The 72,089-nt window shown below is 37.9% G+C and overlaps 1 pseudogene; it reads right to left on the bottom strand.

Moving 5' to 3' along the window:
• Positions 1-15,505: 15,505 nt before the first annotated feature.
• LOC100620037 (eukaryotic translation initiation factor 3 subunit C-like) lies at positions 15,506-18,306 on the bottom strand (annotated as a pseudogene).
• Between the last annotated feature and the right edge of the window lie 53,783 nt (positions 18,307-72,089).

The following is a 72,089-nucleotide window of genomic DNA, read 5'->3' as shown; positions in this document are numbered from 1 at the left end:
TTCATATCTTCCTCTTCCCATTCAAATTGGTCCAACAGCTGTGCCCCAAATACTACATTTCATCTAGCCTTCAAACAAGAGGTCTTATTTCTCCTTGCCTATGTCTTATAGAATTCCTAGCTTCCTTCAAAGAACAACTTGGACATCACATTCTACAGGAGACTTCTTCATTCTTTCACTTATTTGTACTTTCTGCCTTTTGAAAATAAAAAAAAATTATATGTTAATTTTTTAGATTGCATATAGATACACTTTTTAATAATTGTTTTCTAACATTTTGGGGTTCATATTCTCTCCCTTCCTTGCTCTCCTCTTCCCTCCCTGAGACAGAAGATAATATTATATAGGTTATCACAAACTATCATGGAATATATAGTCCCATATTTGTCCTGTTGTGAAAGAAGACATATATCATTTATATAAGAAAACAACTCATGAAGGAAATAAAGAGAAAAATGGCATGCTTCTATCTGCATTCAGACTCCCTCAGTTTTTATTTTTTACATATTTTGTAATTACTTGTGCTCATATTGCATATACTTTCCACTCTTTGGAATATAAACTCTCTTAAGGCAGGGAGAGTTGCTTAATCAGTGAGTGTTCAATTTGATTTTGTTGCTGTTGATCAAAAAGCATCATTTATGGAAGTTTTCAGATTTAATCAGGCCACTACCAAAAAGCCAAGACAGTAGTGTAGATAGTTAATCTGAACTTTTTTCAATTATTGTAGATCTCATTTAAGAAACTCCACAGGTTCCAGAGCTCACCATCAGCTTAAATCCTCTGAAAAAAAAAAGAGAGAATCTGTAGGGGATTCATATAAGGAAATTTTTTTTCTCAAAAATGTAACCTTGTATCAAGGTCTCTTCTTTGTCACTCTGCCCTTGATTTTTTCAATTTCCTTTTCTATTGGCAATAAAAAGTATCTGGGCAAATAGACATGACACAGTACAAAAAACATTCTCCAGCAATGCAGATGATCTGGGTTCTAATTTGATTCTGTCACCAACCAGCTATGTGTTCCTTTTAGCTGTCTCTGTCCCAGTTTCCAAATGATGGCAAGAATACATTAGCTACATGTCAGAGAGATAGTGCAGTGGGGAGAGCACAGAAAAGGAAGATCTAGGATTCGCCACTCACTCTCTGGGGCCATGGACAAATCTTTTCCCTTTTCTGGATCTCATATCCCTCTAGCCCCTTGGAGTATGTTCATGAAGCATTCTAGCCGCGCCAGCTTGTTGTGAGCTTGATTCCTGTTGTGTAGAATTTGGATAAAGATCTCTAGATCCTCCTTCTAACATTCTGAGTCCTAATGTTTCAGTTTGTATAAATTAACCAAGATGAATAAATAAATGGCTCTTCAGTACAGCCATCAAAATAATTTTACCTTGGCTGCTACAACAAGAACATGTTATTACTATGGAGAATTAAGGAATAACCTAAAGCAACAACTTTGCTTTCTCTCTCTCTCTCTCTCTCTCTCTCTCTCTCTCTCTCTCTCTCTCTCTCTCTCTCTCTCTCTCTCTCTCTCTCTTTCTCTGTCTGTCTCTCTGTCTTTGTCTCTGTCTCTGTCTCTTTCTCTTCTCTTTCTCTTTCTCTCTCTCTGTCTGTTTCTCTGTCTCTGTTTCTCTATCTCTCTGTCTCTCTGTCTCTGTCTCTCTGTCTCTGTCTCTCTCTCTTCATCTCTGTCTGTCTCTCTTTTCTCTCATTTTTAAACCTTCCCTTAGGACTGGCTTTCAATCCCATGAGCCACCCAGCTGCTCCCCCTACCAAATCTTTTGTACCGGTGTAACCTTTGTCTATATATTTTCATAAATCCTTTAAGAGGGATGGATTGTGTCCATCCAATTTTTTGAAACTTTCTTTGAGATCTTTCAACAAATCCTGGATAGAATGGAGAAATTGTATGACTCGTTGCTTACCCTTGCTCAATATCTGATTCTCCACATATTTTTCTGGTGCTGTCCTATATACCCTAATACTCTGGTACAATGTTTTGTGGTAAATATGTTGGAGCTCGCTCCCCACCCCACTCCCCAACCATGGATCTCTCCAGCCCATCTCTAAGATTCTGTGCTTTTGTGAAACCAGCTCTAAAATTGTTGTTGTGCATTGCATATAGGGTAGCCGACTGGTAAATATTTGTTGAATAAATAGACAGTTGATTCACTGTGTACTCAGCCTTTTCTTTGGAAGCCTTGGAAAGCAACAGTGGTGGACCTTTCCAGCTGACGGGGCATGGGATGAAATGGGAGGATTAGCCACATGGGACCAGGCATAGAATCACACTCATGACCATGAACTGGTGTGGCTTTTGCATAGGCACCCTGTCCCCCCGTGCCCTGAATGTGGTCCTTCCTTTTCTGGCCTCTTGGAATTCTTAACTCCCTTCACGTCTGGGGTCTAGTGTCATCTCTTAAAGGAGACCTTTCTGTTCCTCTCGGTTCTTATTTTTTATTCCTCCCATTCCCCAAGTTTTTGTGTATTTAATTTGCTATAGTTCATCTTTGATAATTGGTCTATTCTTTTTCCTTCATGGCAAAACATACTCAAGGATTCTTTAGTTTTCCCTTTCTTCCTTATTCTCTTCTTCCCCTTTCCATTCTTTTTTGCTATAAACAGTTCCTAGCTTAGTCCTTTGCATAGAGTAGATGCTTTAAAATGCTTAGTGATTAAAAAAAATCTTAAAACACTTACTTTCTATCTTAGAATCAGTCCCAAGTATTATTTCCAAAGCAGAAGAGTGATAAGGACTAGGCGTTCAGTGACTTGTCCAGGGACCCACAGCTAGGAAGTGTCTGAGAACAGATTCAAACCCAGGACATCCCTTCTTTCTGTTGGTACTCTATCCACTGAACCACCTAGTTGGCCCTAGTAATTTGTACTTTGTAGAAATAGGTGACCTACAATTTTAATTATCTTGAGACAATGGCATTCCAAGAATCATAGCTATATAGCCCACTGGAAGATTATTGATATAAAAAAGATTGTTTTTTTTTTGTTGTTGTTTAATAAGAAAATTAAAGGTCTTTAAAACCACTGTGCAGGGGGCAGCTAGGTGACTCAATGGTTAGAAAGTCAGGCTACGAGATAGAAGATCCTGGATTCAAATTTGACCTCAGACACTTCCTAGTGGTGGAACCCTGGGGATGTCCCTTAACCCTCCCCTACTCCCCTCCCCAACAATTGCCTAGCCCTTACCACTCTTCTGCTTTGGAACCAATACCCAGGATTGATTCTAGGAGGGGAAGTAAGGGTTAAAAAAAAACACATTGTGCAACATCCCAATGGCAATCCAATCAGACTTACTGACCCCCTGTTCTATTCAGAGTCTGGCACAGTGTCCAAGACCAAGACAATCTGTGGATTGTCCATTCAACTTCAGGTTATAGTCTAGATAATAGTGCAGTGGAAAAAGGATTGAAAAGGGAATTGAGAGACCTTAGTTTTACCATCAGCTCTCTATGACTCTGGACAAAATGCCTACTTTTTTGGGACCCATATATATGTAGAAACCTTTTGCATCCTCTCCACAGAGCATGTTCAGTAAGCATTCCAATCAGGAGCATAAAAATTTAGTGGAGTTTGTTTCCAGACATGCATTTGTTTTTCCCAGTATTTTTTGTAGTGTGGATAGTTAAGCTGAACTTTTTCCAATTATAGTGGATCTCATTTAAGAAGCTGCATGGGTTCCAGAGCTCATGATCAGCATAAAATCTACTGGGGGGAAAAAGAGAGAGAGAAAGAATCTGTAGTTTCTCACAAGTGAAACCATGAAGTTGAATACTTTTGGGTGATGGCATTTTCCCATGGTTTGATATTATTTTCTACTAATTCAATCTCTCTCTCTCTCTTTCTGTCTCTCTGTCTCTCTCTCCTTCCCTCTCCCTCCTTCTCTCTCTCTCTCTCTCTCTCTCTCTCTCTCTCTCTCTCTCTCTCTCTCTCTCTCCCCCCTTCCTTCTTACTTTCTCCCTCCTTCCCTCCTCCTCCTCTCCCTCCCTCCCTCCTCTCTTCCCCTCCCTCCCTCATTTCCTCCTTCTTCCCTCCCTTCCTCCATTTCCTCCCTTCTTCCCTCCCTCCCTCTCTCTCTTTCCCCCTCTCCCTCCCTCCCTCCTCCCTCTCTCCTTCCCTCTCCTTTCCTCCCTCCTCCTCTCTCTGTTCCCCTCCCTCCCTCCTCCTCCTTCTCTCTCTCCCCCTTTCTCCCTCTCTCCCTCCCTCCATTTCCCCTCACTTTCTCACTCTCTTTATCTCCCCCCCTTCATTTTATAACCTTCCCTTAGAATCAATATTGTATATTGGTTCCAAGGCAGAAGAGCACTAAGGGCTAGGCAATGGGGGTTGAGTAACTTGCCCAGGGAAGTGTCTGAGGCCATATTTGAACCCAGTACCTTCCATACCTAGCTGCCTCCTCAAATCCTCTCAGTGTCAGCAGACAATAAGGACAGAGAAATGGCATGGGCCTTGTACCCCCAGACTCAGGCAAACTATTATCAGGGAAATTCCTTTGCTCCCTTACATCCTTGTGACTTCTTCCCCAAAACATCTGATAACTCCTATAAGACCCTGAGGGGATTATACTCCTTGGACCGTCCTTTAGATTTAAGATGGATAGAGAGATGCATCTCCAGGCTACACCTCGATACCATCAGGCTGTATCTCAGACATTCATCTGTCCCCTAAACTATGAGGGTCATCCCCTATGACTCCAGTCAGACCTGGTCAGATGACCAAACCCCTCACTGAATGCCTGAGTGTTTACCACTCTAGAGTCACCATGACACAGCATCAGGTCTACACTGTTGTAAAGAGTATAAAATCCCCAGAATTAATGTCATCTGGGGGACAGCCTTTCCATTCATGCTGTCCTCCCAAGTAACAGCTCCCCATCTTGCTGTTCGACCTTGCTATCCTCCTGGCCACTCTCAACATTATTTTCTAAATTAATTAATTTCTCCTTTATTTTTAAGCAAAATTTTGGAGTCTTGCTTTCTTGTAAAAGGTATCCTTCCCAGACGCCAGGGGTTCAAATTTAGTATCCCACAAGAGACTCATAGTTTCTGTACCTTTTTTGTCAATTTTGTGACTGTCAAGATATTGGCTAATGCAGAAGTGTGAAAGCCTGCATTTGGTTCTTCTAGTGGTTCGTCAAGTGAACCCCTCAACATAGATCTAAGTTAGTCTCAAATATTTTGTAGAAATGGAAAGACAGCCATAGGGATTGGCAGTTATTTATATGGAAGGGTGCATGGTAGTAATATAACTTGTGGCTTTTCCTACGTAGTTGGCATCCTCTTCTCTGTCAGTTTTTTTAAATTAAAATAAAAAAATAAATTCCTCAATTCCTTCGAAATTGTTTGTTCCAATTTCAACCTTAAGTGGCCTTGGGATGATTCTTATTCTTTTCTTAAATGTCTATCTCCAACAAGAGTTTCATACAGTGATAGGTAAAGGAAACAGATCTATGACTTGACTGGCATAGGGACCTTTTAGATGTGCAAACGCTCACTTTCCATATAGATGGGAACCTTCTCTGCTGCTGCTTAGAAATTTAGAAAGTGCCCTATGGTATCAGACTTAAATAGAAACCAAAAAATTCACAAATTAATATTATCTACATTTTATACTTTCATTTTGGTAAACATTTCCTGATTACATTTTAATCTGGTTTGGGGAATTTTATAGGCCACAAACAGCTAAGGTGATAGGACTTTTTTTCCCCTTTTTTTACTGTCATGCAAAACACACTTTCATATGGGTCATTGTTGAAAGAGCAAAATCATACATATCCGAAACTCCAAAATAGAACCAAAAATACACTGATGTGAAAGATGACTCTAACAGTTCTTTCTCTGGAAGTAGATAGCATCCCCCCATCACGAGTCTTTCAGAATTGTCTCATTGCTGAGAGTAGTTAAGTTTTCACAGATAATTATCATCCACTATTGCTGTTATTGTGTACAATGTTTGCCCAGTTCTGCTTATTTGGCTCTACATCAGTTCATGCAGATCTTTCTAGCTTTTTCGGAAATCATCTTGCTTATCCTTTCTTACAGCACAATAGTATTCCATTACCAACATGTACCACATTTTGTTCAGTCATTCATCAATTGATGGACAAGGGAAATAATTTTGTTGACTGTCTAGAGCACTGAGACTTTCAGTGACTTGCCCAAGATCACAGGCCAGTAAGATTTAAGCCTAGCTTTTCTGACTCCAAGATGAATTTTCTATCTGCTATGGCACTGAGCTTGAATGAAGCACACAGAAAAGACATTTGCTAAATATTTGTTGAATAAATGGGCTAACTTCTTTTCCATTTTTTGATAGATGAGGCTGGTAAGTTATAGATGGTTTATCTAGATATTAGTCAGATATTTGACAATATCTCTTATGATATGACATGATAGTTAGATGATAATATAGTGAAAGGGATTTCTAGCATGTTCAATAATTGTACAGAAAGAAGGTTGACTATGGATTATATTGTCAACAACTATAGAGATCTCTAGTGCATGTCACATTCCTGGTTCAATAATGTCCTGGATAAAGACATGAAAAGTATGCTTATTTCCTGTTTAGGTGGTATAGGTGGGGCATGGAAGGGGTGCTGGCAGTAATTACGGTTGGCTAATATAGACAGGATTCAAAAATCTTTATGGGTTGGATAGATGGACCAAAATTAACAAATGAAATCCAATATAGGAAAATATAAAGTTTTACATTTACATACAAAATAAATTAATTGCATGAGTACAAAATGGGGAAGAACTTGATTAACACAGTGGAAGCATATTAAAGAAATATATGTTTATCTTGTCTGAAAACCTTTCCAAACTTGTTCTAGTATGTGGGTTAGGTCAAGAACAAAAGGCTTTTCTCTTAAATGGCAGCCAAAATTATCTTTTCTTGTTTAGATTCTTGTTTTCCCTGTTCCCTGTAGCAATTGGCCTGTGACCCACCCAAGGGAAGTGTTTTCTATTGTTATTAAGAAAGGACCAGGATATTGATTTCTGGCAGGAAGCCTTTGCTTTCAATCCTTGAAGGGAAAGAAATCAAGAAAGAAACTGAGTAGTGACTGGTTCTGAAAAGTCAACCCCAAACTGTGCTTTACACATATTATGACATTTTTCCTGTTTGGGATTTTTATGTTACCTCAAGTCACGGTAGGATAGAGTGATGTCTGAAAGCATGAGTGAGCTATGCTAATTTGGACATTTCTCTCTCAAAGTTATAAAAGCTTGATTAGTAGATTAATGTTAATTTTTAAATTATATTTTATTTGTTTTAATACAAAACATTTGCCTTCTCTTCCTCCTTCCCCATGTCCCCTTCTGTGCTGCCACCCAATTGAGAATGAAAGAGAAAAAAAACAACCTCTTATTACAAACATATACAATCAAGTAAAATAAATATCCATACTGGCCATAAAAAAAAAGTCTCATTCTATCCTTGACTACTTTACTTCTCTATCAGAAGGTAAGTAGCATGTCCTCATTAGTTCTCTGGAATCATGGTTGGTGATTACACTGATCAGAGTTCTTTATTCTTTCTGTTTTTATGATACAGTGTACAATGAATTGAAGAAAGTAATTGAACTATGTCCTAACTAAAAATGAAAACAGGGAATATAGACCATGTAGAATATTTAACTATATTTAGATTTTTGGACCACTGAACTCAAGAAATTTCTGTTGTTTTTTTTTTTAATCTGGCCTAGATCATGTTTGTAGAGGAGCTAGAAAAAGGGACTCATTTATTGTGATCCATTATTGACACAACAGAACTGATTATGATTTAATATATTGATTCTATTGGTTTTGGGGAAAATAACAGTTACTGTGGGGTCCAAGGAGGCAGATCAACTTGGGCCATCTAGTTTAATGCTATTTTATAGGACCATAAATGTATATACATAGTTGATATGTATATTATTTTTATATATCAATACAATATTTATAATATCGTTGTCATTGTATAAATCATTCTTCTGTTTGTATTCACTTCACTACACATCAGTACATATACATTTTCCTGGTTCTCAGAAACAATTTTCTTCATACTTTCTTATAGTACAACAGTATTCCATCACATTTATATTTCACATAACATGTCACTAATTTCACACATTCATGGGCACTCCCTCAGATTGCCATTTTTTGCCACCTTAAAAAGAGCAATACATTTTTTTGTATATCCTTAGATGTTTTCCCCTCCTTAGGAATAATCCCTCTATTAATTGACTCTCCATACCAGTTTTTATTTCTCTTTTTCCTGTTTTCCTCTTGAGTGAGATGTATTTTTGGACCTACCTGTTTAGGCATATATTCTTCCCTCCTTTGACGAATTCAGATGAAAGAATACTCAAATGTCAGACACTCCCCCCATCCCATTTTCTTTATATAGATACCTACTTTTGCATCCTATATGAAATAATTTTCCTTCAATTTCCTTTTCCTTCCCACCCCCATCTCATTCCTGCGCCCCTCCCCCCCCAGTACAATCTTCTTTCATTTTGTTTCTTAAGATCATTAAAACATAACAGAACCACTCCCGGGTCTTCCATTTAATTAGATTCCCTCTCTGGCCCCTAATGATGATAGGACTCACTGGGAACACATGTATCTCCTACCCATGTTAGCATGTAGACAGTTTATTCTTATTTAGTTCTTTATCATTTTTTATTTGTGTTTACCTTTTCATGCTTCTCTTAACTTTTGTGTTCAAACATCAGTATTTATATACAACTTTGGATTTTTCCTCAGAAATGTTTGAAAGTCCTTTATTCCATTAAAGATCTATTTTCCCTCTACAGGATTATATTCAGTTTTCTGGGAAAATTTGTCTGTAAGCCCATATTCTATGATTTTTGGAATAACATATTTCAATCTTTCCACCCCTTTATCAGAGTGACTGGTAAATCATGTGGATTTCTGACTGTGGTCTTTCAGTACTTGAAAACTTTTTTTTCTGGTTGCTTTTCTTTAACCCACAAGTTCTGAATTATGACTAAATATTCATGGGAATTTACATTTGATAGTTTCAGAAGGTGACCAGTGAATTCTTTCTTTTTCTAGTTTCCTCTCTGCTTCTAAGAGATCGATGCAATTTTTAGATTTCCTGAAATATAATATCTAGGCTTTTGTTTCAGTTATGGCATTCAGTCATCATTTTATCCCTTTAATTGTTTTCCAGGCTAGTTGTTTTTGTTTTGATACATATTATATATTGTTCTATTATAATTACTATTAGTCTTTTGACTTTGTTTTTTGTATTCTTTGTTTTCTCATGAAGCCTTTGGTTTCCTTTTGGTTTATTCTAATTTTAAGTTTGTTGGTGGACAAAGTTTTATTCCTTTTGTGCCACATTATTATTTTACTCTTCCAATTCTTCCTTCCATAGCTCTCATTTCTTTTCCATTTGTTTTTTCTCTAGAACTCTCATTGCATTGACAAAAAAAAAAGCAAAAGAAAATTTTTTAACTTTTTTTTAAGATCTTGCTTCATCTTTCTTTTATTTTTCTTAAACCCTGACCTTCCGTCTTGGAGTCAATACTGTGTATTGGCTCCAAGGCAGAAGAGTGGTAAGGGTTAGGCAATGGGGGTCAAGTGACTTGCCCAGGGTCACACAGCTGGGAAGTGTCTGAGGCCAGATTTGAAGGTAGGACCTCCCATCTCTAGGCCTGGCTCTCAATCTCCTGAGCTACCCAACTGCCCCCTTACTTCATCTTTCCAGAGAGTCTAGAAAAATTTTTTGCCTGGTCTGAGTTTTCCTTTGAGACTTTGCTGCTAGATATTTTAAATTCATACTCGTCTGAATTTGTGCCTTTGGTGATCCTATCAATTTAAAGGCTTTTCATGGTGGGATTCTATTTTTATTGTTGTTTTCTTATTCTTCCAGCCTACATTCTGACTTCTTCCAGGAACAGGTAGGCTACTTTTTTTGGCTGCTTTTTTAGGTAATGACTGTGGTGTTGTTTCAGGATTTCAGGGAAAGTTCAGGCTGGGGATTTTTAAGCTTTTAGGAGTCCTATAGTAGTCTAAACTAAGCAAAGCCTTATTTCTGTCCACAGATCTAATATCTATAAGCTCTTGACTCAAGGTTGAATTTGAGTAAGAGTAGACTTTTATTGGACTTAGCCATTATCACCTGCTGCAAGCCTTGCTGGTTCAGAACTACAGGCTCCCTTTTGGTCTAGAATTCCTGTCCTAGTTATTCCTCTGTAGACTTTAGATTTGGCTAGAAGCTGGATCTGACACCCTTCTCTACTGCTGGGATCTGAGCAACACTGTTACTACATGTTTTTAAATCTGCTCCCCTCTTGGTGCATCATCCTATGCCTGGGTGGGGGTTTGGGGACATATTCCCCCTCATTTTGTTCTTTATCTATGACTCTGAGTAATGGGTGACAAAGCTGCCAGTTGACACTTGTGTCCATGAAGGTGCCCCATATAGATCTCCTCCACTTGCCCTGATGCACAATCTTTCCTTACAACCTCTCCCTGTGCTGGAATATTTCATGTAACCTCTTAGCCAGACCCATCGTCAGTGTCTACAGACTAGAAAAATGACTCACAATGACTTTTTCTTGGATTTCCCCATAAGGATTTGATCTATTTTCTGAACCTGTTTGGCACAAGTGGAAGTAGAGGGGAAAGGTCTCACAGTGTTGCTTCTTACTACTCCACTATATTGGCTCTCCCCCCAATTAATGTTAAATTAAAAAATTTGTTCCTGAAATATAGAGTGAAGTAATCATATTTTTCCTCTCTGCAGCAACACACATTCAGGTAAATGACTCAACAATTTTAATGTACGACAAACTCTCCACTGAAGCCAGTTCAATTCAGGAAATATTTATTATGAACCTATAATACCTGACATTGTAACATAAGTTGAATGAAAGGTTATTTAAAAAGGAAAAAAAGAGTCATAGTGTAATTTGTACTGGTCTGGCCATCTTTGAATTGATGTTTTCATTTCTGGGAGCTATATCTTAAGAGGGACAGACAAACTGGAGATTATTCAGATTAGGGGACCAGAGTACTGAAGAGTTTAAAAACCAGAACATGTAAAGAATGTTTAAAGAACTCAATACATTTAGATGGAGAAGGGAAGACTAGGTTGTGGGTGTGGTAAGAAGGGAGAGCAAGAGGGGAGTATACATGACTGTTATCTTTAAACATTTGAGGAGGTGAAAGAACAGCATCAAATATATGTATATATATATTCATTTATACTATATTCATACACATAAAAACATACACATATCTGCATAGTTTCCAAGGGCAGTATTTCACCAATGAGAGAAATATTGCTGATATTTCTAGAAAGAACTTGGGGTCACAAATATTGTTTTCACCTCTACTAACCTTGCGAGGCAAGACATTTGGGAAAAAAGCTATTCTGAGAGTAAATAAAAGCTTGAGACTTCTGTATGAGCGTGGATTTTGACTTTGGGGACCACAAGTTTATATATAAAAATGGCAGGATTGAGCATAAAGAGGAAGTTTCTCTAACAAGTTATCATAAGGATAAATTTGTTTTCAATTTTGAAAATATAAGGAAAGGGGTTTTAATTGAAGAAGAATGGGGAAGATAGAAAACTACCTACATATACCAAACTAGACCTGCTATCATAAAAAATAGAGTACTGCCATGTAGGGAGAATAGCCTTTAAAATCCAAAAATAGTTCAATGGGTTTGAAACCCAAGAAAGGAGGCAGTAATGAAAGTCTATGACTTCAGGTATATATACACAAATTCACTAAATAAGAATAAGAATAAGAGGAGAGTTTAAAAAGAGGCAAATTTTAACCCATGGGCATCACTGAGAACATATATGATTTACTCTGTAGCAACTTCAGGTTCGTTTCCCTTCTGGAGATATTCCAAACATTAGAAGACTTGGAAGACTGGATAAGTCCTTACTGGAAAGGAAGACTAATTTTTGATGTGTGGGGAGGATTGTACATATCTTCCATTGTTTGTGGGTTATTATAACTTGCTTATTTTGCTTTGAATTTTTCATAGGGTGAAATACAATCTATTCTATAGCCAATATTAGGAATTTGGTCCTTGCATTGGATCTAGGATGCTTTTATTCATGTACCCTATGATCCTGGGTTTATAAAGACTCTGGGTTTTCATAGGAGGGATTAGGTGGATGACTCTAAAGGACAGTTTCTTTCTGGGGATATAAAACACAAATTGTCTCTAGATTGTCTCAAGATTGAATTCTGCCTTTGATGTTTAGTACCTATACAACTTTGAGTAAATTATTTACCTTCTTTGGCTCCAATTTTCTCATTGGTAAAATAAGCAGATTAGACTAGATGATGTCTAAGGTCCCTTTCAGTACCAGATATATAATTGTATGATCTACCTGGAGTTTAATCTGGAAAATTTCCAAATATTCTCATGACTTAACTTTTCATACATATGGGTATCAGGGTCACCAAAACCTTTAAAAGCAATCCAGGCAACAAATGGAGAGAATGGGTGACCATGTGACATGTGTGTTTTGGTGGATATTTCTTTCTTGTATGGGTTAGACTAGATAGCTGTTGAGATTCCTCCCAGCTCTCAATTCTGTGGTTCTGTGATTCTGTGGAAGTCTTTATTGCACTCTACAGAAAATGTACAGCATGCAGAGAACTTAATGAAATACATGGGACAAAGGTATACAAAGCAAAGTTTTCATCATTGTTCATAAATCCCACTTAGAAGGGAAGTGAATTTCAGGAGGGGGCAGCTGGGTAGCTCAGTGGATTGAGAGTCAGGCCCAGACATGGGAGGTCCTGGGTTCAAATTTGGCCTCAGACACTTCTCAGCTGTGTGACCCTGGGCAAGTCACTTGACCCCCATTGCCTAGCCCTTAACTCTCTTCTGCCTTGGAACCAATACGCAGTATTGACTCCAAGAGAGAAGGTAAGAGAGTTTAAAAACTGAATTTCAGGATGATCATCAGGCAATCTGAGGACATTCTGATATAATTCCACTCCCCAACAGAAGCCCTCATAGTCCAGTGCTGCCCTATGGTTTAGATTCTCTTGAGAAAGTGAATGTACTTTGAGACTTCTGAACAAGAAACTCTATTCCCCTTTATTTTCTGAATGAGTGAGTGCAATGGAGAGTGGGAGTAGCATGATCCCAGTTTATTGGTGTCCCACATCATGACTTTAGTGCCCTTACTGATCTTTGAGTACTTGGGTCATGTGAGCTAGCCTTTATTTTTCCAAGAAGTATGAGGATTTAAAGTGCTTCTATCTAAATAGGTGGTATCTCTCAACACTTGAAATTGTATTACTTTTGATTAACTCCAAAGCTAGTACTGCCAAAGAAACCTCTCTACTCTTCCTAAGTCTAGATTCTAGGATCATGCTCTCTGAGAATTCAGATTTTTATTGTCCCTCCCCCTTCCCAATACTCTCTCTCTCTCTCTCTCCTCTCTCTCTCTCTCTCTCTCTCTCTCTCTCTCTCTCTCTCTCTCTCTCTCTCTCTCTCTCTCTCTCCCTCTCTCTCTCCCCCCTCTCTTTCCCCCTCTCTCCCCCCCTCCCTCCTCTCTCTCTCTCTCTCTCTCTCTCTCTCTCTCTCTCTCTTCTCTCTCTCTCTCTCTCTCTCTCTCTCTCTCTCTCTCTCTCTCTCTCTCTCTCTCTCTCTCTCTCCCCTCTCTCTCTTCTTTAAGGAATAAGTGGAAGTGGGGCTGATGATAATGGAGAAAATCTAGAACTTGGCATTCTGGGATATGTTCTGTATGGATTGTATTCCACCAGTAGAATTTAAGCTCCTGGCAGGTGAACCCTATTTCTTATATTGTCTTTGTATTCTCAATGCCTAATGTAGTGCCTTGCACATATTAGGTTCTTCTGAATGCATCCCAAGATAGGGCTATGGTTCAGTAAGTGGTATTTTATTCAATAAAAACCTATTAAATAAAGGAGGGGGAAGTGAGGTGATTATTAAAAAGATTTACTCATCTTATAAAATCTAGGCACCAAAATCAGGAAGTATAATGAAATGTATTTTCATAAAGATCAATGGAGAAACAGTGCTAATGTTATTATCATGGAGTACTTCAAACCATCTAGATAGAAAAAAGGAAGTTCGGGAAATAGATCCTAAGTTTGGCACACAACTTTGTGTGATAAAGCAATAATGGGAGACTTCAATTATCTGGCCATCTGCTAGAACTCCCTCCCTGCCAAAAGAGAAAAGCAGCTAATAATTTCTTGACTTGCCTTAGTGAAATTTCCTCTTTCAAAAAGTAAAGGAACAAAAAGGGGAAATTTTATTTTAGATCTGATTCAATTCAATATTTCAATTCAATATTCAATTCAATTCAAACCTGTTCCTTGGTGGGAATGATGAGAACCCCTGGCCAAAATGAACACTACATTTTATGATAGAGGAGAGGAAAACCTTAAATTTGGAGACAACAGGTTTTAGATTTCAGAGAAAGGTTAGATCCTACTGACTAAAATCCAAAGAGGAAAGTATCCCAAGAGGGGATGGGAAGTTTCAAGAGTAAAATTTAGAAGACATATGGAAAAATAATTCTTAAGTAGAAAAAGAGGAGCTAATAGATATGGTATTCAGGGAACTCATGGACCAATTTAAATTTTTAAGAGAGATATATAGAAAAGAGAAATGAAGGCAAACTGAATGAATTCAACTGCATGTGATAATCCTTCAAGAATAATGTCAAAAATGATGTCATAGATAGCTAGGTAACTCGGTGAATAGAGAGCCAGGCCTAAAGAGGGGAGGTCCTGGGTTAAAATCTGTTCTCAGACACTTCTTAGTAGTGTGACTCAAAAGTAAACCCAATTGCCTAGCCCTTATCTCTCTTCTACCTGTACTAATTATAAGGTGGAAAGTAAGGATTAAAAAACAAAGGAACTGATAATGATCGGGAATGAGCTGAATGTCATAAAGCATTCTAAGAACAACAAAAATAGTTTGAGTTGGGTTTTTTTAAATCTCTGGGTTGGATTTTTATCAAATCCTATTGCAAAAAAGAGTTTAAAAAGGATAGAACTACTGCCTGGCATAAATGAAATGACATAAAGGTGAAACTTCTTTAATTTTCTTTTGTTCTTCTGTCCGGAAGTATATTTTTTTGGATTGGAAAAGACAAAAAATATATTACTAATAGGGAAATGATACCCAAAATGAAGATGGAGATGTGAAGAGAGGACTATTTTAAAATCAAACTTCCAAAGTGGTACACTAGGGGATACAATGACTATAATTTACCTATATTTTAACAAAATAGTTTATAATGTATATCATGATGTTTTTATGGAAAAAATGGAAACATATGGATTGAATAATCATATAATTAGATAGTTCCCAGCTGGTTGAATGGGAAAATGCCAGAAAAATTATTGATAAACTGGTGTCATTTTGGGCAGAAGTTCTTAATGGAATGCCCCAGGAATCTACATTTGGCATTGTGTCTGTTTTGTTTTTAATTAGTCTGGATTAATGTTACATTTCAGGGTTTTCATGCTTTAAGAAAGTCAATAGGAAGTCGTGACTGCTTCTGTTGGTAGCCTACTTAATGCATGCACCTTCCTTCATTTTCTTGGTAGCCATCTTTCTGGCCTCTAAAATGACTTTCATAGCTACCTTGCGATGAGTGGTTGCAGAACCACTCATTGTTCTCCATCAAGCTACCAATTTTTCTGCCAGTTGTAAAGCCAGAATCTGTTGGGCTGTGGGCTCAGTACTGTGCATTACCATTGTCTGTGTTAGCTGATCTAGAGACGCCATGAGCTCCTCATTGATGATTTTGGAATGAATTTTGATTATGGAGTGAACAATGGGCAGATCCAGCTGGAACATATATCTGACATTGTTTCCATGCTAATACAGTCACAAACACTGCTGTAGGTAAAAGGATAGGTATGCAATGACTTTTCCTAGCTCCTTCTAAGTAAGTACGGTATGGACTTTGTTGACCTCAGGGAACAAATCTCAGACTTTCCCATTGGTCTTCTCGTTGATAATATAGTTGGGGCAAATCTTTCAGTTACCCATCTTCATGGCTTAAGAAACTACTACTACACTACACATTCCTTCACTGATTTAGGTGGACCAAACAAGGACTATAACCCTCCTAATCTCAGTTAGTGATGGAAGTGTTTGCTGATCATGTAAATCTAGGCATCACTTTCAGGAGCTACCATATATAAGATCTCCAAGAGCATGACAGCTTGGATACCAAATAGACAATTTAAGCAATTCCAGGTTGATATACAAGTGGTAGGGCATCTGGCATTGATGCTCCACCTTCTCCTGTTTCTGGTCCCATTCCTGCAGGTTTCTGAGTAGTAGACCTTGCCCCAGCAGCCCTTTGGTATGGTCACTGGATTGAATGTCCAGGAAGGCATTGCATGCATTCTTTATTAGGTCCTAGAAAAGGAACAAAGGCTAAATGTAGCATGCTACAGTTTAAGACATCTGCATGTTGAATGTTGTCCTCATGAATGTGAGGTTCTGAGCCTGGTGCCAGTGGGACTGTATGGCCTGGTGGTACTTGTGGCAGAAGATTGTGTATGTCTCAATTCAGTCTGTCTAATTCTTCTATTGTATTTGCAGTTTTTCTTTCAGCATACCTGAATCCCGCCCCTCATTTTTAGCCTGATCTTACTGTCTCGAAGAGCCCTTCAGAGTGAGTAAGCTGTTTCTCGTAAGCCTTGAAGTCAAATTTGTAGAAGGTATGGAGTCAATGATGAAAGTAGAGATGGCAGATCTCCTTGCTTGTTCCTTTTCTCTACAAGTAGCACTGAACACACTCAATGGTGGCACAGACACAGACCTCATCCTTGAGATGTTCCACATATTTGGGGGAATGAGGATCTATTTTCTGAATGATCTTGAAATAAATATCCTTTTCACCAATGAGGATAAAACCATTAGCATGAAAAGGAGCTCAAAGTTAGATAGATTCTTACTATCTTCCAGCATATTCTCTCCAACAAAGATTTGGGAGTCTGCAAGCAACATATCTATCAATTTATAGATGTAGTCTAAGCATTTTTGCCAGAACTCTGGCTTCAAATATGTGGCTGTTGTGGTAGAGAGAGCAATGATAGTGAATTTGATCTTAACAATTATTCTTTTCCTTAGATTATTTTCTGCTGTGATCTAAACCATCAGGTATAGCCACTTAATTTAGGCTACATGATTAATTTCTTTCTTGCCATAAGGTTGAAGGGTCTCATTCAGCTTCTTTACTATAATTTCATGGGTAATCTATTTCATTTGCAAATATTTTAGGCTTTCCATGACCCATGGTGCTATTCCTTCTATCCATACCTTCTCCCACCTCTGGCCTTCTTTATCCTCTTCCTCATTGTCTATGAGCTGGGATTTTTGGTCATGCTTTTTCTTGGCTTTGTAATTTCACTGCTCTATAGCCTTTTTGTCTATGGTGCTCTCTACTTTTTTTAAAAGGAATTTGGAAGCCAAGAAGGCATATTTCTCGTCATACTCCTGAGTCAGAGTCTGAAGAAGTGGATTTTGGACCTCAGTTTTCATCATTTATGACTCCTCAGATTTCACCATGTCCTTGAGGAATTGGCAACTTTCCCTCAATTTCTTCAGGAAATTTATGACACTGAGTCCATCTTCATCCTCAATTGAAAGGAAAAACTTTCTGAGAACTTGTTTTCTTTAGTGTCCTCACTAACAGATTGCCTAGGGTTATGCTCATAGTTAGTGAGCTGGGCTGCATAATCCCAATAATATTTACAGATCTTCTGATATTTACTGAGATTCTGAATTTTCAAAGCATACCATATATAGTCTAGATAAGATGGATGAGCTCCTCAAACCTTTTGTCCTTTGCACTTTGAAAAACCTGTTTAGGGTCTTTCTCATCTTCACTCAGCAGCAATTGTTGTTTGCCATCGTTGTCCCCTATAGACATAGGTACCAGCTCTTCCCCCAACAGGGAAGATTCAGACTAGCTATTAGACCCAGTGATGAAAAACTGCTACATGGCATGGGCACTCAGGAGACAGGGTTCAAGAGAACTAGTCTTTGTATTATTTTAACATTTTTACCAATGATATGAATAAGTGGATAATTAGTTTTATGGCACAAAATTGGGAGAGATCACTGGCAGAATTAAGATTACAAAAAATCTTCATGAGCTAGAACATTGAGCTAAGTTAATTAAGATGAAATTTAAGAGGATAAGTACTGGATTTATGATTTTACTCTAGCAGAAAACTTCCCTAGTGATAAAACTTCCTTTAACAGTGCAGATCTGAACCTATTGGTCTTAGAGATTTGCCTATAATACTAAGAAGCTAAAAGAATTCTCTAGAATCAGAGATCTAATTTGAGTTAGAGGTAGAATCTCAAATCAAGTCATCCTAGTGCCAAAGTTAGTTCTTTATTCACTAAGTTTTATTGCTTCTCAAGATGAAATTCAAAAGGATTTTCAAGCTTTTGGAAGAAGTCACTAAATAATCAAACTGCTGTGAAAACTGGAAATGGCAAGAAATGGTATGGCAGAAACTAGATCCAGATCAATACTTCATACCATATGTCAAAGTCAAAATGAATACATGACATAGAAGTAAAAGGTAATACCATAAACAAATTAGGGGGCATGGATTAGTTTATCTGTCAGATCTATGGATAAGGGAAGAATTTATATCTGAATAAGAAATAAGGAACATTACAAGATATAAAATAGATATTTTTGACTTCATTGAATTTAAAAATTTTTGCACAAAAAAAAAAAAACCAACACTGCAACCAGGATTAGAAGGGAAACAACAAACTGGGGGGAAATTTTATAGTAAGTGTCTCTGACAAAGACTTCAATTCTCAAATATATAGAGTACTGAATCAAATTTACAAAAATATAATGCATTCCCTGATTAGCAAGTGGCTAAAGGATATGAACAAGCTATTCTCAAAGAAATTAAAACTATCTTTGGTCATATGAAAAAAAATGACCAAATTACTATTAATTAGAAAAATTCAAAGTAAAAAAACTCTGAGTTAATTCCTCATACCTAGCAGATTGGCTAACATGACAAAAAAGAAAAATAATGTTAAATGTTAGAAGGAATGTGGAAAAATTTGGACACTAATATATTGTTAAACTGATAAACCATTCTGGAGAGCAATCTGGAGCCATGACCAAAGGACCATAAAATAATGCATATCTTTTGAGCCAGAAATACCACTATGAGGTCTGTATCCCATCGAGTTCAAAGATTGGGGCAAAGTGCCTTCTTTTACAAAAATATTATAGCATCTCTTTTTGTGGTGGCAAAGAACTAGAAATGGAAAGGAAGCTCATCAATTGGGGAATGGCTGAAGAAGTTAAAGTATATTATTATAATGGAATACTATGTGCCATAAGAACTTAGGAATTGGGTATCTCAATTTCTCCCTTTCAGATATATATGAATCAAAACAAAAAATAAACAAGAACAAAGTAAAGGAAGTGAATGAAATCTTAGAAAAGGTAGAACTAATAGATCTCTGGAGAGAACTGAATGGGATTATAAAGGAATATACCTTCTTTTTTAGTAGTATATAGCTCCTACACAAAAATTGACCATGTATTAGGGGATAAAAGTTCACAACCAAATGCAGAAAAAATAAATGCATTCTTTTTAGATCATAATGCAATAAAATTTCAATGAATAAAGCTCCATGGAAATATATACTAAAAATTAATTAAAGCTAAAGAATCTAATGCTAAAAAAGGGTGAATCAAAGAACAAATTATAGAAATAATAATTTTATTAATGGAAATGACAATGAGGAACAACATATTAAACTTTATGGGATACAAGCAAAATAGTACTTGGGGGAAAATTTATATCTCTAAAAGCTTACATCAGTAAAATAGAGAAAATGCAGCTGAATGAAATTGGGTGTGCAACTAAAAAAATCTAGAAAAAGAACCAATTAAAAATCCTCATTTAGAGACCAACTTGGAAATCCTAAAAATTAAAGGGGAAATTAATAAAACCGAAAGTAAGAGAACCCTTGAAGTAATAAGTTGATTTTATGAAAATAAAATGAAATAAAATAGAGCATTGGTGCATTGGTAAATTTGTTTAAAAAAAGAACTGATAAAAATGATCACAAAAAACCTGGAAATGCTTATATGAAGTGATGCAAAGTTAACAGAAGCAGGAAAACTTTGTAACAGCACAGAACACAGTAACAGCAATAACATATGATGATCAACTATGAATGAATGAACTTTTATCAGCAATGTTATTATCAAGGACAATTCTATGGGACTCATGAGGAAAAAAAACAACCACTTCTATAGAAGAAACTGATAGAGTCTGAATGCAGACTGAAGCATACCATTCTTCACTTTATTGCCAATAATTTTTCTATGGTGTAAGCTATATTGTCTCATTTTCAGTTTGATGAACGTGGAAATATGTATCTTATGATAAAACATGTATTACCTATATTAAATTACCTGTCATCTTGATAAGGGAATAGGGGTGGGAGTGATGGATAGAACATGGATCTCAAAATGTCAGAAATCTATTATTAAAAATTATACCAATGTGTTAAAAAAGAAAGAAAGAAAAATTAAACAAAGAAATTTAATAAAGATAAATATAACATATACTTTAATAAAAAAAAATCAACTCCACAAGATCCTGATAGGGATAGCATGACTAAATAGTGGTTTGCTTTAAAAAGATTTGGGGATTTTAGTTGATGTTAAGCTCAGTTGAAGACAAAAGTGTATTGTGGTAACCAATAAAGTAATTTCAGCCAGCATTAAAAGAAACATAGATTCAAGGAATAAGGAGGTGATAGGCTCAGTGTCCTTTGCTCCAGTGAAAGCAAATGTGGGGAATTTTGTTTTAGTTCTTGGCACTCTTTTAAGCAGGTCAGAGATAAGTTGGCAATCAATGAGAGAGCAGCATGCACTATAAGGATCAATTTAAACAACTAAGGAAATTTATCCTGGAGAAGAAATTGAGACTTGAGGGGAATGATAGTTATCTTTAATTGGAGGGATGTCATGTGTAAGTTGGATTATATTTATTCTGCTTGGCCCTGGGGAGCCAAACTAGGTTCCATGGGTGGAAGTTGTTATAGGAGGGAAATTTAGACTTCATGGTAGGAAAACTTAGAAAACAATGAGAGCTCTGCCACAGTGGAAATGGGCTGCTCCTTAAAAGCTGTCATTTTCCTGGGCTTCAGTGAAAGACAGAATGACCAGTTGTCAAGTCCTATTAGAGAAGGAATTCTTTTTCAAGTATGGTAAGACAAGAAAGCCACTGTGAGGGCCTTTTGTTCCACCTCTCAAATTCTGTGATTCTATAATGGAAAGACAAAGAAAATAAATGTGAAGAATGCTACAGGATGCAGAAAGGATTCAAACTCCCCTTCCTTCCTTGCCTCGCCCCACCCCATGGTAGTTGAGGTTGTAATTCCATTTTGATATTGCACTAGATAAACAAGTCTCAAGTGGGAATTTATATTGCCTTGAAATTTTTATATAAAAACTTTTCAATGAACATTGTTGAGGGGGATTATGATTATGTAAAACTTTAAGTCAACAGGTTTCATTTCAGTTATTGAGGGGGGGGAAATCCTTTTCTAATGATAGGAAATGTCTCAAAGTGAAATGGATTATACGAGTGAATCAATTCCTTGTCTTTGAGAGAGGTTGAATAACCATCTCTAAGGATCAATGCAAGAGATTTATACATCAGGTAACAAATTGGTCCAGAAGATATCGAAGGGTCTTTTCCAGCTGAAGAGTCTGGAAAATGGCCATGTGTTCAGTTTGTGATGCCATAACTGCTAGCCAACTTCTTGTGTTCCAAGACTACACTTTAAATTCTATTGATTTATTTTTTCATTGCTTCAGATAAGAGTTGCATAACTGTCATGGGTCTATCTGCCAAAACCAACCAAAGCCTTCAGGGTATTTCTCACCTTCCTTGGGAAACAAAACTCCTGGCAGGTTAATTATAACCTCAAGGATCAATAGTCCTATCTAACACATTGCTGCCACCTTTTACTCCATTTCTCTGACATTGTTAGAGTACAGAAGGGGTTTTTCCTTTCTTTTCTTCCTTAATTCTTTTAAGAAACTTAGTAGCATAAAGGAGTTCTCATGTGGAGAAGACTGATTAATTTTCAGGTTCCTATTAGAGTTTGCTTGTGTTTTCTGGCGGTTGACTCTTACTCCTTTGTTCAATATGAAGCCAGATAGCAGCTAAGAAACCTTCATTATGTTCTTTGAGAAGGAGCTGCATATAGTTATCATAGGACATCAGGGGTCACTGAGGCTCAGAGGAGTAAAGTGACTTAACCAAGATCATACAATTAGCTCTCAAGGAGCAAAGCCCAGGCTAGAATGCAGATATCCTGGCTTCTTTAGTCAGGAGCACCTTCCTCTGTGATTCAATAGAGAATCATAGTTCTCCACCAGGAAGACTTAATTGATTTCTCTCATTTCTAAGAGACATATCGATAAGTAGGCTTTGTGCTATGGTCAAAAAAGTGAACTGAGCATTAGGAGACCATCACTGTAAGCCTGGCTAAATAGCTATGTGATCTAGGTTGATTTACTTTAGTTCAAATTTTGTTTGAAACTTCTCTATATATAGGATGTTTCCTACAAAGCAGCCTGTTCTATTTTTAATAGCTTTGACCACTAAGATCTTTATTCTAAGCTAAAATTTTGCTTTTGGAACTTTCTACCTATTAATCCTGATTCTACCCTTTGAGGATGCATATTATAAATCCAATCCCTCTTCCAGGTGAAAGCCATTTAAATACTTGGAGAGAGTTTGGCCACCTCCCATTCTCTTTTCTTCAGGTTATAGTTACCTGAAGTACAGTTACTTCCATGTTCTCCATGGTTTTTAGATCCCTCATCATTCTGGATTGTGAAATTGGAATCTGTTACCCTAAAAACTATGATTCCCAGCAAAACTACAATTCCCAGGAGTCTACTCACTTCCTGTCATTACATGCTGATGTATACAGGAGATAAATTAGGTGGAGTTCCATGTCTAGCTTTCTTTCCTTTCTGTTGGCGGCTTTGGTGGAGAGGTTTCTTTGAGCAGGTAGATTCACTTAGTCACAAGGTTCTATTTTGTCAGATAATAAATTTTATAAAAATAATACTTAAAGTATTGGATATTAATTTTAATTTTAAAGGATCTACCCACTCACCAGCTCCAGACATACTGTGGCTTACTAGTGACCATGCTAAATAGTTCTGACTGTAGGAGCTATCAATCAAGTCCTATCTTTGGGTTAAATAAAACTTTTTTTTAAATAAATTTAAGTTAGTACCTTCTTTACAGGTATCTTGTGTCTACTTTATTCTAGTCTACTTTATATCTTATCCTCCACTTTGTTTTCTCCTCTCCCTCTCTCTCTTCCTGCCTCTCACAGTCTTTTCTTCTTCCCCATTCTATTTTTCCTACTCTCTCCTCCCTCTCTCTTTCTCTCATCCATGTCTATATAATATATGTCCTTACACATAAAGATCCATATATGCATGTTTTCTTCCCCATACTGGAATGTAAACTCCTTGAAGGCAAAGACTTTTCGCTTTTTCTCCTGCATCTAGGGGCAGATAGTTGGTGAAGCAGGTAGAGTGCTGGACTTGGAATCAAGAAGATGAGTTCAGATCCTGCTTCAGACACTTGCTACCATGGCTGGTGACCCTGACCTCCTGGAGCCTCTATTTTCTTCTCTGTAAAATGGGGATGATAATTGTAAATGCCTCCTTGGATTGTTGTGAAGTTCAAATGACAAAAGAGATGTTTAATTCTTTGCAAACATAAAATTGCTCTATAAATATTAGCTATTATTTCTACTACTACTGCTAGCACAGTGTTTTTTAGCACAGTTCCAGGCACATCAATCAATCAATAAACACTTATTATGCACCTTCCAGGCACTGTGCTCATACATAGTAAGCACCTAATAAATATTTGTCAGTTCTTCAATGGAAAGTGGTATGGCTCAACAACAGTTCATGTAAAAAAGATTTGAAAACTTTAGTGCATTGTAAACTCAGTATAGGGGTATTACATGGAGCACCAGATCTGGAATCAAAAAGATTCATCTTCCTGGATTCAAATCTGGTCTTAGCCACTTGCTGTGTGGCCCTGGGCAAGTCACTTAACTCTATTTCCTGTTTCCTCATCTGTAAAATGAGCTGGAGAAGAAAACGGCAAATCACTCCAAGATTTTTGCCAAGAAAACCCCTATGGAGACATGCCTGAAAATTACTTGAACATTAACAAAACTCAGTATGGGTCAATGGCAGTCAATAAAGCAAATCCAATCATAGGGGTGGGCATTTACAGAAGTGGAATATCCCAGAAGAAAGAGATTCCAGTTATTCCATACTTTGCTTTGGTTTTTATCTCCTCTCTATTATTGTGGTGATTACTGAATACCACATTTTACAAATGGCATTTATTATCCAGAGCACATCTGAGAAGAGTGACCAGGATTGTGAAAGAGTCTTTAAAGGCTTGGTGGAAGAGAATTGGTAGAAGAAATTGGAAATGTGTACTGTTTCGATAATTTTTTATTCTATAATTAGGGAAACCTGGTTAGATCAAAGACAAAATAGTAGGCAAGATGGTACAGAAGGCAAAAGTTATGTTAGACCTTTTTTGTTTGTTTGTTTAATATTTTTAAATATTGGCGATAAGCAACTGTTTACAGGACAAGATATACTAAAATTTACTTAAGAATATCTTGGACTTCCAAAATAATCTTTGAAGTACATACTATACTCACAAAAATTGTTTTATTTTGTTCTAAAAATATCAGGCTGTGTTCTAGAATACTTTCTGTTCATTTGGACTTTCACTGCATTGGATCAATCACTGCTGGATTTTTTTTCTGAATAAATAGTTTTTACGATAATAAAAAAGGAGAGGTGTATGATAACTACCTCTATATAAAGCTATCCAATGAATGAAGGGTTAGAATTCTGTGATTATAGGATCCTAGTATTATGGAATTTAGAAATGCAAAATCCTTAAAAGTCTAGTCCAACTCTTCACTTTATAGTTGATGAAAATGAAGCTTAGAGAGATCCAGTGATTTATAAAAATCTTAGAAAAATACAAGGAAACAATCTGGAATTCAAACCCAAAGCCTTGGATTCCAAATCCAGTGGGTTTTTTCCTGATGGATTTGGATAAATTGTTCCTAAAAGGTCAGAATATGGGCAATGGCAGAATCAAATCTAAGGAAATTTGGTATAAAGAAAAACTTTTTATCCAGACTCCAAAACAGAATTGCCTTTTTTACTAGAGTTTTGAGCTTCCCATTTCTGGAGGTCTATAAATGATACCTGAATATTCAATTGTTGGGAATATCACAAAAGAGGTTAAGGATAAACTAGAGGTTGAGCTAGATAACTTCTGAACTCTGAGATTTAATTATTCCCTCTTAATTCTTCAGGGCCAGTTGCAACTTCTTAAGCAGAGATATCCTAATGGGCAAATTGGAGTATCCAACTCAGGAATTTACCATCAGTGATGAAGATTAGGGGTATCAATAGCCAATAATGAAGACTGCTGGGGCCGGGAAAAGATGTCACTATTTGGAAGCAGCTCTTAGCATTTAAGGATTGCAGGTCACATCCCAAATAGAGTTGCAGAACCATTCAAGAGAAAATGCTTTAAGAGCTGGCATGAAAATGTCAAACCTCCTTCCCATAGATCAATAGGCATCTCTGCTCCAAGGACTGGTATCCTACAGCTTTGCTGCCTTCCACTCGGAAAATCTCTTGCACTCTGGCAAGGTTCCCTGACTGAAAATCAGTGGCTTCTGACACTTTCTGAATCACTAGCTCTAAACCATGTCCACAATAGTTTATAGTTGAAGAAATACATATTGAGCACATCCTATCCATTTAACCTTCTTTCCTTTCTCCCCTCTGTCTATGCACTATCAAGCTTAAATGCATCTTTCTTCAGGATTTACTTATATGGAGGAAAACAAAGCAGCAAAACAAACATATTTAAATTAAATCTCACAAAGCAGTGACAGGAATTAGATTTATAAGTGAAGCCTATTAAGAGTGATCTAAGTGGCTCATGAGCTTACTAAATCTTTAGTTTCCTTCATTTGTATGTGGTGTGACCATCCTCTTTTTAGAGAGATCTAGCACAGTGGGTAGATTTCAGGGCTTAGAGTCAAGAAGATGAGTCTTCCTGAGTTCAAATCCAGCCTCAGACACTTACTAGCTGTGTGACCCTAAGCAGATCACATAACCCTGATGGCCTCAGTTCTTCATCTGTAAAATGAGACAGAGAAGGAAAACCACCCTAGTATCTCTGGCAAGAAAACCCCCAATTGGATCATGAAGAGGCAGACAAAACTAAAATGCTTGAACAAAAATATGTAGTTGGATATCCTTTCCATTCAGAACTCTCCTAGAAAGCTTTTTTACTCCTAGCATTCTTTCTGGGAGAGACTCCACTCAATTCTATATTCTTAGGTTTACCCAGTTCATATATTTTCTTTTCTTTCTTTTTAAAATTTCTTTTTATATTTTTCCAGCTTACACATCAATACAATTTTTATAATTGTTTTCTATCATTTTGTGATCCATGTTCTCTTCCTGTCTTCCCTCCTCTCTCCTCATTAAGATGGCAGATAATATGATATACATTGTATGTGTGCTATCATGCAATACATATTTCCAAGATCACATTGTAAGAGAAGACATATATAACTTACAAATTTTTTCTAAATTTATAATAAATCTTAGATAATCAAGAGAAACAGTCAACCACCGCTCTTCTTGAATTTCAGTATTCTGATGACATAGTTCTCTGTTTTACAGAAATATGTTGTATGTTTATATAAACATAAGGCTGATCATGTATCTTATGTCATATTTTTAAATGTATGTGCATATGTATATACATATTTGGGTTATGAATATGTATATCTACATAGGTATTTATATATATATATGTGCATATATACCAATGCATTTATTTCTGTATTTGTTTTATGCTACATCTACAGTTTGAAGTGGTATAGCTAAGTGATTTTATTAGTGTGAGACATTCCTCTCATGGAAGCATCCTTATGCATGATACTCCCATCTCCCACTGCTGAGTAGCTTCACTGTCTATCTCTCTTACCTGGAACTTTTTCTCTACTCAGGTTTGACTTCTAGCTACCTTGGCTTTCTTCAAGTCTCTGCTAAATTCCTTCTTTCTACAAGATTTTCCCCAGTTCTCCTTAATCTTAAAGCCTTCATTTTAAGTTTTTCTCCAATTTACTCTGTATATATCCTGTTCATACAAAGCTGTTTCCTCTTCCCCTAAAATGTGGGCTCCTTGAGAGCAAGAACTGTCATTTGCTTTCCTTTGTATTCCCAACATTGTACACAGTATCTGACACATAGTATGTACTTTAACAAATGCTAGTTAACTGACTCCACTGATAAAGATCAGCAACTTGTCTGTAGCTTATAATTTTTAGTGAGTTGCCTGGGTCAGACTGGTTAAATTACTCATTCAAGGTCAAATAATTTGTAAATGACAGAGGAAGGATTTCTATCCAGGTTTTTCTGACTCCAAGGCTGGTCATTTATTCCATGTTATATATTGAAGCATAGGAGACAGAATAATGAGTTTGTAATCAGGAATTCATGAGTTCATATCCTTCCTGCTACCTATTAGTTTTGTGATCATAGACAACTCAATTGACTTTTCTGAGCCTTGGGTTCTTCATCTGTAAGATGGAGATAATATTTGTTATCCTTTTCTCTTAGATTCATTGAGAAGCTCAAATAAGAGGGTGCAAATAAACCATTTTGCAAACTTGAAGAACTTTATTGATATAGGTCAAAACAAATCATTACTCCTTTATACATTAGTGGAAGGTCTTTTAGAGTTGGTTATGGCCAAAAAATTAGTTACTGTATGGCTAATCTCGTGATGAGTCTCTTCAAAATTGGTCTTGCTGCTTTGTAGAAAATAGACATATTGTTCTTTACCAGGATCATATGTACTCAAAACCTCTGTAGTTTGGTAAGACCTGCCAGAGCACATGGAGTTGTTCTCAGGAACAAAGGATAATATGTACAAAAATATTTATACAGTTCTCTTTGTGGTGGCAAAGAATTGGAAATGGAGGGTATTTATGAATTGGGGAATAACTAGCAAGTTGTTGTTTATGATTGTGATGGCATACTATTGCACTATAAGAGGTGATGAGCAGAATAATTTCAGAAAAACATGGGAAGACATATGAATTGATGCAAAGTGAAGTGAGCAGAACCAAGAGAAAATTATAAACAGTGACAGCAATATTGTAATAATGATCAACTGCAAAAGATCTAGCTACTCTGATCAATACAGTGATTCAAGATAATTCCAAAGGACTCATGATGAAAAATGTCATCTACCTTAAGATAGAGAACTAATGAAATCTGAGGGCAAATTGAAGTCCAATTTTTCACTTGTATTTTTCTTGTCTTTTTCCCAACATGACTAATATGTACATTTTGCATGATTTCACATGTATAATTAACATCACTTGCCTTCTTAATGGAATGGTTTGGAGGGAGGAAGATAATTTGGAACTTTGTATTAAAAAAAATGTTAAAAAGAAATAGATAATAAAATTAAAAACAATTACCTTTCCCCATTTGGGGAGGGGATAGTCATTGAAAAAAAGACTTTAGTGGAGAATATGTGTATATGAATATCTGTCTCTCTGTCTCTATGTATATATGTTGCATATAGTGGACAGAATGCTGAACTTAGGAGTCAGAAGAGATCAAGGTTCAAATTCTACTTTCAACATTAGTTATATTTGTGACAAAGTGGTAAGTCCCTTGCTCTCTGAACTTGTTTCCCTACCTGTAAAATGGGGACAAGAAAGTAGTTTTCTTGCATAATTGTTCTAAAGATCAAATGAGATTTTTTAAACTTTGTATCAATTCTAAGACAGAAGGTAAGAGTTAAAAAAAAAGATCAACTAAGATAATACATGTGCTCTGAAAACCATACTCAATGTTACATCTCAGCTACTATTATATCCATACAGCAACACACACATTAAAGAAGACACTGATTTAGTTAACTATATATGCATAGTTGTGTGTTCATATATGTGTGTAGGGTACACAAAAGCTAATTGACAAGAGTTTATTAGAAATGTGACTGGTTGAAATGATCTTTACTAAGAAGAAAATTTTTCAAGAAATTTGGCCATAAAGTAGGAAATCCAGTGGAATTTTGCAGAGACAGAAATGTAGAATGCTTGTTCATGCCACTTAAACAGTAAAAACATCATGGGCTTGATAGGAAAGCTTATGGCTTCATTTGCCATTCTTATAAATTGATTCTGACAAAGTCTTGTACTTAGGTTGCATTCAGAGGAATTGCTATTTTAAACAAAAGCAGAACCGTGCTCGGGAATACACTGAAGACTACAAAGTTGTAAGCTTGTGAGCATAAATTGTTGTATGTTACTATGCCAGAATTATAATGGAACCATTGAAGGTGGCAGAGTACAAAGAGAAACTCTGGGGAAGCTATTAGTGCAACTTTGAGAGAGCAAATGGATTCTACTTACTAAAGAAAGTTTTATGGATGCATTGAGTATAAAATGCAAATATTAAATAGCAAGGCAGCTTAGGAAGTGTAGCTGGGTTTCTTTTGACCCTATAAGTTTAAAGAAATCACTAGGCACCCATTCCTTTTAGATATCCTCTACTGCTAAGTTTTTCCAGTTCTCAATCTTCCCTACTTGTTTACAACAGACACAGAAGCCACAATTCAATTTGATTGAATCCATTAAACATTTATTAATCACTCACCATGTGTCAGATAATGTGCTAACTGCTGAGGATACAAAAAAAAGAAAAAGACCATCCCTTCCCTCAAGGAGTTTGCAATCTAATGGGTGAAGACATCACACCAAACAAAGGAAGCTGAAAGGGGAGGTTGGAGGGGATCAGAGGGCATCTTGTTTTGTAGAGAACAAGTAGACTAGACAAAGAGTGGAGTGAACTTTGAAGTTCCAATTCTGTCCTCCATAAAGGAAGGCTTGGAGTAGAGTTTAGTGCTCCACACTCCAGCCCACCAACCAGTTTCACATGCTTCCTATTAACCTGAAAGAAGAAAATAGAATGTTGGTGCTGGAGCTGCCTCTCAACAACTCTTATTGGACCATGATTTCATGACTCCATGCCAGCTTTGGGGCAAGAAAAAGCCTATGTTTCTTTACATAACTCTCCATGGAAGCCTAGAGCTTCCTCCTTCACTACCAAGAAACTATTCTCGGTTCCAATTTAGCAAACAATCAAAGAGACCCTTTCTTCACCAACATGAAAAGGAAACTGTGTTTTGAAGCCCATGAGAGAGGATGCATCAGGTCTAAGAATGCCAGACATGCCTAAAAAGAGTACACTTTCACTGATCAGCCTCTATTAAATATAAGTATTCATGTGTTTATTTGTATTTTTTACATCTCCATCACATAATTCATCCCCTTCTTCCTTGGAAGTTCAGCCTTGTACCAAATAAATATAGTCAAGGAGTCTTAGTAAACACCTCGGCCATGTCTAGAACTGTTTATCCTATTCCATATTTCTACCTCACATGCTTTGTCATTTGATGTGTAAAGTCAGAATGGTCAATATATTGATCAGATTTACAAAGTTTTAAAGTTGTTTCCCTTTCACATTTTTAATTTATCTGTTCTGACATTGGAGGTGGCAATTTTATGAACTCCTTTGGTTTTAACTACCACCTTTTTACAATAGGGCTCTGAAATCTACATAGAGCCCTGACCTTCCTTTAAAAGTTTACTGTTGTACATTTAAGTGCCCCAATGACATTTGGGCTGCATACATTCTGCCAACACCCCAAGACCTTGTTGTCTTTTCCTCTAAAACTAGACCCCTTCTGAATTCAGTAGTTCTTTCAGTGGAACTATTATTCCCTTAGTCTCTTATCTTCAAATTTCAGACATTATTTTTTTACTTCCCTCTCTTACACTTTTAATTTTCATTTGGTTCCCAGTTCTGTTGAATTCTCCTTCTGTAATATCTTTTTAATCTTTCCTCTCTGCTCTATTCCTTTAGGATAGGAATTCAGTACCTCCTACCTGTAATTGAAATTGAAATAACTTCCAAACATGTTCCTACTTCTCCTCTCTCCTTTATTCAAGTTCTTCCTTTATTCCATTCCAAAAATAATCTCTCTTACACAGAAATCCTGGGCCCCCAAATCTTCAGTAGCTATTGCCTCCTGGGTAAAGTTCAAACTACTTTGCCTTGACTTTTTACAATTTGGCACTGTTGTGCTTTCCCAATATATATTCATTAAATTAGATGCCTTCTATCCTCTAAAAATGCCCTGCATTTTGTACAAATGTTTTTCTTCCCCCTAAGGAATAGACTATAGTTTATCAAACTTGATTTCAATATCCAGTAAAATTCCAAGAGGTATTCTTAAAAGAATGCTTAATGAATATCTACAAAAGGAAATGATGAGCACAAATAGTTATAACAAACTCATTATCATTCTATTTTTGTCTTTAAATCTCCTGGTGTATAATGCCTTGCACATAGTAGACACTTAACAAATGATTGTTGGTTAATTGACCGATTGAAGGCTCAGAATTATAAGCATTCCCTAATTTAAAGAAATAGTGGTTATTATTGGAAAAGTCTACCTATTTGTAAGCCAGTTGTATGGAATTTGAAACATAGTTTTCCATAGACATAATGTTATAAATGGAAATTATTTGCCTAATCCAACCACCAAAGGCCTTTCTAAACCATAATGAAGGAAAATATTGACAAATATGACAAATAGTAAAAAAGAATGCTTGGATGTTCCTCTTCTATGTTGGGCCTTCCTCCTCCCCTACTAATCTCCAACATCAATCCCATCAGTAACTAGGTAGCTAGAACCCTTCCTCTAGTCTTTTTGATCCCACTAATTTTAAGCTTGTCTGTGCTTTGGTCTAGTTTTCTATTTCTCTTCGTGCCTCTTCCATGAACATATGGAAAAAATTAAATGGTTATAAGTTAACCTGAAGGAGGTTGGCCTTTTGTTTTCCATCTAGTGAATAGAAAAATAAAGGATTGGGTATATTTCCTCCTCCCAAAATATTAGTTATCACTTTCTCTGCTTACTGAAATTCTGTGAGATTAATTCTGTGGAATTCAGAGAGGGTCTACCTTCTTAAAAACTTTCTAAGTTCTGGGTCTCGCTGGGGTAATATATGTCCTCTTCCCTCCCAAACAATGATTGTTTAACTATTAGGCTGCTGAATTCAAATCCATCATGACAATACATATTGCTGTTAAGTGTCTTCTACATGAGTGATATTCGGATAGGGCTTTGGGTCTCTTTTGGATTAAATTGGATATCGATGTCCTGGGAGAATTGCTGTGTAATTAGACATAAAGATAAACGAAGAGAAAGGAACCTACAAGTAAGAAAGATGAGGACAATCAATAAAATCTAAACAAAATGCAAATATTTAAAGTTTTTCCTTTGTTAAAATTGATTTTTTAAAATGAGTTAATTAGACACTAAATGATATTTAGTGTATAATAATAATAAAAAAAAGGTTTCAGGAAGCCTTTCTCCATGGTGAAAAGCTACCAGAAATTCTTATGGGTACAATTCTGAGACTCATCTCTTCCTAGACTGAGGGATCTAAACTGGTCTCACTCATCATAGGTCACTTTTAGATTGTCAACATGGAATCTAGAAACCCCCAAACTTGTAGCCTAGAAAGATCTCAAACTTCCCTCAGGACAAACTCTCATAGGATCATGGATGAAATTGGAATCTCCGCTTATAAGTGAACCCTAAAATTTGGGGTTCATCAGATCTTATGAGACTACAAGTTTGGGGGTTTCTAGTTTCCACATTGAGAAGATTTAAATAATATTAGGGCTGGGGGCAGCTAGGTGGCCCATTGGAATGAGAGCCAGGCTAGAGACAGGAGGTCCTGGGCTTCCAATCTAGCCAGAGACACTTCCTACCAGCATTACTCTAGGCAAGTGAATGAACCCTCATTGCCTAGTCCTTATCACTTCTCTGATTTGTTATCAATACCTGTTATTGATTCTAAGATGGAAGGTAAGGGTGTTTTCTTTTTTGTTTGTTTGTTTTTTTTAAGAATATTAGGGCTTAAATGAAATGTAGAGATTATCTACACTAAGCCCTTCATTTATAAATTTATATTCCTCTCTTCCCCCCCCCACCCCCAAGGCCAGGTCACCAGTCATAATTAGTGGTAGAGCTGAGCCCTTAGCCCTAGTCTGCTGACGTCTAAACCAATGTTCTTTCCGCTACATCAGGACTCCGCGCTGGGAAATTTTTCCTCACACAGGAGGAGAAACTGGCCCACTTTCCCATGGTGCAGGGAAAATACTGAATATTGTGTCTCTCTTTAGCCTGTACATAAATTCCTGGGGTTTGGCTGCAGGGAGACTGTTAAAGGTTGTTTTTCTTGGAGGGAGGGGGAAGAAAGGAGATGATATTATTTGTTTGTTCTTTAAACTAAATGTTATCAGCTAAACTGGGCTCAACTTGGTATTGTCTGTTTTTCATCAATGTCAAAGTCAAGGTGAATTGTTGCTATTTATGTGGTAGAATATTAAACACATCTTCAGCCAACCCAAGAAACACAGACTTTGCTGAATATATGTGTTGGATTTTGTAGGAGCAAATGGTAAGTAGAACCATTACTGTTCTAGGGGATGGATGAGCTTAGCAGATGGAATGGTTTTGGTTTATAATTTTTTTCTGTGATGCATTGTTGGAACCCAAAACTAATACAGACAAATCAAAAATGGACCAAAGCTGACAGCTAAGATTAGTTCTAGGCAAAACTGGGGAGCTTGCAGAGTTTGTTTCTGGAATTCCAGCCTTCTTTTTTCCTTCCCTCACAATGGTGCCCCTTACACTCCAGGCACTCAAGAAGAAGAACATAGTTCAGAGTATTTTATTTGAGATTTTAGTTGAATCAGCATCAGTAATGGGGGAACTAAGGACAGAAGTCCCACCCAGTTTCCTCTTCCTCTTTTCCTCCACATCAAAATTATTCTAAAAGGAGTTAATAAACTTATTTTCACCAGTGTGAGTGACCAAGAAGGACTAGACAGTGACACTGAATGATAGAAATGGGTAAAAAAAATAACTTTCTAACTATAGAATTTTAGATATTACTGAGAACAATTTGGGGAATTGTTATATGTTGTGAGGTGGGTTTTATATGTCACAAAATCATGTTACATAAAACAGACAGTCATAGAGCTTGTCTTCCCAGTCAATCTCAATGACACAGCTTACTTTTAATGACTAGTCATTGCAGAATGAGGCCCCTTCATTCCTTTCAGAGTCTTGATATGTCAGGGATGATATAAATTTCAGTTTCCTGAAAGTCAGTCCTAAAAGAGCCTGATCAACTTCTCCATCATCTTTTCCCTCTTTTTCTCACCACTCACCCAGAGACCTCAGAGGCAATCACAGAGATCATGGTGCATAATTATAAATGAGCGGGATGAAGAGTATGACTTAAAACTTAATTAGATTTCAGTCACACCAGTGTCTCCATTTCTAGGTTTCTTATTCTATGGAGGATTTTTAGCTGACAAGGAATTAAAAGCCTGAATTTCTTGGCTTGTAAAACCTTAACCTCTTTCTCTCCTGTCATTTACATACTCTGTGCTATAATTAAAGCTTGTAAGGAAGAAAGCTCACTTGGTTCTTTTATTTCTCTTGTTGGGGTTAAGAAGCCAGGTCCAAGAGGGGAAACTTTTCCAGGCTTCCCAGCTGAGATGAATATAGAGTGGAAAGTGGCTGGGTTCCTGATGGTGCCACTTACTATGTGCATGACTTTGGGTAATTCATCTAACTTCTCTGAAACTCATCTTTATTTTAAGAAAGGGAAGGTTCAGTGCCTCAGTAAATTGAGAGCCAAGGCTGGGTAAAGGAGGGGTTCAAATCTGACCTCAAATATTTCCTAGCTGTGTGATCCTGGGCAAGTCACTTGATCCCCATTGCCTAGCCCCTACCACTCTTCTGACTTGGAATCAATACAAAATATTGATTCTAGGACAAAAGGTAAGGGTTTAAAAAAAGAATGATAAGGTTGTACCTGGTAACCTCTGAGACCCTTTCTGACTCTAAATCTATTCTCATATGACTTATGAGATGGTACATAGCTCAGGGAATTAGGAGTGGCATAGAGAAGAAGTGGCATAGATGTTGTTACACTATGATTAATACTCTTCCCAGGAGCCTAGGAGGAGTATTAATCATAGTGTAACAACATCAAAAAACAAAATATGAGACTGGGGAACTAAGGTGGTACTTAAGATATATGTAGTGGCTCATAGAAAAATGTGACAAATTATACTTTTCAAGTAAATCCTTTTAAAGACTTTTTATCCCAGCAACCTAAAACCTATGAGTTGAAAGAGACCTCAGAAATAAAGATCAGAACAAGAATGCCCTCTAGGACATACTCAGCCTGAGGTCATCAGCTTTTACTAATGGGGTCATAGTAAAAGCATTTTGTTCTAGTAGTCTTCCATCTCTCTGGTATGAGGAATGAAGTTAGGATTCTAAGATGATGGATTTAGAATTAGAAAAGATCATGTAGTTCAATCCTCATCATTCTACAGATCTACAGATGAGGAAACTGAGGGCCAGAGAACTCAAGAGACTTGTGAAAGGTTATACTGAAAGTAAGTGGTGGAGTGAGGACTGACTTCAGATCCTCTGACTCTAAAGAGAGTTCTCCTTCTTCTGAGCCATGATGCTTGAAGCAAAAGGAAGCCTATTCCTCTCCCCTCTAAATCTTGGACAACCATTCAAATTTGTCTTTTGAAAAAAGCTTCAAAAACCTGACTGAGAAGCTTTATCACGTATATACTCTATTAAATCTAGGCGTCCCTTAAGTTGGACATATTTCTTTAAAAATGAAATAATGCAAATCACATTTATTTGTCACCTCTCAAGAGTATTTGGAATTCCCTGTCTTCTTATTTCTCCTATTCTTTGTAAGGCAGATGAGCCGGGTAACATAGCCTTCTGGGCTGAATTAGATAGCACAGTCATCACTTGCTCCCTTTCCCTCCTTGTCCTGCTATTTCCAAGGAGCTGGAGACTGGACCATCACCTCTTCTGATTATAATTGTACTTGACTAGAGCTTACGCTCTCTTCACCACTCTCCAATCCCCTACTGAATTGAATATGCCATAGGTCTCAGGGTTTCTAATAATCTGCCAACTCTGAGTTCTAAACTCATCTCTGCTAATTAGCTATGGGATCTTGGGAAAGTCAGTTTACTAAGTTGTACCTCATTTTCCTCTATAGGAGAGGAGAGTCAGATTAGATAATGACTAAAGCTGATCCTGTCTCCGATGATCTATGATTATGACTTGCATTTTATAGGTCTAGGAAGAGTAGTTTATGAACTGTCGGAGTTCCCATGATTTTTCAGTGGCAAAGCTGGGAATAGAGCCCATTCTCTTGTCTGGCTATTTTAAAACTTTCATTGTGTTTCTATAATTTTTTTTTCTCCTGGGTATTCAAAGCACTTTATAATTCTTCCAGTTTATAAGCTTGCCAATGAAGCATCCAAACCATCCAAACCAAGCATTCAAAGCTCATCCTAATGAGACAAAGTTTTGATCTCCATCAAATCTTATGATTGAGGAATGGGTGTGGTGGAAGGCAGTTTTGATAACAGAGCAAGTAGTTGATGGGAGGAAACAGGCAGGCCATGGCTAGCTTGGCAGTCTATGAGATAAGGCTTCAATATCATTTCTTAGAGCATAATCGAAGAGTTGGAAATAGCTTTACTAGATGGACCCAGAGAACCAAGGGAAGTAAGACCATCAATAAACAGTTTTAAGTGTCCACTATGTTCCAGCCACTGTGCTAAATGCTCTGAATACAAAGAAAGACAAAAGACAACCTGCTTTTATGGAGCTAACAGTCTAATGGGAGAGACAACATGCAAAAGGCAAAATGTACAAACAAGATACATATAGAACCAATGGGAAGTAATCAACAGAGGAAAGGCACTAGAATTAAGATTAGGAAAGGCTTCCTTTAGAAGGTACAATTTAAGGTGAGACTTGAAGAAAGCCAGGGATGCCAGGCAGTGGAGAAAAGGAGGGAAAACATTTCAACAAGAAACAGTCTGAAAGAATGCCCAGAGTCAAGAGATGGAGTGTCTTATTAGTGGAACAGTTTGTTTTGTTTGTTGAGTAGTTTGTTGAGTAGGGGCTGACATGGTGAGATCTGTGCTTTAGGAAGATCATTTTAATAGTAGAGTGAAAGATGGATGGAGTAGGGGTTGAAGAAGAGATGGGAAGCAGGATGACCAACCAATAGTCTATTTCAATACTCCTGGAATAATGTGATGAGAACCTGAACCAAGGTGGTGATGATCTCAGAGAAGGACATGTATAAGAGATATTATGAAGGCACAATCAATAATCCTTGGGAAAAGTTTTAATATAGTAGGGTGAGAGAGAAAGTCAAGGATAACACCAGTTTGCATGCCTAGTAGACTGGGAGGATATTGGTACCCTCAAACAGTAACAGAGAAATTGAGGAGAGGGGAGAGTTTTGGGAGGGAAAATTTGGACATGTTGCATTTAAGATGTCTATGGGACATCTAATTCAAGATTTCCAATGAAGCTGAGAGTCTGGAGGTCAATAGAGAGGTCAATCAGAATTTATGACAGCTCATCATAAAGACAAGGGTATGGAATCTAGCTCTTAAATTCTGGTAGAATGAGACTCTGTCCCAGAAAGATGACCATATATCCTTTCCCTGATTTTCTCTAAGGGAAGATCATTTCAAAGTACCAGTCTGTGAGGCTAAATACTTTCTTCTATTCTATTCATTTAATCTCACTTACCATGAGAAATTAAAAGGAGTGAACAGAATCTTTGAGGTAACAAGTTTTCTCATGACAAATTAACTCAATTAGTTCAAGGTCATCCCCTGAATGGTGATTTGTTCAGCATAAAGGCTGGTAGCTGGCCTGGAAAGAAAGAACTGAATTCATGTATTTCAGACCTTGAGATTTCTTCATATCCAGACACTAACAATTTCCTGAAACCTGTAGGGTGCTATCTTTTATAGGTCTCCTGGTTATTTGACAATCTAGTACATACAAAGACATAAATCACAAAGCTATAAAAAAGCTTTATTCACTAGGGTGAAACAATTGGATTAGGAGTTGAGGAAAAGATGAATAATCTGAGGCCAATGGTTAAAATGGACAGAAAACATTCTGATGAGTATTGAAACAGAAGTTTGAAAGCAGCATTTTGGCTAATCCATTTATGGGTATAGTTATGACTATAATGGGTGACCTGTCCCATAGAGGAGTCAGTCCTTATTCTTCTGAGCATGAGGGAGAAAGATAGATTCTGGGGTAAGTGAGCATTAGTAATTGAAGCCTGGAGGGGGCAGCCTGGGCTACTGATTAGTCAGCATCTCAAGGTGAGGAACAATTGTGGTGACTGCAAAGAAAAAGTATGCCCTCTGGATATAAGCACTCCAAGACAAAGTCCCCTTTACCTTGGGCTAGTTATAGTTGTGCCTGAATTATAGGCTAAGCATTTTTCTTTTAGAAAGAGTATTTCACAGAGTTCTAAGGTTAAGAAATGGAAGGTCCATTGCTCTATTCCCCATATGATAATAACTTGGTTCTATGCTCAAGTCTAATTCGTATCTATAATATAGGTTTTTGTTTATTAACATATAAATGATTCTGCATTTTATCGTCTCAGGCAGAAGTTGTGTTTCTTTACATAATGAGGTAAGGATCACTATACAGTTGCATCCTTCTTGAAAATAAATATTATGTAATACAAAGCAATGATTAAAGCAATCTGATTGATATTGGCTAAGAAAAAGTGATAGATCACTGAAATAGACTAAGTACACAATGTAAAGAAATAAATGAGCAGAGTAATCTAGTGTTTTGTATCCCCAAATCCAAACTTCTGAGGAAAGAACTCAATATTTGACAAAAATTGCTGGGGAAACTGGAAAGAAATTTGGCAGAAATTTGGAATAGACCAACATCTCGCACTGTATATCAAAATAAAGTTTAAATGGATAAGTGATTTAGATAGAAAGGACAATATCACCATTAAATTAAGGGAACATGGAAAAATGTACCGGGCAGATCTGTGGATCAAGGAAGAGTTATGATAAAACAAGAGACAGAGAAGATTATATAGGAAGTAAAATAGAGAATTTTGTTTACATGACATTGAAAAACTTTTGCACAAATAAAGTTAATGCAGACAAAATTAGAAGAAAAATAGGAAATATGGGGGAAATTTGTAATAAATTTCTTTGAGAAAGGTTTCATTTCTCAGTTAGGGAACTGAGCCAAATGTACGAAAATAAGAGTCTTTCTCCAGTTAACTCACAGGATATGAATAGGCAGTTTTCAGAATAAGAAATTAAAGAAATCAAATCAGTAATCACATAAGATGTTCTAAATCACTTAGGATTAGAGAAATGCAAATTAAAATAGTTCTGAGATATCACCTCACACCTATCAGACTAACTAACATGACAGAAAAGGAAAATTACAAATGTTAGAGGGATGCAGAAAAATCAGAACACTGTTGGCATAGTTGTGAACTGGTCCAAACCATTCTGTAGAATAATTTGGAACGTTGACCAGCAGTACCACTACTGGGTATGTAACCCAAAGAGATAAAAAAGGGGAAATAGCTATTTGTACAAAAATATTTATAGCAGCTCTTTTTGTGGTGGTAAACAATTGGAAATGGAGGAGATGCCCATCAATTGGGGAATGGTAGAACAAGTTGTGGTATCTGATTGTAATGGAATACTATTGTTTTACAAGAAATAACCAGCAGGATAGCTTCAGAAAAAACTCAGGAAGACATGTGTGAACTTATAAAACATGAGTGGAGCAAAATCAGAGTATATTGTACTCAGTAATAGGAATATTGTGATCGATTGTGAAAGACTTAGTTAATTTGATCAAGATAATTTTCCAAGATAATTTCAAAGAACCTTATGATGATGAATACTTTCTACATCCAGAAAACTGATGAACCTCAACTTCTTTATCTTGTTATTGTTTCAGTTTATGTTTTCTTTTGCAACATAGCTAATATGGAAATATGTTTTGCATGACCCCAACTGTATAATTTAAATCAAGTTGCATGACTTTGAAGGATTGGGGAGGCTCAAGAGGAAAGTAAAGAATTTGGAACTCATAATACTAAAAATGATTGTTAAAAAGTTGTTTACATATAATTGGGAAATATTTAATTAAATAAATAAGAAATAAATGAGTGCTAAAACTCTTCCTAGGGTCATTGTGGGAATAAAATTAAAAAAAATATTTGTAGAACACTTTGCAAACCTTCAAGGCTTATATAAATGAATTTGACCATGCAATGACTTTTAATTTGTCTCTTCTTTTTTCTAAGTCCACATCACCTAGAAATCAGAGCTCAATCACCGTTCTCAGTGGAGATTCTAAGTTTGTTTGGTGCCAAGAACAGGGTACAACCATTTGGTACAAAAATTCCTCAAGTAAAGCTTGACAAAGTAAATCAATTGCTTATTCTTGGCTTGCAAAGGTCCAATCCCACTCCCATAATATGAAGAGAATGATAGCAGATGGATAGACCCTCAGCCACCATGGCTACAGAGGTCAAAGAAGAATGATTTCCAAACCTATGTGAACTTTCAAGTAGGGCTTCCAGAACAGAGACCTGCCAGAAAGGGAGCAGTTGCTGGAAGGCATGTAGGGTTTCTGCTCAATAAAACGATACAGAACACACACACACACACACACACACACACACACACACACACACACAGGAGGAATGCAGGTGAACTCACAAAGACAGAGAACAAATGCAACTCAAGCACCAACAAGTTTCTCCATGTTTTCCTGCAGGGTGGAGCTACTCATTCATACCTGTCAACACATATATGATCCACAATTATCTGGATTTGCATTCTTTTGGCCTAGGAGATAGAGCAGAAAGTCACTGCAGGGAAGTTACTGGTTTCACACTTTGCAATAAAAGTCTCTCTCCATGGATGGGGCAACTGGTGAACTGGTAACCCCTTCCCTATGGTGCATATATACTGCCTCTTCTGTGATCTAAAACTGCTCAAAGGCAATCTTGCAAATGCTGTCAGCTTGGCCCTCTAAGAAAGCACAAGATGAGAACCATTTCTCACCATGTATGGGCTAACATGGTTGGAAATAAAACGATTTTAATTAAAATTTATGGTTCTGCCTGCCTGGGAGCAAGCAGTCAGTTTGATGGAAAAGCTGACACCAGCAAGGTGTCTATTGCTTTGAGAAACCAAAAACCATTTTTCTTATAGTTTAAATTGTTGGACTTTCATATGAGTCTATGGGATGGGGAATTTCTCAGGCTTTAAGCACTGGAAGAAAAGGATAATAATATTTGGAACTAGCTGCCTGTCTTATTTAGTATAGTTGAAAGAGTACTGAGTCTTGAGGTCAAATACTTGAACATAGCTATTACTGCCCTGCTCCCCTGCCTCCCATTACCTACTTGTACCCCATACCTCTGTCTTCTTTTCTCCCATCTGGTTGGTTTCTTCAACCGAGCCTCACTTGTCATGAATTCAAGTCTCTCCACCATTCTGATCAGCCACCTCTAGACCCTCTAAATTTACCAGTATTCTTTTTTTTTTAAACCCTTACCTTCTGTCTTGGAGCCAATACACAGTATTGGCTCCAAGGCAGAAGAGTGGTAAGGGCTAGGCAATGGGGGTCAAGTGACTTGCCCAGGGTCACACAGCTGGGAAGTGTCTGAGGCCAGATTTGAACCTAGGACCTCCCATCTCTAGGGCTGACTCTCAATCCACTGAGCCACACAGCTGCCCCCTCACTGAGCCACCCAGCTGCCCCCTCAGTATTCTTATTAAACTGTGATGCCCCAGAACTAAAAATGATGTCCCAGATTCCTCATTTCAGCATTTAAAACTTTATAGCAGGGGATTATAACATTTGTTGTGCCATGCGTGCTTGTGGCTACAGTCTGGTGAAACCTTTGCAGAATTACAATTTTAAACTATATTTTAATATATGTATGAAATGAAAGGCAAAAATTGCCAAAACCCAATCATATTGAGATGCAATGATCAAAATTTAAAATAAGTCCACAGGGCACAGGTTAAGTTCCCTTGTACTTACTTGCAGTCTGGCTCCACCTGCAATCTGCTCTACCTTCTAGCTACAAACCAGGATTCCATTTCCTATCTCCAATGTTTGAACAAGTCATTTGGGAGCCTTGGAATGCACTCATTTCAGGCTCTCAGAAAAGTGTTATCTCCCTTCAGGACTTACCTCAGCTGTCACCTCTTCCATAAAGTCTCCTTTGATTCTTTTACTTATTAGGTATTTTATGGTCCTCCGTTTTCCTTGTCTGGTACTTATCTTTGTACATATTCCCACCTTCCTCCCTTCCCAAGTAGAGGAAATTTTATTTTAAAAGTTTGAGGTCAAGGATTGCTTGATCTCTAGCATCAAGTAGAATGCCTTGAACATAGTAGATACCCAAAAAAAACCCCAAACATTTAATGGAATGGAATTAAAAGCGTCAATCCCTTCATTTTGGTTCCTGAGAAACTTTGTCGATAATCTTGACCTGTTGATTCTTGAGCCTTTTGGTGGAGCTCTTCCCAAACCGTTCTAGTACAGGCAAAGGCAGTGAGACTAGTCCTGAGATTTCCCCCCCCCCCCCTTGCTTTACCAATGATATCTGTCCATATCACTTACTGTTGTGTCTTGCTGTTTCATTGTTTTTTCTTGCCTGGGTGGGTTAGCATGGTAAGTAACTGAATACCTAATACCTCCTGAATGAACTTCCAAGGTTCCCAGATTCCAAACTGAGTGGGGAAAAATGGGCCAAGATAAGCAAATTCCCATGAATATGGTCCACAAAAAACACAAGGGGCTCAGAAGTACGAATAAGACCTCATCCCTGACTTGGGGGAATGAAGGGAATGGCAGAGGAGACATTCACAGGCACAAATAACTAATACTTATCTCAGAGGGTGACTGTGAGTCTCACAGGAGAGGTGAGAACCTGTATATAAAAAAGCAGTCTATAAATACCAGCTATTAGGATGATTAGTGCTACTCATATTATTTTACAAAATAGATTTTAGAAATTAGTACCTGAGACAACTTTAGAAGTGGAAGAGAGAAGCGCTAGCCAGGGAATTCTCAAAGGTTTAATCATTTGATCTGAGCCTTGAAGGATATCAGTATGCAAGGGTAGTGTGGGATTGAGAATAGGGCAAATGGTACCTTCTCTGGGCAAACACCTTGCAAGCTTTAATTCATTGTTTTCTATCATGTCGAGAATTAAACATTCAGTTATCTTTGTACAGTTGTTCATTTGATTGCTTGTAGTTTCTGAGTTTCTTTGAAACATTTTTTAAAAAATTTATTGGTTTCCTTAAACATTTCCCAATTACATGTAAATACATTTTTTCAACCCTTACTTTCTGTATTAGAATCAGTACCAAGCACTGCTGTCAAGGCAGAAGCTCAGTAAGAGCTAGGTAACCAGGGTTAGATGGCTTGCCCAGGGTCACACAGCAAGAAATGTCTGAGGCTAGATTTGAACTGAGGACCTTCCTTCTCTATCCACTGAGCAACCTAGCTGCCCCTTAATATTCATTTCTTTAAAAATTTGAGTTCCAAATTTGCTTCCTCCCTCTTCTACTCCTAAAGAAGGCAAGCATTGTAATATAGATTATACATGTAGAGTCATACAAAACACTTTTCCATATTAGCCATATAACAAAAGAAAATACATACAAACAAACATGAAAATTAAAATAAACAGAGCATGTTTTGATCTGCATTCAGAGTTCATCAGTTCTCTCTCTGGAGATAGTCTTTTTCATCAAGGGTCCTCTAGAATTGTCTTGATCAGACTTTACACAGTCGATCATCATTTTGTAAGCATTTTTGGTTCTGGTGCAGCAGCCAGTGGAAAAGCTCCTCTAGACCTCAAACAATACTTACGTATGCTCTGAATGAGGAGCGAGGTCCATCCATGCCATTCGATCACACCTTTCTGGAAGCAGCCTCCCTTTGTCTCTTCCACTTGTGTCAGTTCAGTCCACTCATCATGCTCATAAGGACTGAGCTTGGTCAGTCCCCCAATACCACACAATAAGACCAGGAACTCTGTTAAGACTCTATCACATAACCACAAGCATGATTTATTGGTTATCTTGTTTTTGATTGTTCAAGCCTCTGCTACCTTCCATCCACTTAGATAAACAGAACTGATTTATTAAGCCAAAAAGCCTCTCCAATGAGCCACAGAAAATCTAATAAGGCCAGTTCAATTCCATTCCACAAATCCTTATTAGTCACCAAGTATGTGCAAGGAGCTGTGCTATTCCATGAAGATACAAAGAATAACAAAATAGCACTTAATGAGTTTATATTCTACTGAAGGACAGGTACAATAGATGCACAAATAAATTATTAGGAATTAGATGCAAAACAAATGCAAAATCATTTGGTGGTTGTTGTTATTCAGTCATTCAGTCATGTTCAAACTCTTTGTTGACCCCATTTTGGGGTTTTATTGTCAAAGATCCTGGAATGGTTTACCATTTTCTTTTCCAACTTATTTTACAGATGAGGAAACTGAAGAAAATAGGGTTAAATGACTTGCTCAGGGTCACACACTTCATTAGTGTCTGAGGCAAGATTTGAACTCAGGAAAATCAATATTCCTGACTCCAGGTTTGGTGTTTTATCCACTGTACCACCTAGTTCCCCAAGTAATTTGGGGCATAGCACTGATAACTACAGGTTTAGAAAGGTCTTCTGTCATTTGAATTCCCTTTGAAGGAAACTAGGGATTCTAGGAGGTAGAAATAAGCAGGGTCAGACAATACAAAGGCACAGATGTGGAAAACAAGATTTCAAGTTTGTGGAAATATCTGGTAGGCCAATTTGGTAGGAATAGGGTATGTGAGGGGGAATAATATGATAAAATAGACTTCTAATGAGCTTTAAGTACCAAATAGGAGTCTATATTTATTCCTTGAGCCAACAGAGAGCCACTGAAGATTTTTGAGCAAGGGAATTACATGTTCAGAGCAGTCCTGAACTGATTTGGTAACTGTGTAAATAAAGAGAAGAGGACTGGACAGGTGACAATGATGACCACCAATTTAATATAGAGATGGGAGAATCAAAATGACTGTAATTGTGAACCCTTTTCATTGAAAGGATGATGGTGCTCTTAATAAAAACAGAAAAATTAGTTAAAAGGATGGGTTTAGAAGGAAAGAGTAAATTCTGTTTTGACATTTAAAGTTTGAGATTTCCATGAGATATCTAAGTGGAGATGTCTAGCAAACATGTCTGAGCATTTCCTTTTTTGTGAAGATCAAGGCTGGATTTGAAGCCTTCAGGGTCTCCTGCACAGACATGATCCTTAAGGAGAGTTGGTTGTATCACCAAGAACTCCTAATACGACCTGAACTGCATAGAAAGTTTGAAATTCAAACAGGAGAAAATACAAAGGTAAACAAAAATAAATAATTATAAGGGAGTAGTAAACAACTAACTGCTTATATGAAGAAATGATTCCTTTCCTCTCTGAATCCTGTCATCTCCAGAGATCACATTTGCTTTTGTCATTGTCATTCAGTTGTTTCAGTCATGTCAGTTTTTCTTGTACAGTAGTTGTTGGCCATTTCCTTCTCTGGCTCATTTTATAGCTGAGAAACTGAGGCAAACAGGGTTGGGTGACTTGCCCAGGGTCATGCAGTTGGTAAATGTCTGAGGCAATATTTGAGCTCAGGAGAATGAGTTTTCCTAACTCTTGCATTGTATCCACGGTGCTATCTAGCTGCCCCATAGGGATCATAGAGAAAGTCCAATTAGATAGAAGTCCTTAGTGTTTCTGTTATAATTTGATAATCTTTAAAAAAGAATAGAAAAGGAGAGGAAAGAGAAATTCCTTCCCTGGGCAAAGGGAGGTTAGAGAAAATAATCTTGTATAAGGATATGTGCAAATAGAAGTCTATACAAATAAGAATTAAGGAGTGGAGGGAATGTGGCTAACACTTGAACCTCACCATCATCTAAACTGCTTAAAGGAAGGAAGAATATATATAGTGTTGGATTCAGAAATACCTTTCACTCATCAGAGAAACAGGAGGGACAAGGGACAAGGGAAGAAATATAGGAAGGGCATGTCCAAAAGAAAAACACAAACATATGTACATTTATATACACATGTATATGTACATATGTATATAAATACATGTATACACATATATTTGTTCTGATACTTTTCATTTCACTTTGTATCAGTTCATAAAAATCTTTACAAGTTTCTCTGAATCCATCTTTATTAATTTTTATAGCATAATGATATTCTGTCATATTTACATACTATAATTTATTCAGATATTCTCTAGTTGAGGGAATTCAACATATTTCAATTCTTTGTCACCTGAAAAAATATTTTTGTTTTTCCTTGGAGTTTGTTTTATTTAGGATTAATCCCTCACTTAATTTGCCCTTCCTATAGTCCTTCCTTCTTTTCTTTTTTTAAAGAAATGAGACTATATAGATATTATTTATATGACTATATATTTCTTAATCTAAAAAAGTCCGGTTCAATTTCAGCAGTTGAATATAAAATATCCTTTAGCAAAAGAATGACTCATAACCAGAAGGAATTTTTTTATGTTTGTGGACCATAATTTTATATTTATATTAACATATGTTTGTCATAAAATTTTCTGCCATTACCTTTTATTTCTGAAGATTGAAGTGTTGGAAAAATGATTAATTTATTTTAAAATGCGTGTACTTATATCAAAAAAAATTTGGAACTAAAACAAAAAAGAAACCACTGCAAACCTTGGAGAAAGCATTTTTAGTCAAGTCATGGAGGACAGATATGCCAGGGGTTGAGAAACAAGTGGGAGGTATCACTTCAGAGGCAACCAGTAGTCATCTAAAATAATTTACATCAATAGTTAGATACACAACATTGCCAAGGAATGTTTCAGTTCTCCTTTGGCCTAGAGGCTAGTTACTCTGTAAAATTCCTAACATGTGAGTTGGCATTATCTAAGAACACTTCCTGAATAAAGAGAAACTGCTCCATTGCTGTCCCTGGGACCTCTAAACAGATTGTTTACAATATAACTGTGGTCCTGAGTTGAAAGAATTATATAAAAAGACTTAAAATAGTCTCAAAACAACTCAAGTCAGGGTTAATATTTATAACTCATAGGCTCAGTTCAGGTGGTTTTCTGAGTGTTATTTGAGATTCAGTTAAATTACTATATATATATCGATCATTTGGGGTTTTAGCTTATCTCTGTTTATTACTAGGAGGCAGTTGGGAATACACTTGGCTTTCAAAAGTTCAACTTGTGCCATGGCAAGGGAAGTCTATCTATCTTATTTTTAAACTGTATTTAGTTTCCCTGAAGTCTAAATAAACATTACTCAACAGTTGAAGTTACTTAAGCATCAATCATTTCCACTTCAATGAAAAAAGGTAAAGGTAGCTAAGCTGTAACTGTGCAAAAAGATTGAAATTTAACCTAAAATGTTAAGTGCTTTCCAAGTCAGGTCAGTTTTTTAAAATTTTATGATGAAATTGACAAACATCAGATTAGTTCTTGAGGAAGAAGTTGGAGAGTCCATGTCACCACAAGTTCATTGGAATTTCCTTTGACGAGCACACTTGACTATGAAGGGAGACATACTTGGAAATACCAGATCGTTGGTACGCTCAACAAGTTCAACAATGGAAGTCAGTCATTTGTCCTTTATTTCCACATTACTTTTGTACCATTTTATATTCTTTCCTTTCTGACTCAGTCTTTCTTTACCATCCTTAACCTCTCATAAAGCTTCTAATTCCCAACTTTTGTATCCTCCCTCCTCTCTCTGCCTTCTAACTATTCCTAGTATTTCCATTAAATCCTATTAAACTTAAAATCTATTAAATCCTTAATTAGCTAAATCCCATAAGTTTTCTCCGGTTCCTTCGTGGTTCTGATCGCAATCAATCAACTGGAGAGTGTTAATTAAACTCCTATTTTGTGCCAGATACTCTTCTAGTTGATGGTGATACAATATCAATGAAATCATTCCCGTCCTTACATTGTATAGGAGAAGATAACTATGTACATATAATTATATGTGTTTGTAGTATAAAAATAAATAGAAGGTAGTTTGGAGGGCAGAAAATAGCAGATAATGTTCAGAAAAGGATTCATGTAGAAGGTAATACTTTAGCAGAACTTTGAAGGAAACTGGGGATTCTTTTTTTTTCCTTAACACTTACCTTCTGTCATAGAATCAATACTATGCATTGGTTCCAAGGCAGAAGAGTGGTAAGGGATAGGCTATGAGAGTTAAGTGACTTGCCCAGGGTCACACAGTTAGGAAGTGTCCTGAGATCAGATTTGAACCCAGGATCTCCCATCTCTGGACTTGGCTCTCAGTCCTCTGGGCCATCCAGCTGCTCTCTGAAACCAGGGGTTCTGAGAGTCAGAGATGCCATTCCAGAATTGGTGGACAACATGTGAAAAGCCACTGATATGAGAGATAGAATGCTATGCGTGAGTAGCAGCAAGAAGACTAGCTTTGCAGGTCCAAAGAGTCCATAAAAGTGAGTAGTGGATAAAGCTGGATAGGCAGGTTGGAGCAAGATTCAAAAGAAAGGTTTTAAATACTGATGGAGGAACTACATGGAGTAGCCTCCTCTAGAAAATTGAAGAAAAGCATAAACATTTCTTTCTTTAATGATCAAATATTACCCCACAGTCATTTAAGATGTCAAAACGAGCCTGTCTCGACTACAAGAACTATTGTACTGAGTTGGGAAATATGGGAATACAACAATGAAAGGAATCCAGAAGACTTGTATTCTAGACCCCAATAGCAGTGTGACGTAGATGTCTTCGCCTCATTTCCTGCAACTTTTCCTGTTGTAGGAAATACATATTTATTAGGCTATGTGCTTAGAAAGATTCAAAGATTTTATGTTCTGTGAACCTCCCTGCTATTGAGGAGTTCTTGTCTGATAGAAAGGACAGGACAGAAAAGCAGGTTGCTAAGAATGAGTGAAGAGTCATTGTGTTTACTATGGCTTCAGTGCTAGGAATGTAAATGGAAAATTGAGACAGTCTCTTTATGAGGAACTCACATTCTAATTGAGGCTGAGCTGTAAGCCAAGTGGAAAGACCTGAAAGTCCTTAGGGTATAGCAACAGAGCAAATGCCAAGACCCAGCAGCAGTCCTTTGGAGCTAACAGTTGGTCAGATGTAAGGGGTGGGGGGCTGGAGGATGATGCAGAAGGGCCAGTGGTAAGGTCCTTTTAGTCTTCCATCTTACTAGAAGACTTCTTGCTAATCAAAATGTTTGCTTCTGCAATAGATAGAGAACTGACCTCAGAGCTAGCAGTTATGAGTTCAAATCCCACATGCTGTGTGATCCCAGGCAAATCACTTAACCTCAATGTTCTAGACCAGAGCTATCAAACACCTGGCTATAAACTGCATGTTGTTTACTACTAATAAAATAAAAATAGATAATATTACATTTAAAAATTAAATCAATATGTGGTCCACAGGAATCTTTATGTATGGATTTTGTTGAATCGTTTCAATCATGTCTGACTCTTTATGAACTCATTTAGGGTTCTCTTGGTGGAGATGTTGGAGTGGTTTGCCATTTCCTTCTCTGGCTCACTTTACAGATGAGGAAACTGAGGCTTTACAGATGAGGAAACAGGGTTAAGTGACTTGCATAGGGTCACACAGTAAGTATCTGAGACCAGACTTGAACTCAGGTCTTCCTGATTCCAGACTGTGCTATCCACTGCACCACCTAACTTTTCTGAATGTATGGATTAATGGTGCCATTTCTATTTGAGTTTGACACTGCTAATCTCAGCAACCAAGACCATAAATTGCTGATATTGGTGGAGGGTGTTTCCCTATCAGGGAATTTCTTATATTAATGAAATCACATGTTTAGTCCCTACCTCTAGAAGTTCCTACAAGTTTTCCTAAATTTCTTTGAATTCCTCATGTTTGTTATTTCTTACTACACAATAATATTTCATTAAATTTTCATATTATAGTTTTTATTTTTATTTTTGCCAGTCCCCTAGAAAGAAAGTTGTTCTCAGTATTTTGAAATGTATTTGACCTTTGTTTCTGGCTTTGACTTCCTTGGGGTTTGAGACCAGTAGTTCTTTTGTAATTTTTACCAATTATTTCTAGTCCTTTGCTCTGAGCAGAAAGTGTAGTTCCTTGTTCATGAGACCTATCCCTTCAAATGAATGAAAATAATAATCATGTCAACTGTTCTTCTCCACATTTAAGATTTTTCTTTTCTAGACTAAAACATCCTTCCTTTAGCTGATATTTTTGCACAGAATAAACTTCAATTCTCCATTATAATGATTACCCTCCTATGAACACTCTCAAACTTATTAATACCTTTACTGAAATGTAGTGTCAGGGATGACCCACAATACTCCAGATGTGGTCTGACCAGGGCAGAGTACAGTGAAGATGTTATCTCTTTTTTCTTTGAGGCTACATCTCTTTTAATGTAGTCTAAGATTATTGTCATTTCGTGTTGTTGATTTGTTCTGAGCTTTCTGTACATTAAAACCAACAATTATTTTTCTTGCTGTCTCAAGTATTCTTCTCCATCATGTACTTCTGTTGTTGAGTTTTTGGACCCAAGTGTAAGACTTTACATTTATGCTATGAAATGTCATCTTTTAAATATTTTTTAAAGCCCTCACCTTTAGTTTTAGAATTAACATTAAGTATCAGTTCTAAGGCAGAAGAGTTGTAAGGATGAGTCCATGGCGGGTTAAGTGACTTGCCCAGTGTCACACAGCCAGAAAGTATCTGAGGCCATATTTGAACCCAGGTCTTCCCAATTCAAATCCTTGTTCTCTCACCCATTGAGCCACCCAGCTGTCCTTGAAATGTCATCTTACCAGGTTTGGACAGCAGTTGGCAGCAGTGCACCTCCAGTAGACACAGAAGGCTACATGATATTTAATTCTCTCTGTCCTCCTATCCCTTATCTCTCTCTTTTTTTCCTAGTTTGGGGCAGTGATTTCTATATGGTCTAGCATCAAGTTAGTTCTAAATGAGCTGGTCAGAAAAAAGTAATCTAATTCTATCTTATTTCTAGAAATAAACATATGTTCTCTGCTTTTAGGGTCATGTTCTCTTTTTCTAGAAACCCATTTGTTGAATTTGTATGTCTATAGAAGGAACTAAAAAATTCCCTCAGAGTCTGAGTACTTTCTGTTCCTCAATAAATATCTCTTTCCTTCTCTCTAGACCAAAAATGTCTTTTTATTAGGTCCATTGGTTTTCAATATTCCCTATAAAAGAGAGTGAGTTCTAGCCTTTAACATTTCTGGGACTTAAAGACCAAGAGAAGGTCAAGAAAAATGTCACTTGATTCTTAGAATTATTTTGGCCAAAGTAAGGAAAGATCAAGAAAAGGTGAATTAGAGATCTACTCTTTCAGAAAGATCCACATCTTCAAGATTTTCTATACCAGACACACTAGACATATACACAGGATATAGAAAATCCAGAACAACACCATTTCACTTTTTGAGGGGAATTCACTTGTCTTTTGATATTTTCAGATTGATATTTACATTCTCAGAATTTGATCTGGATTCAAACAGATGCAAGGGCATTCATCTGTATCCTCTCACCATTGGTGTTGAACTGGTCTTTGCAGATTTGCTACAACTGGATGGCTTTTGTCATCTCTTTCAATTCATCCTTCTTCATTTCTCAGTACCAGCAAACCTCCTCCATCTCCAAGGCACAGTTTTGTTTTAATTGGCTGAAATCCAATCTGTATGGCCTTCTTTCCCTCCCTTTCCCCCCTTTCTTGGGTTGGGCCCCTCACCTTGGCTTTCCCTGGAAGAAAGTTTAAGTGGATATTTTCTTCAGGCTGTTTTAATCAAATTTCTGTTATCTTTATCCTCTCTACCCCTTCCACCTCTCTCCTACCACCTTCTCCTTCTGGGCCCTCAAACACCTCCTACTCTAAATCCCAACTAGGGACTTTAGGGACAAAATAACTGCTGATTGCTCTTTTTTCTTTACCAATGGTGTGATGATCCCAGGTTAGACATGCAATTCACCAATCTGGAAAATGAAAGGGAGGCACCATACTGTGAAGTCATTGTGCAAAATATATATATATTTTTGAGAAGGCCTCATAGCCCCTTTTTCCATGGTGTCATACTTGACCCCATTTCACACTGGAAAAATAAAAATTAAAACTGGAAGGAAAATTCCATTCTATTGCAGGTGAGCTGCTGGGGAGAATGACCAGTCTTACAAAAGTCACTAAATATGACCATTTAATCATTTTATTTTACTTGCTTATAATTTTTAATTGGCGTCACTGGTGGATTGTTTATTTCCAATAATTTGGGAAGAAAAAGCCATGCTCTCATCCTAGCTGTGGACTTGTTTGCCAAGTTTCAAACCAGAGCAGATTTTACTGCTGACTATAACCCCCTGAAAGAAGGCTTATAAGGCGCTGCTGACAGAAACTTTACAATCCTAGTACCATTGACGCCTTTATAATTAGCAGCTCCCCCCACCTCCACAGCCCTCCCTCCCAAGGACTGACTTTGCAGGGTAAGATTTGAATCTTTCTCTATGCATGAGAATGTCACAGAGCTGGAGCAAAAACATTACTTAGGGTGAGTCATAGACCAGCATTAAGTTTTAAAGACTAATGCAGATCCAATAAATCTAACCCACATTCTTTCTCTGGGAATGACTGACTTTTATGAAAAAACCAAGGGTTGTAAATCAGAAACCTAAATAAGATACTTTTCAACAGATAAACATCAATTTATTCCTTGCCTGAACCCAAGGTTAACCATTTTGTGGTGCCATAGAGACCCAGGGGTGGGGGTGGGGGAGGTTTGAGTGGGGGGAAGGGTTATTCAAACTAACTACTACAATTTCCCCAAAAGGGCATCAGGAAAGAGAAAGGAGCCAGAAAGAGAGTGGCATGCGAGGATGATTCTTAGGGATTATTTGTCTCCCCTTGAATTCTTGGGCTTCATTTTCTAACATGGTCCCATGTACTCAATTGCAATTTTGCCCTTGAATATTCATTCTGGTAAGATGCAGAGAGAAATAGAGGAGAGAGTCCTGCGCACAGATATGTAGGCATGTACGTAGACCTGAGAACTTGGGTTCAATTGGTTCCTATGACATTTGCCAGCTGAGAGGCCATGTGCAAACTGGTTAACCTCCTGGAGCCTCAGCATCCTCATCTGTGAGATGGGAATCTCTTAGTGTTGTTGCAAGCCTTGAATGACATAACATCTATAAAGTACTCTATCAGTGTCATTTATTATTGTAACCTTAAAATATTTCCAGAGAATGTGAATTTATCCATGCCTGGAATGTTCTCCCTCTACCCTTCCACCCCTCTCTTAACTCCTTTCAAGGCTCTGCTTAAGTGCCTTTTCTAATCCCCTCCTCTTCTGTCTGTTAGTATCCCCCCTACCCCACCACTTTGTATTTAGTGTGTATTTTACCTCCTATTGACTTATCTCTGTACATGTTGCTCCCCACCAGTATTATGTCAGTTCCCTGAGGGCAGGGATTATTTTCCTTGTTGTTTTTGCATTCCTAAACATAGAAACACCTAGGAGACACCTTTGGGTGCCATTCCATCACCCAAACTCTTTGTTCCTTGGACTGTTTTTCATTCACCTATAGACGTGCTGAACCAGATTGCCAAACCCTAGCAGAGTGACTTTAGGCAAAGGATTCCCCCTAGGTGTGCCTCAGTTTCCCTTTATGTAAAGTGGGAATAATAATAGCTTCCTTGCCTACCTCCCAGGACAGTGAAGACGAAACGGAACACAACAATTTGCTTTTAAACATTTAGAAGCCATGCAAGCTGTTGGGGATGGGGATGCACGTAAGTGAACTGAGGACTAGATAATCTTCATAAAGCCACTTTCAAAGCTAACATTTGATAGGATGATTGTTTTCTGCATCCTTAACAAAACGCAAGTTTCCCCATGTGAGCCGCGAGTCCGTTTGATCAGTCCGGTCTTTGGCCCCGGTTCCATTTGCCTCTTCTTTTCACGGTATCCTCTGCCTCTGCATTGTAACTCACACCACTATCTTGTACAATGCACACTCCCAGAACCCCTCCAGGCTCCTTATCTTAACAGAGTCCAGGCTCAGCTTCTCCCAGCAGCCAGATTACTTAACCTTATCTGCCTTACACTTCTATATTTAAACAAGGGGAGCTCTTTGTTGAGACTTCATATAAAAGAAGGACTGCAGCAGATTTCGGACTTTTAGAGAAAGGGCATCTATCACTTTTATGTGGCATTTCAAAGGGGGAGGCAGCCGAGAGACAAAGGCAGGCATCGGCGGCGTTAATGAAGGGCTGCTGATTTAATAATTAACTTTGAATACTAAACCAGCTCCAAGGGTAAGAAGCAATTAGATTGAGCCACTGTTAGGTGACTCACTCTGAAGTTGGCAAGGGGTGAAAACGGGAAAGAAACTCATTTTGAATGTGCACTATTGTTGGGAACCCGCCGGGGCTCCCCCCTGCTTTTCTACAGTGCCAAAGTCCCGGCAGGCAAGAGTTAAAGATGTTGTCGCCAAAACCACGTGCAAGGAGAATGGAAGTCTCCAGTGGAAACCTTTGTGGGGAGAGAAAGTAGGACATGGAGCAGTTATCCCTTGCAAAATCTTGGATGGGGAAGGCAGGCTGCTTGGAAAGGCCAGCGGTTCACACTGACTGTTTTCCTCCTGCAGATAGCACACCTGTCTTTCTCTGCCTCTCTTCAATGCTTCCTCCCCTACGCAGCCTGTCCCCATTACCCGCAGCCAGGCATTCTTTGACCTCTCCTCTGAGCTTTGTATTCCTCTCTTAAATGCTTGCCCCCACTAGATCTAGAGCTGGAAGGGATGCCCCTCATTTGTTGCTGATGCTGTTCAGTTTGTCTACCTCTGAAAGGTACCAGAGTGGTTGCCATTTCCTTCTCTAACCCACTTTACAGTTAAGGAAACTAAGGCAAATAGGGATCAGTGACTTGTCCAATATCACACAGCTAGCAAACATTTGAAGCTGAATTTGATTTCAGGGTCTTCCTGACTCCAGGTCCACTAAACCAGCTAGCTCCCCCATTTTATAGTTAGATAAAACGAGGCTCAGATAGGCTAAGGCCAGTGTTCACACAGCATGGAAACTGGAATTCTGCTCCAAGGAGGGGGTATGATGGTAAATGTCTACAACTGACTCTCTGGGAGGTGTTGTAAGGAAAGTGGTGACATTTGCAGAAAGAAATGATTATTAGATCTGGTGGGGATAGGTAGATTAAAATTAGTTTAGATAATCCCCAATCCCCTTTTCACCTTTCCTTTATTTATTAAACCCAGTTTTCTCAGATAGTATATATGTGTAAAAAGAGTTATCTCAAAGGGGAGGGGGAAATGTATTCAGGACACACTTTAAAATTTCATCTGCATTATTAACTTGTTCTCCATCACTTTCTTATCACTAGACAGTCAATAAAACAATAAGTTAAGCTCTAATTTGTAACTTTTGCCGATTTCTCAGGCCTAAATGCTCACACTGAAAATTTAACAATTGGCTCTCTCTGCTTTTAATAATAGCATCTATCTAGTTCTTTAAGGCATAATGTCTCATCTGATCCTTTTAACAACTCTATGCTGGAGGTAATATTATTGTCCTCATTTTACAGATGGGGAAACTGAGTCTGAAAAAAGTAAAATGACTTGCTCAGGGATACAGAACTAGTAAGCATCTTAAGCAGTATGAAAATTTAGGTATTCTTGACTATGCTGCTTAACGCCTCTGGCAGAGGATTTAATAAAACCACACTAAGATTATAAGTAAGTTTTAAAATATTGCTCCTCGAAAAGATATTTACAGGTATATTCAATAGAAATAAAGGAATGAAAAACCCCAATTGATGGATTTTAGACAGCAAAATTGTATGGGAAAAGGATTTGGAACATAAGTAAGCCTCTCACTCTTGTTATACCTTTTTTTTTAGGGTGGAGAAAAGGGGAGTTTGGACCTGTGTTTTCATCCTGTTATGAGACACCTCAGCAGAAGCTTAGTCTTAGTTGTTAGGATTATTAAGAAATAAAATGACGTGCCCATGAGAAGAGTAATGTGTTACCTGCTTAACTTGAACCCAAGCCTTGCTGACTCCTAGGTGAGCTTGCTCATGTACTGTGCCATACTAATTAGAACCTTTACTTAAAAAATGAGAGGGGCAGCTAATGGATAAAGTGGATAGTGAATAGAGTGACAGGTCTTAAATTAGGAAGATTTCTCTTCCTGAGTTCAAATCTGACCACAGACACTTATTAGCTATATGACCCTGGGCAAATCACTTAACCCTGTTTGCCTCATTTCCTCATCCATAAAATGAACTGGAGAAGGAGATATGAAACCATTCTAGTATCTTTACCAAGAAAATCCCAATAGAAACAACTGAACAATAATAATTAAAAATATTAGATTGGGTTTTGAAAACTGGCTCCCCTAGTTACTTTTTGTGTGACTCTGAAGAAGTCATTCCTTACGGCTTAGTTTTTTGATCTATCAAAAAAGATTGTCCTTGCTTTGTGACCTGGCAGGTCATGCCCAGATCTCAGCCTATGATCTGTGACTAGATGGTACGATCTGTAAGACATCATCCAGATCTAAATTCCACGATCAAATGCTACTAAATGCTAATGTTGCCTTTTATAATGCTCTCGATTTGAGGGTCAGAAAAAAATAACTTTTGCACAATTCTTAAAAGATCTGGTCAAGTCTACCCCTGTTGCCTTTATTGAACCCGTTACCACTTTCAACAATGGGAAACAGGCAAAGGGAAAGAATGTTAGATTTGGAGATGAAAAGATGAAAGAAGGGTTCCATTGCTTCTTTGCTACTTGTTACCTATATGACCCCTGGGCAAGACACTTGGGTCTTTGTTTCCTCATGTGTAAAATGAGGGCATTGGACTAGATGATCTCAATGGTCCCTTTGAACTCTAAATCGCCCTCCTCCCAAATGCCTTGGCTGGCCATTCGGGGAGATTCGGGGTTTGAGAAAGAATGGAAGAATGAATTTGCTTTCTTTGGGTGACTGACTGTCTATCCATCCTATAAGCCTACCTAGCTATCTGGCCACCCTTTCATTCTCCCCTCTCTGAGGGGAGCAGGACTCAAGTGAGCCAAGTCAGAAGTGCACATTTCTTCAGCCTCAGGTGTAGTCTGGGCCACGTGCCTCATTGGTGGGGATGGGGGTTAGAGGGGGACATTTGAAGGCAGGAGAGGAAACACAGAGCTTTTGTATCCCTGAATAAGTGACCTTTCTCTTAACACAGTAGCACATCTCTACACCGCAAGTCCCACAGGAGCCAATATTATCGACTATCTTTAAGGCACACTGGATCAGGGTGCGTTCCTAGGTAGCAAGAGGTAGAAAAATAGTTAATATTTGACTGAAACCCTGGGCCACTTCAGTGCTCTCAGTAAAGAGCCTCCCCCCTCCCCAAGTGGAACTAACAACCTCCCTGGGGGTCCCTAGTTAGCTTTCCACACAATAGCAAAGGAAACTTTAAAGAGGACAGTGTAGAGGCAGGGGGCTGGAAGCAGGAAATCTTTAGGCAAAATGGAAGAATGGCTAAAATGAAATTAAAAGGAATAAATTCTCCAGGGGGAGATGAAGTGCAGAAAACAATTCAAGCTTGCCTCCTTGGGCCTCAGTTTCCTCCTCTCTAAACTCTCAGGGCTGGATTAAGTGATCTCTAAGGCCACTTCCAGTCCTAACAAACAGCCTGTAATTTAAGTCCTTTGTAGTTTCTCTCAGGTCCCTCCCAGAATTCTGATTCACTCTGTCTGGCCCAGTTCAGCCACAACCTTATCAGCCTTAAATGTTGATCTTCCCTCCCTTCAGAAGGAAAATGATGAACAAATCCTAGAAGACAGTTGCCCGTTACTTTGTTAGCTTTTTAGAGAATGCTTTTACAAATATATACTATTTAAAAAAATCAACTTTTCCTTCATGATGAGAGGGGCTATTGACTCACTGGGGGGCTTTGTCTGCTTGCTCTCTGTCTTTGAAAAGACTCAGAGAAACCCTCCCCTTGGGGAGGAGGGAAGAAAGAAAATAAAGTCTGATGTTGAAAAATCAACTCCTGGCTTCGTTTTTGCCACAATTCTGTGACTTTTATTTTTTATGACTGTCGATTAAAACTCACTTTATTTTTTGGGAAAAAGAAAAGAATCATATTTGTCAAATTGCATTCCATGTCAGGCATTCTTAAATGAGAACAAACAGAATACCTTTGGTTTCATCAACTCAAGGGCAATTATGTTTTGGTTTGGGATTTCAGGCATATAATGCATCATAAGCCTCAACTTTATGTTCATTTTCATGTGAAATTAATTATAGAAGAAATTGGAAATTGCAAAGTTTTTTTAAAAGCAAAAACCCCAAAAGCCTACAACTAGAGAATGCATGAGAAAGCCATTTGAAATTTTAAAGTGCTAAAAAATGGAAAAGGCTATTATTCAATTTGAAATAATTATTAAATGAAAAAGCATGATTCCACCCCTCTCTCTGCTTCTCACTGTTCAGCCATTCCTTGATGCTCAGAAAATCTGCATTTCTTTGCCAGTTTTATTGGAAAGACAAATTCAGAATTAGTAGACAAAGGCAAATGCATTCTCTAGACAACAAGGTCTCAACTTTTCTTCCTGGTGTCTGAAAGAAGGGAATTTCTGGCCAACTTTGGGTTCCATTCAACTGATATGCACAGGCATATCAGACTTGGTTTACTTTACTTGTGTAAAGGTGGGTCTGAAATCTTTGCCACTGAAAGAACTGGGGCAATGTTGAAGCAAAATTGAAACAAATTCTCTTTTGGTTAAGGCATCAGGGCTTAGCTTCTAATGACTTACTTAAAGTAGGGTAGGGGCAATTATCTAGGGTGCCCCCATCTCCCTTACACTCATAAGCTTTCTTTAACATTTATGGCTATCTTTTACAACTCATCATTAAATTTCAAACAAGAACATTAGCATTTTGCTCCACTCCAATCCACCCTGCAGGTTGCCAAAAGAAATCTTCCCCAAACCTTTGATCAAGTCTCCTTACTCAAAAGCCTTCAGTGGCTCACTGCTACCTATGAGCAGCAAATGTCTGACAGTTCAGGGAACACGTTAATGCCCTCCACATCCTGGTTGACTGCGTATCCTCTTTATCACTCCAATACTTCCTTTCACTCCCTTCCCAGGTGATCTATTGACTCTTCTCCAAACACACTTGGTTCACTCCTACCTCCCTGGCTTTGTTCATTAACCTTCTCCTCCCCATCCCTCAGTCTACCACTTATCTCCAAACTTACTCATCCTGGAGACCTGCCTCCCTGAAGCTGGCCCCTCCAGCCTATTGTTCTTGGCACTAAGTTTAATGTTCATAGGACTCATTTGACAATTAATCACATCCTGCCTAGAGGCACCTTTTGTACTGTGGTCTCTATGGTTATTGTCAGGTTTATCTAGAGCTGTGCAGAAAACAGGATGCCCTGAGCCTAATCAATGCATTCTGGCTCCTTAGATTTGGCTAGGGGGTAGAGGTGCCTAGTCAGATAAGCCTTAAGAAGCCTCGACTTGCTTCTCTCTCATTCTGTGCTCACTGCACAAATTTAGTCTCCTGAGCAGACTCATTTCCTAGAAGAGTAGGCACCCTGGTACAATTCCCATCGCAATGAGCAGATTTGCATTCTTGTTAAGTCGGAGTCTTACTCTTGTGAATTTCATCAGCATGAAGACGTTTCCCCAAACCTGGTTGCCACTGAAGAACTAACAAAATTCGGATTCTGAACCAAAAAGCCAACAACCAGATCTTGGACTCCATCAAGTTAAGCAGAGCCTTGTGAGGTTCATAGACTTAGAATGGGAGAGGATTTTACCAGTCTTCTGGTATAACTCTCTCATTTTATAGATGAGAAGACTGAGACCCAAAGAAGTTGAGTAGCTGATCCAAAGTCAAAAGGAATTCATGAAACGGTCAAATTTGAACCTACATCTTCTGACTCCAAGGTCTACACATCTTTCTACTGAACCACAATAACTCCCTTAAAATTTCAATCAACCTCTCTGTTGATGATAACAAATCTTTGAGACCACTTTGCAATAATCATTCAAAGAACATTCAATCATAATGAGTAGATAATAACCTTCATGAGAGTGGGAATCTTAACATATCTACATTTCTTGCCTGGAAGATAAAAGGTACTCTGTACTCAACAGGTCCTTAATAAATGCTTGTTGAATGTATAATTTTTTCTTTTTTAGCATAATGCTTATTTTTCCAATTAGACTGTAAATTATCAGAGGGAAGGGAAGATGTATTATGAAACACTGAAGCACCTCCCCCCCCCCCCCCCACAAGGCCCGGTACACTGTAGGTGTTTGATTTGCTGTTAGATAATTAATTTCAGTCATTATGTGTGTGGCTGAATATTTAAAAAACTTTAGAGATAGCCTCAAAAATTCTGGTTTTAGTTATTTGCTCTTGCTATAAAAAGGGGACAAAATATTTTAACCACATATTTAAGTTTTAATGAAACCATGTATAGAGGAGAAGCTCTACTTTTTTTCTGTACAAATCATTTTTATATATTTTGAATTTTTTTTACCATTGTAACTAATTACAAAATTATACATAACTACACATACATAGGTAAATGATAGCACCGTACTGATTATGGTGATGAAACTAATTTTGAAACTTGGAGAATTATGAGAACTGGAGGTAAAGAAATTTATCTTGGAAATTAAAAATCTTAAATATATTTCCAAAACACAATGAGCTGAAATTCAGCGAAAGGCAAGTGTTCTAATTTCTGTGCACTGACAAAGTCCTTACATAAAATTTGTGGAGGCAGGTTTATCCTTCCAAGCCTCTTGGATCAGGACTATGTCTTCTCAGTGTTCTGTTGACTTGTTATTTATGCAGTCAGATTCTTCCCCCTTCCTCCCTGCCCTAAGTATATCAAGTCACTCTAAGGTCATTCTCTCTAGAGTAGGAGCATTTAAAAGTAAGTGGTAATGGAAAACTCTAGGAAGGTCTGGGATGTTGGGAGCAGAACAGCGTGCCAAGAGAAGCCTAGGATCAGACTTGACCCCAACGTTCTGGGTTAAATCAATAGGGGGAGGTTGATGGTCTTATATGATAGTCTATATTCTCTCATCTTCTGTAGGGATAGCAGGTGCTGCTATCTATTGTGGGCTGTTGCTAGGGCTGAATATCAGTCCCTGTTGCCTAGAGATGAATTTGTCCTACACATCCCCATTGCAAGGCCCCAGGCAAAACCGAATCCTCTGTCCAGACCAGCCACCCTGTCTCCATTTGCTTTCTTCTAGGCAGGTCCATCTGTTATTGTAGGTGGCCAGGTGGTATAAACTCATTTGAAACACAGCCACTGCTTCCATAAATGTACCCACTCATCAAGGAATCATTGATCTGGGAGCCAAGAGGCTGGGTCTAGTAAGGCTTTTGCAACCAGCTTGTTGTGTGAGCTTGGGCAGGTTATTTAATCTCTGGACCTCAGTTTACCAATTAGAAGATGAAGATCATTCAGACACTAGCTGTGGGACACTGGGCAAGATACTTAACCTTGTTTGCCTCAGTTTTCTCATCTGTAAAATGAGCTGGAGAAGGAAATGGCAAACCGCCTTAGTAGTTTTGCCAGGAAAATGCCAAATAAGGACATGAAGAGTTGGACACAAGTAAAAATGATTGAATAACAACACAATGAGGACCAGATGACCTCTAAATTCCTATCTATGAATTAAAGTCAGAAAAACATGCAGTTTGGCATCCATAGACCTAGACTTGAGTCTTAGTTCTTCTACCTAGTAATAGCATGACTTTGGGCAAGTCCCTTTGCATTTCTAAGTCTTAGTTTTCTTGTCTTAAAAAGCGGGAATGAGAATTCTTTTATTATTACTATTATGTATTAGTATATGCTACTATATATAATATGTGTTATATATATAATACTATAATTGTACTATAGTACTATATACTATTACATGCAAGATGTTTTGTAAAGTTTTATACTATGCTGTACAAATAATAACTAATATTTTATAAAACTTATTTTCATGATTTTTAAATAATACTTAAAATTTGAAAAGCACCTTACCTTATCTCATTTGATCTTACACCAATCTTAAAAGACAGGTGCTATTATCATCCTCCTTTTACAGATGAAGAAATTAAAGCAGCAATAGATGAATGGGCTTGTTGAGTCACATAAGTGTCTGAAGTAGCTTTTGAATTCAGGTCTTCCTGAATTTTATATCAATAGACCTGGAGTTGGGCACCAGATCTGTTACTTAATGACTATGTAACCTTGGGCTATTTTGCTTTTCTAAATTTCAGTTTTCCCATCTAAAAATTAGATGTAATTCAAACCCAAGTTTTCCTGATGCTCAGACCTGTAGTAGTGGTAGTCTCTCCGTGATCGAGAATGACGATTGTCTTTGTGCATTATCATCTATTGATGTACCCTCATGTGGCTTTGGAGTCCAAAGGCTGAGGCGCACAGTGTGTGGCACATGGGGCCTGGGATGCCAGTTGTTACGGGAGGTGCGGGTGTGGCCTGGTGTCGGCGTTCACGCGCAGCGGCAAGACATCGACGTCGCTCATCTTCAAAGGTGGCGGCGACATGGTGAATGTGGGTTCGCCAGCTGCTTCTGTCAGAGGCAGCGAGTTCTGGTTGCTTTGGTGTAATGCCAGCCCACTTCAAGTTGGACTTTAGCTGATCCTTGAATCTTTTCTTTGGTCGGCCTTGTTTCCTGAGTCCAGCTGACAGTTCACCATAGAATACCTGTCTTGGTATTCGCTGTGGGTCCATGCGGATGACGTGTCCAGACCATCGTAGCTGGGTTTTGAGGACCAGGACTTCGATGCTGGTGGAGTTGGCTCTGTCGAGGACTTCCTGGTTGGTGATTCGGTCCTGCCATCGGATCCTCATGATTGACCGGAGGGAGCGTTGGTGGAATTGCTCCAGCTGTTTCATGTGCTTCCGGTACAGTGTCCATGTCTCACAACCGTACAGGAGCGAGCTGAGGACCGCTGCGTTGTACACTTTGAGCTTCGTCGCAGTGCTTACACCTCTGTGTTGGAGGACTTTGCAGCGCAGCCGCCCGAGTGCCTGGCTGGCCTTTTGGATCCTGGCATTGATCTCGTGGTCTAGGGACCCGTCGTTGGCGATGGTGCTGCCCAGGTACTTGAAAGTGTTGATGTTAGAAAGCTGTGTGCTGTCGATTGTAATGCACGGCTGGTTAGTTGGCCTCCCTGGTGCAGGTTGGAACAGCACCTCTGTTTTGCTGAGGCTGATAGTCAGGCCAAACAGTTTTGTTGCGGTAGAGAACCTGTCCACAATGGTTTGGAGATGATTTTCTTGGTGGGCCATGAGAGCACAGTCATCTGCGAAGAGAGCTTCCAGGATGAGTCTCTCTGTTTTCTTTGTTTTTGCAGTCAGGCGGCGAAGGTCAAATAGTGAGCCATCCAGTCGGTATTTGATGTAGACACCCAGGTCTAGATCCATCACAGCATGTCGTAATACTTGGGTGAAAAATAGGTTGAATGGTACGGGAGCGAGGACACAGCTGTACTCCATCTACTATGCCCAAAATGAAAGTCATTGTTATTATTTCTTGCTTTTCTCTTGGGTACTTATGTTGGCATGCATTCATTTTCCATTTCCATTCCTGTGTACTCTAATCTGATCTCATTATCTCTGAATTAATTACATTTCAGTGCCATTGGACCTGTTGCTTCATATTAAAAATGACATGTTTTTATAGCTCAAACTATAAAATAGCTTATAATGACAGTGGATTGAAGAGCAAGCTGTCATAAAACCACTAGGTTGTACAGAGTATATTGGGAAGACTCTTGTACTTATGTGTGACCCTGGGAAATGCTAGTATTATTCCAAAGGAGAAAACTCCCAAAAGCCATCTTCCAAGAGGTATGCCCATGTAGGTATAAACTGAAGGAACCAGACTAGATAATTTTTTTCAATAGTCTTTTCTATTCCTTAAATTGTCTCCTTTTACAAATGAAGAGACTGAATCCTAGAGAGATTAATTTACTTTCCTGTGATCACAGTACTAGTAAGGAGCTAGACTTCAAATCTATATTTTCTACATCTAAACCCAGTGGTCTTTCCACTATACCATACTCATCCTGCTCCCCAACCACTAGGGAGCATAATAATTCTTACCCTTTTCCATGAGAGGATGGTGAGGATCAAGGGAGTTAAGGAATGTGAGAATCCTTTGAAAACTAAAATATTACACAAACTGACAGTTTTTATTGGTGGCATTCTCTCCTGGTAGCCTTCAAAGATTCTAATAACATAATACATGGTAGCCAGCCAAGTGGCACCATAGTATACCGAAAGCTAGACAGGAAGACTTGAGTTCAAATATGGACTCAGACACTTTCTAGTTGCATGATCCTGAGCAAGTCACTTAACTTTTGTCTATTTCAATTTCCTTATATGTAATATGGGAGTAATAACACTTTTCAGTATTATTGAAAAGATCAAATGAGAGAGTATTTTAAAAATCCTTAGCATAGTGCCTTAACCCATAATAGGCACTGTGTAAATTTTAAGTATTATTATTATTGTTGTTGTAATTATTACTCTTTATTATTATTATTCCTGGGGGAGGAGGAAATTATCATTTTTTTGCATATTGCAAATCACGAAATAAATGAGAGAAGAATCTTTTAGTTATTAAAAGGGAGAGTTGTCATTCTGCTTGATTCAAAGCTTCCTACAAAATCAGATTCCTGACAAGACAGTCCCTTTTTTCTGGTGAAAGGAAATATGTTTCATAAGTTGCATGTTCATTGCAAATGAGTATCATGTGAATGGCAATTCTGTGATAATAGGAAATAGAAGGATGAGTATATACCTTGAGATCTTTGGGACAGGAAAGTAGAATGTAGGAACAGATTTTTTTTAAAATGACTTGGGGAAATGATAATGAAGGCACCACTGAAGGCAGACGAGAAAGATTTGAGACTGTCCAGGGGAGTTAGAATGGAATTTGGAATAGAGGAGTTGAATTATAAAGAGGTATAGGCTACCCTGTCAAAGGTCCCCCAGAAAGGGAAATGGATTTAGAGTCAGAAGGCTTAGTTCATTGTCATTATCATGGAGAGCAACAACAATAACAAGAAGTATTCATTATGCCCCTACTATGTGCCAAGCAGTGTAGCAGTTAAAATTTTTTTTCTCTGCTAAAATTATTATATTTTTATGAGGTTTATTTAAGATTAAGAAATAAAGAAAATACAAAATAAGAATGCATGTGCAACCTACATTTTGCTGGCTAGGTAGTGAGAGCTGCCTGTCCCTAGAAGTGGAAGCTGAGAGAGAGAGAGAGAGAGAGAGAGTAGAAGGCGGAGTCAGGTATTTGTAGGAAGTCAGGAGAATTTAAGATGGTGTCTTTTCTTCTCCTTTTTTAATATGCAATAAGATTGAAGGAATATTGGATAGAGTGCTAGGTCTAGAGTCAGGAACTCTTGAGTTCAAATCTGGCCTTAGACACTTATTCATGAAATGTTTGAATAACACAAAGATTGAGGAGTGCTGGCTCCCTGAACTTCTCTGAGAAAAAGTAAATTAAATAATCTGGATGAATTAAATAATCTTACTATTGTTAAATTTAATTGTGGTTGGACTTTATATATGTGGTCTCCAGGGATTTAACTTCTAAATCCCAAAATGAATTACTAAAATAAATGGAATTTATGGTAGTTTATTTACAATAGAGGGAAGATATTAAGGAAGAGAGAAAAGGGGAGAGAGAGAGAGAGAGAAAAAGAGAGAGAGAGAGAGAGAGAGAGAGAGAGAGAGAGAGAGAGAGTGAGAGAGAGAGAGAGAGAGAGAGAGAGAGAGAGAGAGAGAGAGAGAGAGAGAGAGAGAGAAGAAGAAGAAGGCAGTGTCAGTTTAAATAATAACCCTCTCTGCTCAGGGCCCAGGTGAGGACCTCACCTAGGATTATGGGGAACTCAGGGAGCTACCAAGGACTCCTGGGAATTGAAGTCTGGGGTTCAAATCTCCATTTTTACAGCAGTACACTAAACACTGGGGCTACAAAGAAAGGCAAAAACATAGTCCCTGATCTCAAGGAGCTCACATTCTAGTCCTAAATCTGTCATTCATTAACCATGCCACAATCTCTAATAGCCTCAGTTTCCTCAGAATGCAGACTCTTTTTGAATAGAAGACTTGCTCTAGCACTTAGACTATTAAGCTAAGGCCAGGGACCTCAGATTTAACTCAGTCAAACTTCTTCATATGTATTCAAGTCTTCTACTTCCAAGGCTTTTCTTTTTCTACTCTAGCACCTTCCTTTGAAAAGAAGGTTTGCAGTCCTTGTTTCAGCATCTCTATTCTAATACAAATGCCTTTGGAGACATCTTAGGGACTTCTTAACTTCTCTGTCTGTTTTTGTCATCGCTCAGTTGACCTGGGAACTTCAGTATCAAGGGGCTCTATCAGTTTGCTAAACAAATGATGGCCTATGAACATAATGAAATACTCTTATGTGTAAAAAATGATGGAAAGCACAGTTTCTGAAAGACTTGGGAAGACTTATATGAATAAATTCAAAGGGATATGAGCAGAACCAGGAGAAGAATTTCTGTAATAACAACAACATTATGAAGACAAACAATTGTGAAAGACTTAAGAACTCCAGTCAGTGCAATAACTAAACATGATTAAGAAAGATGCAATCTACCTCCTGACAGAAAGGAGAAGACCTCAAGATGTAGAAGTAGGCATACATTTTTGGACATAGTCAATGTAGAATTTGTTTTGCTTGGCTTTCCATATTTGTTTCATGGGTTTCCCTGTACCCAGGGGAAAAAAATGAGAGGGAGAGAAAATAAATTCTTGTTAATTTTTTAAAAAGTAAATGACATTTTTCCACAGGCAGTTATTAGGGTCTCTTATTAGCACATAAACACCAACGCTCAAAAGAGGAACAGTTTTTTTTTTTTTGTAAAAGCCAAAGGAAAGAGTTATAACTTACATTCCAGTCCAGATATATAGTGGTACTCCTATCCCCTTTTCCAATGAAAAACCTTCCCAAAATCAAACAATCAACAATTATTTAATTAAGTGTCTACTTGTGCCAACTACTAGGTTAGACCTTGGCGACTTGTGCCATCTCTGAAACTGGTTTCTGCCCTAGGTGGGTAAGGCAACAGTCAAGAGCAGTCTGGGTTTGTCACCCTGAATTATCACTCCCCTCCATGGCTTTGTGTTCTCCAGCTTGGCAGAAAGCAAATGGAGGATTTCCACATTGCCTATTTCTACACTTGCTTCTTCCAGTTGCTTGATTCCAGTAGCAGCTTTCAGAAGACATTGCTAGTCACTGATTCCAACTATTAACTTCAGTAACTGCTCACCCCAGCTATAATGTTACTCTCCTCAACTTTCAGCTCTTTTTGCTTGCCTTCCATATCTGGCAATTCTCCCCTCTTCAGAAAGATACTTGTTACCCGTTGCTTTCATTTCTTCAGCTATGAGATACTCTGAAGTTCCATTCTCCATCAACAGATGGCACTCACCACCTTTTTTAGGGGATCAGCTATCTCAAAATAGATTTTTAAAAATTATTTAACGCAATTTTACGTCCCTTTTTCTTAAACTTTGTTTTCTACGTTATGAGCAGGGTCCCACTTTTGACACAATAAACTGGGAGAGGGATGGAGTAAGCTAGCCTCCTTCTTTCCTTACATTTCTACTGGTACATCTTCTGTACATATCAATGCTTCACATTGTGTCTTGGCATTTGGGTAAGCACAGCCATTAGCTCTCTTATTGCCCCTTCATACTTGTTTTCTCCCTAAGACATTTAAGTTGGGATGGGGTCACTTCCTAAGATATTTAAAAAATGTAGACTCATGCAAAGATGCAGAGAACAGGGAAATATCTGCTATCTCTCATATATTAGACCTTCTTAAGTGGAAAACTCATTTTTACCTGCAATATTGTTACAAATGGGCTTGAAGCCTAGATAAGATTTCATTTTCCTCAGATTTTGGGTTAAGGTAACTTCTGCTTTTTGACTAGCTTTGGGCTGGTTTTTATTTTCAATATATTTAAAACAAGCAATAGGGAATTAAAGCAAACAATAGCTAAGTTTTGACCACAATATCAAATGATGTTTGTTCTCTGATTGTACAGAGCTTCTGACATTACCTTGCAAGATATGCTATTTTGCTGCCAAGATTGCATTCCTATTGCATGAAATCAATCCAGATTAATTTAGTAAAACAAACATGAAAAGAAACCATACCTGGAAAAGAGTTTGATTCATAATAGCCCCAAATAACATGAAGACATTTGGGAAAGGCCCAACAACTCTTGCTAAATTTTCTGGGAACATGATTTTTCACAGGCAGCAGTTGGAGTATAGAGGCGAAAACCACTGAATTTGGTTTGGGGTGACTATGGTTCAAATCCCTGCATGGCTACTAGCCAGGAGTGTTACTATGAATAAATCACATGCCCATTTTCAGCTTTCATTTATAAAATGAAGGCAATAATGCTACAGACATTAGAGAGCTAATGTGGGAATTGCTAAAAATGATTGCTGGAAGTACTTTTTGTAAACCGTTTAACACTGAAATTGGGCAAACATGGGTTCAAGTCCTGACTTTGACACATTGTGACCATAGGCAAGTGAGTCACTTGAACTCTCAGTTCACTGTCCAAGACTGTGAATTAAAACATAATTACTGATCTTTAGGGGTAAACTACTTTTCAGCAAACGTATATGCTTTCAACTTCCTTCTCACCCCATCCTCCAAAAAATAAGCATTGTCATATAATAAACAACATGGCCACAACTCCAACTCACGTTTGCCATCTTATCCTTCTTATTTCTTTCCATTTTGTCCAAAGTTGTGTACACACAGTACCCCAAACACACTCTTGAACTTTTTCCATCCCTTTACTCCCTTTGTTCACGTGGTTCCATTTCCAACTACTCTGTCCTGCTCTTCCTTTTAGACTCAGGGCTTTGATATTTTATCCTTCTTGAAGATTTCTCTGTCCTTCTGATTCAGAAGTTTTTTTTTCCTCTCCCACTCACAATTTAAATGCTCTTTGACCATTTGTACTATTCAGAAGATTTTAATCCTATACTTTTGTAGTAGTTGTTCAAACATTTCAGTCATGTCTAACTCGTAGGGAACCTATTTGGGATTTTCTTGGTAAAGATATTGGGGGCGATTTATCATTTCCTTCTCTAACTCACTTTATAGATTAGAAAACTGAGGCACTCAGGGTTAAGTGACTTGTCCAGGGCCATACAGCTAGTGTATGAGTCTGGATTCAAACTCATATGTTCCTGACTCCAGGTCCAGCCCTCTATCCACCAAGGCATCTAGCTACCTTAATCCTACATTACCTTCTTCTATTATTTGTGTGCTTGAGTCCTTTCATTGACCAAATTATTACTACTTGGAGGATAGGGACTTCACATTCCCCAAATGAATACTAATACCCCAGGCCTTAGTACATTACTACTGCAAATTTTGGGAGAGGAAGGACCAGACCCCTCTCACTGATTAAATCACTAGTTCTTAGAGGGCAGAGACTCATTATTCATCATTCATTTCTAGAGGACCAATAATCACAAGGTGATGTCTTGACTTGCTCACAAATTGGATTGTAGTGAGGCAGAGTTGCATAAAGTCATCAGCCTCATTCTCTCTTACAAAGTCATCAACATCTAGCGGCAAGACAACTGGCAGTGGTCTCAGATGCAGTGCATAACATTGGCTTCTCCAAAATTGAACTAAGCTTTAAGTCCTTCATGGCCTAAAATGAATTGTTCTCATCCATCTTTTTGGCCAAGGGAAGTCTTCACATGCCTGGGATAGAAGTCCTCCTAACTCATGAAAGGGTTTGAGATCTGTTGGTTACCTTCAACCTGGGTTAGCTCTTTTGTAGAGACAGTTTTACCAGTGTGTGGCCAATGGGCATGCTACGGTTTCTTAGCCTCGCAGGTAAGAGTTGGGTGAAGAGGGCATCAAAGGTGGATGAGCAGCCCTGAAAAGGGCTCCACAAGCCCACATACCAGAAGTGCTAGTTATGAAGTCCAGACACTTAAAAGTATCATCCATTGTTCATTAGTACCTGTAAAGCCAAATGTTTCATGGGGAATTCATCATTTATTTATAGCACAAACATTCAAACATGTAAATCATATTGCCAAGAAAACTTATCTTGTACTAAATGGAAAAAAATGGAATAAAGGGCCAGATCTGTTTCATGAGTATAAGGAACTCCCCCTTGAGGAAATTCCATTTCTCACTGAAGATTGGCACCTGCTCTGCACCCTAGAGTCTTGGAGGGTCACACAATTTTATGTAACTGTGGCAGAACTTGAATCCAGGATTTCCAAACTTCCAGACTAGCTTTATCTACCCACTATACCATGCTACCTCTCACAAATATAAAGTTTATGTATATATACATATACATATATGTCAAATGAATGAAAGAATATATAATTTCTTGCATTTAGAAAGCCTTCCAATTCCTCCCTGCTACCCTTGTTCTGCTTGGGAGAAGCAGCTTCTGCTATTTTTTTTTTTTACTGAAGCAATGATTATTGTTTTCTATTCATTATGTCAAACTCAGCTTTGTTCTCCATCCCTCTGGTTCTTCATAATGTTTAGATCCCAAATCCATGGATTTTGAGAAATTTGGATTTGGCTGGCCTGTTTCCTTTGCCACACAATAGAATTATGGTAGGTCCCTCAGGAGCTGGTTTCATGACAAACCAAGAAAGCATGAATGTCCCGGCATCTCCTTCTTTCCATCTTTGCTCCACGGGCCATGCTTTCTAGCTTGGCAGACAGCAAGGGGAGGATTTACACAATGCATTTCTCCACTCCCGCTGTTCTGCTTGCAGCAGTATTAAGAACTCTGGCATTGCTGCTGGCAAAATCCATTCCATGGGGAGCACTTCTTTACCTCCCACCTAGTCACTCGGCAGCTCTATAAAATCGACACATTCTGTGAGGCTGGACAAAGTCCTGGCCAGAACAGATAGGATCAGAAATAAAAAAAGGAGCTGTGAAATTAAACAGAGGGCCAGGATCACAAGTGCTAGATGAAGGCAAAGAAGCTCAGACTGCTGAGAGAAGGAAAAAATAAAACAGGACAACTGCATGATCATAGATCAGGCTGTCAGTCCACGGAGACTGACATATAGGCAATAAGATGCTAGAAAGAGAACTGCCTTTGGAGCCAGAGGGTCCGAGTTCAAATCCTGTTTTACATTTCTTATATGACCTTGGATAATTTCCTTAACCTATTTGTATCTCAATTGTTTTCTCATAAAATAATAAAGCAATTTAAGTAGATGGATCCCTATTAATTCTAAATATATGTGACTAAAAAGTATTATAAAGAGAAGTAAGTCCATAAAGAAAGTCTAGAAACAATAGATTAAAGCAAACTATATGCTCTGAAGACCCAAAAGGAAAGTAGAAAGGAAGACAGAAATAGCACTTGACCTTCACCCAGATCTGGCCCCTCTAGGGAATTTCAAGTTTCCTCTGAAGTGATTCAGTATATTTCCCTTGGGTCGAATGGTTAGCTATCACACAGTATGTTAGCTGGGAGTAAAAATTAGTGGGCAAAGAGAATGGTCATCTTTTCATTTAATTGATATTCCTAGTTCACAGAGCCCATTTACAATATGACCTATTTAAAACTCAAGAATGGCTTACTAGAGGTCAACTTTACAATACCCTACATACAGACTTGGGCAACAGACCCCTATTCTG

This window comes from Monodelphis domestica, chromosome 1 (genome assembly GCF_027887165.1).
Source record: "Monodelphis domestica isolate mMonDom1 chromosome 1, mMonDom1.pri, whole genome shotgun sequence".
In the NCBI taxonomy this organism is placed as follows: domain Eukaryota; kingdom Metazoa; phylum Chordata; class Mammalia; order Didelphimorphia; family Didelphidae; genus Monodelphis; species Monodelphis domestica.
Note: the sequence above shows the minus strand (reverse complement) of the source record. Positions and strands in the feature narration are given on the sequence as shown.